This window comes from Ciconia boyciana, chromosome 15, assembly GCF_034638445.1.
Source record: "Ciconia boyciana chromosome 15, ASM3463844v1, whole genome shotgun sequence".
In the NCBI taxonomy this organism is placed as follows: Eukaryota; Metazoa; Chordata; class Aves; order Ciconiiformes; family Ciconiidae; genus Ciconia; species Ciconia boyciana.
In genome coordinates this window covers 16,394,835-16,448,455 of record NC_132948.1, presented here as the reverse complement: position 1 = coordinate 16,448,455, position 53,621 = coordinate 16,394,835, and the positions used below count along the sequence as shown (strand labels likewise).

Below are 53,621 nucleotides of genomic sequence, written 5' to 3'. Positions count from 1 at the left end.
ACCATCCACCGAAATGACCTGGGGGATGAGTGGTGTTGGAAAACCTGGGACTCCGCAGGCAGCAGGACCAGTGAGGTTGAAGTGTCCTCAGTGTGCAAAGTGCTTACCCAGAGCTGTAGCTGCCTTAATTTGATAGGCTGACCAAGTCAGTGTAAAACAAAATCTAGCTAGTGGTTTAAACCTAGAAACAAAACTTGGTTTTCTCACAGAAAACCACAGGAGAGGCTACTTGCTTTGTTTTTTTATTATTCTGCCCCATTCATACAGCTAGAGAGCTGTGTTGATGGCCTTCAGCTCTTCAGAAGAAAAGTGAAGAAACACCAGCCAGAGCTGAAAAAAGTACAGGAGAGGGGTGTCAGTAGTCCCGGATGAAGCCTGCCCCAGCGCTGTGCCTAACTGGTGTCTTGGCAAACGTGGCCTCTTCACCCCAGAGTTTCTCCCGGTGGGAATGAAGAGCCTCCCAGACCCGGGTGCTCGCTGCAGGGGTGGCGGGGTCAGGCAAGATAATTTTTGGAGCCTCCTCAGTACGGTGAGAAGCACTTCTAAAGAAAGGCGGCCAAACCTGAAATAGCAGTAACACATGGAGGAGAAAAGCCCTACGAGAGGAGGTCGCGGGGGGAGCCTGGCTCTCCGGGGCTCTCTCGGGCTGTTGCAGTGGGCGGGAGCCAGTTCCTGGGGAAAATACGATGCAACTTGGCGCGAAGTGAATTTACAACGTCCTGAGCCGCAGCCCAGTGCTGCACTAGAGAAAGTGATGGAAACGGGGTAAAACCCGTGTCCCTGCGAAGTGCCGTTGCGAGCTCCTGCCTCGTGCCCCGGAGACCCCCGCGAGGGCGGCGGCAGCCGGCACACGCTGCGGGCGCCCACCCCAGCCGAAGAGCCCTGCCAAACCTGCGTTGCAGGGCTGCGGAGCCCCTGTCCCCAGCCCGGCTGGGGGATCTGGTCTCTTCGGCTGGGGTGGGACTGGTGCAGCTCCACGCCGGAGGAATAGAGATGGGGTGCGGCTTTCCCAACTGCAAAGGGCTTTCCAAAACTGCCCTCTCCTGGTTGCGAGCGCTTCGAAGCGACTGTCGTGACCTGATGTCCCAACGTGCTCCATGGATTAGGCCAAGGAGGGCTGGCGTGCGTGGGCTGCCCGGTAAGCAGGGTTCCTTCAGGCTGGGAGAATCCCCGTGTGGCCCGACGGACCGGCCACGCAGGCGCCTGTACCGACACGGTGGTACCCGGGGGCTCAGAGCGCCCAGCGTCCCTCAGCCACGTATGGAGAGACCCGACTGTGCTTGCACAGCTAAGTACGAGTCTGAATTTGCATGTTACGTCGCACATTCGAGAAGAAAAGAAAGGTTGGATTTAGTAGGGGGCTTTTACTAGAGGAAATTGAAAAATATGTATCTGACATATCTGAAGACTTGGTTTTAACTTGCATCCTTATTGTTCCAGATGTTCCCCAGATGTCAAAGGGAACTAGGCATTGAAACAGCAGAACACATTTGTTTTAACAAGTTCTGCCTTCAGTGTTGCCAAAGAATTAAAAGCACTGGGTTTGTTTTGAGTTTTCTTTCACTGGTAGCTCTGATATCTATTAATTGTCTACTAATCTAATTGAAGGTGAATGAGTTCCTTTTTATTCCAGACAGCGTGAGGTTGATATACATCCTGATCCCGGCTGCTTCCCAATCTCTTCTCTTTGGGTTTGTATGGTACTGAGCAGCTCCTGGAAAAGAAGCGCTATCAGCACTGGCAATGATCGATGCACACCACAGGGGGAAAAACAGAGAGCTGAGCTCCTCCACAGAGAGCTTAGAAAGCTCATCAGCCTGGGGCTTCCCTCTTCAGCGCTTTCCTCGACAGACACGTTTCAGGGTGTGTGGAGGAGTCGAAGGCTGCAGGAGAGGCTGGAAACCGCCCCGACGCGCTGACAAAACCTCCTCCGCAGGGCCCCGCGTCCCCGGGGAGCGTCACCCAGGGCCAGGGGCCTCTTGCTGCCCCTCCGCCGCCCGGGGACAGGACCCGCGGCCCGGGGACAGGACCCGGCTGGGGTGGCCCTCGCCTCCTCCCAGGGGAAGTGTGGGGTGAGGGAAGGGTGTGCGTCTGCCTGGGCCTTCCCTTCCCGCTCTCCTTTCCCTTCTTTCTCTTTCCCTTTCTGCCTAAGTGAGAAATCAACGTTCAACTAAGATTTAATGTGCAAAAAGTGCATTTTTTCAAGAATCATTCTAAAAACCAGTATTATTTCCATTACCTCATCTGGGTGCAAGGGAATCAGGTGCTCCCAGCGCTCCTGGGACACGTTCCTTTGCGCTGAAGGAGACGCGGTTCGTGGCAGAGGCTATTTGCAGGGTTTTCAGCCTATGGGAACTGGAAGCCGAGCCGCGGGCCGTGCGGAGGGGCACGGCTTTAGCTTAAGTTGCGCGGACGCAGCGGACACGATCCGCGTGCGTGGATTAGAGACGTTTGATTAATCTGGTTTGCGCGCACCTTGGTAACGACCAAACTCAGAGCGAGCGGAGAAGCCTGCGCGCGGCCGGCCTGGCGCGAGGCAGCGAGTACAAAACGGGCCCGGTGCTTCCCGCGGCAGAACTCCGTGCGCGGGCTTTCGCGAGGAAACGGCGGCGGTACGTTTTTGTGCCGTTCCCGTGTCCGGTTCCGTATCTAGTGCCGGTTCCTGCGGCGAGCTTTGGCTTTGTTAAAGCCCCCGGGACGAAACGGGCCGTGCGTGACAGACGCGCAGCCCGCCCGCGCCCCCGCCGTTCCCCCGCGCCGCCAGGGGGCGCTGGCGCAGGCGGCCGCCGGCGCGGGGTGGGGGGCGCCGCGCGCTCCCGGCGGGGGGGCGGGGCCGAGGCGAGGGCGGGCGGACCGGGGCGGGGGGGGGAGAGCCGCGCGCGCCCGCCCGGCCCCCGCCCGCGCCTTCCGGCTCCGTGACCCGGCAGTGCACGCGGAGGCCATGGCCGCTCGCTGAGGTGCGGAGCGGAGCGGGGCCGGGCCGGGCCGGGGATGGGGCCGCGCCGCTCCTCGCTTTCCCTCGGTGCGCCGGGCAGCTCCCTCGCCCCTCGGGGAGCGCCGGGACGGGACGGGACGGGACGGGGCGGGCGGCGGCTCCTCCTCCTCTCGGCCTCTCTCTGCCGGCGGGCCCCGGCTGTTACCGGACCCCAGACCGAAGCGGCTCCCCGGCCGTGCGGCTGCGGGCCGCCCCTCTGCCCCGGTGGGCTTCTCGGCGAAGGTCTGGCGCGGCGGCGGAGGGGCGGGCCCGGGCACCGGGAGCTGCAAAATCTGTCCCTGTCTTTCTGGTTTTCGTAATTATTTTTTACCGGAGGTGGTTTTGTGGTAAACCTCCTTTCTGCTCTGTCTCTTCAGGCCGAGGACGGGCTTTTGCTGGTGAGCTGCGTGCCGGGGTCTCTAGTAAAGCCAGACCGTCCCGTTAAGCCCCGTTCAGCCGACAATGAGGACCGTTTTGATGGTCGCGGAGAAGCCTTCTCTGGCGCAGTCCATCGCCAAGATCCTCTCGAGGGGTAGGAGGGGACGCGCGCGGGTCGCTCCTTCCGGCTGCTGCCCTGCGGGTGGCCGGGCCGGCGGCGCGGGGGCGGGCTGCGCGCTGCGGGGCCGCCGCGTTCGCTGCCGATGGAGTGAGGCTGGGACAGCCTGGGCAGCTGCGCGGTGGTCTGGGGGCAGCTGCCCCCTGGGAGCGGTGGCCCAGGGCAGGTCGCAGTTCGTAAAATAACGGGGGGGCGCTTCGCGTTCTGTTTATTTTTATGGGCTGATGCCTGTTCAGTTCAAGAATAAAGGAATCTGGCTTTGATATTTTACCTAGGCGGAGCGTGTGTTAGTGCATATGGTTTCTAGAAAGTGCCGATCGGGTAGCGAGTTGCCGTTCTGAGATTTTTGAAGTTACAGTAAATATTTGATAAATCGTGTGGAAAACAGGATGAGTTGATTATAACTGTACTGGTCTAGAAAACTAGTTGTATTTTCATAAGGATTTCCTGGTGGGAGGGAAAGGATGGAGGAGATGATGGATAGTTTCAATTGAAAATGAGATACGCTTTAAAAAAGGTCTAAAGTGATAACTAACAGAAATAGAAACTTGATCAATGAGTAAAATTGTGATCGGGAACACCCTAGCTGTAAGATCTAAGAAAAGGAGGATGTCGTTTCACACTAAATAACTGTTATTTCAATAGGTTTTTTTATCCTGTTGATAGGTATGATCTTATTTTCACAGGAAACATGTCATCTCGCAAGGGACTGAATGGTGTGTGCTCTGTGCATGAGTACGCTGGATCGTTTATAGGACAGAGTGCCCATTTCAAGATGACATCCGTGTGTGGTCATGTCATGACTTTGGATTTTATAGGTATTTGTTCACAAAATGGTTTATATGATATGGCTTGTAAAACCGCCAAGGACTTCTAATAGGAAAATACTCATTGTGGAAATCATTCAGGAAGAATGTTAGAACTAGAGAGGAAGGGAGGATGAAAAGATCACTTGTGGTCAGCAGTTCTTGATTTTTGTTTCTAGTTCTCTGGCTGACTTCTTGCCTGACTTTGGGCATGCCACTTATGTTTTCTGTGCCCGAATTATGTCCCGGAGAGATCAAGCTCAATTTGCTAACCTGTAAAAGTGTTCTGGTACTTTGGATGAAAGGTGATCGAGGAATGTAGAGTCCAAAGGGATATTCTCTAAAGCATCGTAGCATATTACTGCAAAATAGAGACATGGTAAGGATAATGCGCAAGGAATCCTGTCGCTAACTTGCTTTGAAGTGTGGGACTAGTCATGCAACTACTGTATTTCCTCTAATGATAATGATCTCACAAGTTTTATGAGGACTAAATTTTGAGTTATTTGCATAGTGCTTTGAAGAGGTACAGTTTAATGTAATTGCTAAGCCATATTACTAACAGTTACTTTAGAAAAATTGAGATGAACAAATGCGTCGATGTGAGAAGGTGACACAGGATGATCCGTGGCATAACAGGGCTGAGGCATAACTGGCCATAAGTAATGAACAGTAAAACAGACTGCAGTGTGCACATTACATGTGCACTGTGAAAACAAAGAAAAATAGCTCCCTCCCCTTCACCTGATCAATTAATTGTACAAACAGAAGGTGTTTTAACAGCTCATGTTAAAATTTCTGAAAGGTGTGTAGTATTTTTTTTTCCTTTATATGTTTCAAAATGGTAGTTGCAATTCACATAATGATAAGGGGTTCCTTGATAACAGTAAAGCAAGATGTGTTAGGGTAGAAAGCTTTCCGAGGCAAATCTTGAAAGCCAAGTGTTTTCCAAAGTAATGTTGTTTGCTGTTGGTTTTTGTTTGGGGTTGTTTTTTTTTAATGTATATTTAGAGCTCTGCTTAATATACTTATGCTTTTCAGGAAAATATAACAGCTGGGACAAAGTGGATCCAGCAGAACTCTTTAGCAAAGCTCCCACAGAAAAGAAAGAAGCTAATCCCAAACTGACCGTGGTGAAGTTTTTACAGGTATTCTATCTTATGAGATTTGAGATCTATCTTTTTTTTCCTTGGCATTCTTTTTCTTTATTTAATCTGGAGCATATTCCATCTTCAAGGATTAATTGTTCCTATTCTTCCTCTGTTGGAGGAAGCAATGAGACCTATTTTTATCCTGTCAAGAAAAATAAGTGAAATCATTCTGTGGTTCTGGAAAGCAATAAATTTGAAAGAGCAGTGTAGCACTTTGCTATGAATTAGCCTTACTTTAAAAAAACATTCTGACAAGTCAGCTAGCTTTATTTAAGAACCAGAAGTATAACCCTCTCCCGGCTCCGAGAGTGGGTCAGCTATTTTCACTCTAGTATAAGAAATAGTCTGTCTTCACCACAGATAGTTTTCTGTTGGAGGGTAGTGCCAGAGCATTCCACGTCCTTCAAAACACTTGTTAGGTATCTTCCCTCTACTAAGGCAGACAGGCCATCTGAATGCACTGCTTCTCACGCTGCAGGTTGTTGAATGTTTGATTTAGTAGGTCTATTCACCTGCTTCCCAAAAGTGGGCAGTGTTTGGCAATACGCTGTACAATATGCTAGAGCTCTTCTAGGGTCGAAGAGAAATGAGTATGTTCCTAAATAAGGATTTTCTTCCCTGCAGGAAGCAGCTTTTTGTAAAGGTTAGATCTGTTTTATTAATTTTACTGGTTCTTACGCTGTCTGAAATCTTTGCCTTGTTGAATTCACTTTTGCCATTGCCTTGTGAGTTTTTTGACTGTCAATATCCTGCTTCTCAAATTGGAGCATTGGATGCGTGTTTTGCTTCTAACAGCAAGTGCAAGGCATAGCTTGTAAATGCTTTCTTTAAAATATGTCTACGTTGGTTATTGCTCACTCTTCACATGCACCCCTCTGAGAGGAAAGTGGTAGTTTGGTTGCTTTTACGAAATAATACTTTCTGAAAGGCGAGTGTATGCGGTATAAAACTGATTTCTGTCAGATAAATTTGACTTCGTGGTGTCTTTATGAACTAGGAAAGTGTTTCTTGTTTTGTTTCTTTTTTTTTAAATGATGTGGAAGTTAAGACACCGAAAGGGGAAGGGACTGTGCCCAAGGCTGCACACACAGACTGTGGCAGTTTCAGGAGACTTTCGCTGCTATAGTGCTATGCTGATTTTTTTCAGGTCCTGCAGAAAAGCGTCTTGTAGGCAGATGTCTTGTAGACATCTTCTGGTCCCACGAAGCACAGCTTGCTTCTCTCTTCAACCACCGTTTAAGTACCTGCAGACTTCTTGTCACTTGTGCTATATTCTTCCAATCATTTTTGCACCAAATAAATTATCTCTAGTACTTTAAAATAGAAACAAAAAGTATACAGTTAGTGAGGAGATAGGTCTTTTTTTGAATTGCTGAAGAACTGTGCTAATTTTTCTCACAGGTGGAAGGAAGAGGCTGTGATTGTATTGTCTTGTGGTTGGATTGTGATAAGGAGGGAGAAAACATCTGTTTTGAAGTAAGATTTCCATTTTTAAGACTTATAATACCATAATATCTTTGTCTGTGACATACAGTACTATCAGCATATTGTTTTATGGATATACAGTAAAATTCAAACTAAGCTGAATGAAGTTTTAAAGGCACGGAGGGCCTTGGTGGAAAAACTCATGTGCTTTTGAACTCTTTAAGATGTCAGGTAAAGAATATAAATCAATTTCATAGCTGTTGCTCATCTGAGATGAACAATAAGGTCTCTTAAATGTTCAGACATTCCAGTGCTTTGAGAATTGGTCTGTATTTCACAGCTGGAGTGTTTATTTTGCTGTCCTTATAAAACTTGATCTCTATTATCTTTTGTTCATTAAGCAAGTAGGCACTTTTGAGCATAGAGGCTGCTTTTAAGTGTAGGCTTACCGCAGGAATGTGGCCTCTGCACGTAAAAGGTACAGAACTAAAATATTGGTGTGCAAAGATTTTTTTTTTTTAACATCCTATTCCCAGAAGTGTACATGAAGAGTATTTTTTGGTTTTCTGTTTAAAGAAGCACATTTTATCAAGTGATTGTTTTAAGTTCTTTAAATACCACTGTATCATAACTGGGCCCTGCCAATACGTAGAATAAACCCAGATGGAAACTGATACGTATTCACCAAACAGTGCTGCAGCTGCAGTGATGAATTTCTCTGCACTTGGCTAAGAATAGTGCTTCACTTCCAGCAGTTGCTGTTTAATAAATAAATCTTTCAGTTTTGCTAATTCTTAATACACTTCTGAGTAGATAGACAAATACTGCTCTTGCTTATCAGTTAGTGTATTGGCATGACATCTTACTGAATTAAGAAAGTATTTACATATCAGCAAATATTTTGTGGAGAGTGGCGGTTTTTTTTCTTTAGAGAGAAAAACTGACTAAGCCCTTACTTTTCAAATACTCTTAAAATATGTTTCTGATCTTCATTAGGTTCTTGATGCTGTTCTTCCTGTAATGAACAAACCTCGTAGCACCGAAAGGACGATTTATAGAGCTAAATTCAGTTCTATTACTGACACAGACATCTGCAATGCCATGAATCACTTGGGAGAACCCAATCGCAATGAAGCTCTTTCAGTGGATGCCCGCCAGGAGCTGGATCTTAGAATTGGCTGTGCGTTTACAAGGTGACAGCATAGATTACAAATAGTTTTGTGAAAGGTTCAGGAATACTGATCTGTCCACAAAATATGTCTCGGAACTCGAGTGGCTAATTCTGCTCAGCACCAAGCTGAACGATTTTTTGCATAAGCAAATAAAAAGAAAAAAATAGTGTTATGGCTTTGAGCTAGGTAAAGTACTATCAGCAACTATGGTATGATCTTATCTTATGATGTTCTCCCACATTTCTTTGGGAATAAACAGGATTCAGTGAGGCAAAGTAATTATGACTTAATTAGCTGTAAGAGATGGTATTTCTCAGAATGCTTTCTTCCTAATGCCTGAATGATTTAATAGATTACTCATATTTCTGTGTGTAAGTTGATGAAAACTTTTGCTTTTCATGGGAATGAGGATATTAATGTACTTGCTCCTGGGTTTTTTTTTTTCCCTTCTCTTAGGTTTCAGACTAAATATTTTCAGGGGAAATACGGGAATTTAGACAGCTCCCTCATCTCCTTTGGGCCGTGTCAGACCCCAACACTTGGATTCTGTGTTGAAAGGCATGACAAAATCCAGTCATTTAAGCCTGAGACTTACTGGGTGTTGCAAGCTAAAGTAAGTTTTACAATACTTTTTTGTATATGAGGAACATATATTTTTACCAAAGAAATGCATTTATATTTTCATTTGTTCATTCATAAATTTGTAGCTGCTGACAAGAATTCACAATGCCTACAATTTACTCATCTGTTCTCATTCAGTTTGTGTGTGTCACCACTCTCGAGAACAGATTCCAGGATGTCAGTTTTGTGTTAAAGTGGTTATTGTCTGCTGCTTATAAGAATTCCTTAGTGCTAAGCATCTAAGCTTAGACTCAGCCAAAAAGACTACTTAAAATGGTTTTCTTTTGTTCCCTGGGGTCCTTGGACTGACTGTTGTTAATTTGAATCCAGGAATTAATTAGGCTGCCAACAAACATTGGCATTGCTGAGTATTGGAATTTTAAAGCAAATAAAATGCTCATTGTGTTAATTGGCAATTGAGTCCTCTGAATTGAGTCCTTTGGCAGCTTATAGCAGTTTTATAGCCTCACTGCTGTCCAAGCTCTGACAGCAAACCAACATGGTTTTACTGCTTGTGGTCACAAGGATTTTTTAAACAAATAAGGGATAGATGGTAAAAAGTTGCCATTTTTAGATTTTTTAAAAGAAAAAAATGATGAAATCTGGTGTCTACTGCCATCTATTTTCTGACGCGTCTCGTGTGTCATGCTAGGAAATAGTTGGTGCCTGCTTTCAGAGAGTTTTGTGCTCTCTCATATTGGTTGCTTCATATTTATTTTTGTAAATGGGACTTAAAATGTGACCTAGTTACAGTTTAATACAAATTGATTTTGCTAAATCAAAATGGTAAACTTTGAATTTCTGCCCATTTCAGCCTTTACTATTTCCAGCACTAAAAATAAGAAAAGTATCCCAGTTAACTGCAGGAATAATTCCGGTCATTCTCCCTGACCCCAGAACTCAAAGTAGTCGTCCTTTCTCAAAAGCCCCTGTGAAAAAGAGTACAACTGCATGTTTGGAGCACTTGTGTCCTAGGACAGGTATTGATAGGATTTGCTTATTGGATTATTGTTGGAAACATGCGTTCTCACACTTCTAGCGATAGAGTTGGTGGGAATTAATTTTTTTTTTTTTTTTTTTGGTCCGATAGGTGAACCCTGAAAAAGAAAGTTCTCTCACTTTGGATTGGGATAGAGTGAGGGTGTTTGATCGTGAAATTGCTCAAATGTTCCTGAGTATAACAAAGATGGCAAAAGAAGCAAAGGTAACAATATTTACTAAGTGTCAGTAGAGCCATATTTCATATAAAGGAAATACCATTTAATATTTCATTTGCTGCATATTGGGTGGGGGTGTTTTTGTTATAAGAGTGTAGAATATCTGTATCTTGTTTTTTTACTCCATTCAACTGTGTAAATGAGAATAAAGGGCAAGAGATTTTTTTATTGTGGTTCATATTATGCTAGTGTGGTCATCTCAGCAGAAGCTGCTTCTTAATATTGACTTTGGAAATGATCATCACTCATGATAGGAAGTCTTCATTACTAAACCTGCTAAGAAATACTGTTCAGATCTCTGCAAGCAGACCTCTTATTTCCCATGAGACATTGTATAAATCAGAATTTAATTACTTATGTGGCAATATTCCTGCAGTTAAATTTTTAATCATGTGTATGGTACAGTCTTTATAGCCAATTAACTTCTAATTCTGCTCTGTTCAATACTTGTTTGACAGTATGTTTGGATTTAAGTGCTTATAGCCATCAAGGTTCAAAGACTGCATGAAGCTTTTAAAAATCAGGATCCGTATAGTTAGGACCATTACTTGGAATAAGCACTAAATCCTTGTAGCACTGAAAGTACGTGCTGCTGAGGTAAAGGGGAAGCAAAGATAGCAATAAGCTACCTTGCTGCGTTCACAGTTACAGGCCTTAGGACTGTAAGTTTAGAATCTGGTAAAATTATCTCCAGTCAGATTTCTTCAAGTAAAAATATATCAGTGGTTACTGTTTTAAGAAAACAAAACAGATATGACAAGAACAGATAATGGTAGGTATACCACATGATTATAGGCGTGATTGAAATTATACATTTACCAGTTACCAAACTTCAAAGCTTTTACTGGGAAAATGCTATTTTCTAGGTAGAATCTGTGAGTAAAAAAGAGAAGGTGAAGCAGAGACCACTGGCTCTGAACACGGTAGAAATGCTACGAGTGGCCAGTGCTGCTTTAGGTATGTGCAAAAGTTCAGATTTTCACACTGTTTTAAAGGAAAATATTTTGGCTTCTCAGACGAAATAATCAAGGATGTATCAAATATAGATTGATACCCTCCTCTCCCTGTAATACATCATTTTAGGGGAAGGATCAAGTTTAGAAAGCTTGTCAAAAGTGAAATGTTGGGTGAGATCAAGGTGACAGAAGTCTTAGGGAAAGGACAAACCATGACTTATTTAAATGCTTTGATAAGGTATACTTTCAGATGCAGCAAACAAATCATAATCACAGGGATGTGTAGATGATTTTTGTTTTCTCTTATCCCATCTTAGGAATGGGTCCACAACATGCCATGCAAATAGCAGAGCGTCTTTATACTCAGGGTTATATTAGCTACCCTCGAACAGAAACTACCCATTATCCAGAAAACTTTGACTTGAAAGGATGTTTGAGACAACAAGCCAATAATCCTTACTGGGCAGAAACGGTGAGTACATGAAGCAAAACCTGTACTAACATCATTCTCTAGTCTGTTTTATATCGGTATATTATATACACAATATACTTGGTATATGATGACCTATAAGTCTTCAGGAACAATAAGTATCTGTAATTGCTTTTATTTATGGATGTCATATTGTCATGGATTTGATCTGAAAAGTTTCTTAACCTGATAAGAGAGGCCTGTTATCCACTTCAGCCAGCCTATTTTCTCTCTGTTCTTTAACCCAGGTAAAAGCATTGCTATCGGAAGGCGTTAATCGTCCAAGGAAAGGCCATGATGCAGGAGACCATCCTCCCATCACTCCAATGAGAACTGCAACAGAAGCAGAATTAGGTATAGACAAATTCCGTAGTGTTGGAACACTGTGTGAGGAAATTAGTTCCTTGAGGTATAGGAGCCAGTTTGAAAATCCTGAGTTTCAACAGAAAATACAGTTATTTGAATAGCAGGAGCTGAAGAGAGAGCAATCTTTATCCTAACTTAAACTTCTGGTGACAGTGAAGCTCAGAGCTGGTCTGCTATTCAGTAATTGATCCTAGGGAGCATAGTACCACTAAGGAAAAGGAATAGCCAACTTAACAACTTAACGCCTACTTTTGCTAGGAGAAATTTGCCCCAAAATAGTAGCTTCCAAGTATTGAAATTTTATTGTATTTTTGTGTTTGAAAGTCAAACTTCAACTGCATTTTAATTTAGTCTCTGTGGTTTGTGGTTTTTATACTAAAATGTAACATTTGACTCTCTGTACCCCATGATCCCTCAGAAAAGGATTTTAAGGTTATAAGAAAGTCTAGTGAATGTATTGTATTGTTAGGAATAGCTACGATTGTTGTAGAAAACATAACTTCTGATTTTCATGAATCAGTGAAATAATCTCTAATAGAAAAACAAATGCTTTAAAATTTTGAGTAACTACAGGACACTAAATGGCTGTGTAAGATTTTTTCTTTATATACACAGCAAGATGAAATATGTAACGCACAGGACTAAGAATTAGAAGTTGTTCATAGCAGTGTAACCTTTCAACTATTCGATTTTCTATCTGTAGATTGTGAATAAGGAAACTTTGCTTTGAAATTTAACCTACGTTAGTGTTAATAAGTAGTATTTTAGAGTGATCTGTTGCAGGACTTAAAGCTGACCAGTGTGACAGTTGCCACTAGAATCCTATTTTTGGTTTTAGATTAGGGTGTAGTCTCCAGTGGCGCTAAGCAGTAGATAATTTTATTTTTGTTCATATGTCTCTCTTCTTTTTTGCTTAAAAAAAAAAAGTCTTTTCTACTTTATCCTCTCATTCAAACACATTGCAATATTAGGAGATGGGCTGGCTAAATTGGCAGTCCTTCTCCAAGAGCATCTGCACACAGCTCATGTCTGTATGACATGATGATTCTATTAGCAGAAAATTTTAAAGGGGAAACTGGATAGACTTTTGAATGTTATTTTCTTTTAGGTACCAGTTTTTCCTGTGATACCTGTGGAAATCTGGTGCCTTTTAGTGCAGATTTTACACAGAGCTGCAGGACTTGAGTTTTGTGGGTAAGATGTTGTTTATCCTCAGGTGGAGATGGATGGCGACTATATGAGTATATAACTAGGCATTTCATTGCCACTGTCAGCGCTGATTGCAAGTACCTGCAAACCACCATTTCTTTCAGTATTGGCCCTGAACGTTTTACCTGTATTGGAAAAGTGGTAACTTCACCAGGTAAGACAAATCAAGGATTAAGTAGTTAGCTACAGATTTCCCCCCCTGCCCCCATTAATACATTGAATGGATGTAAAAGTGAAGCTTTGGGGGCAAGTACAATTTTGAAGACATTTTTTGGGCTACCAAGACCAGAGACCAAATCTTTGTCTTCATTTCCATACTTCAGTTACAATAGAAAAAGTCTTGTTTTTCATGTAGTAGTCTCAAAGATTTAATGCCACATTTGCCTGCTTGAAGACCAGTCTTTTTATAGACAGCAAATGCCTCTTGAGGGTTAAATTACACAAAGGCAGATTTTTTTCTTGGGCCTCTGTAAAATGAATGTAGCACCACCACTGAGATTTTTATGGTAGACTGGCCCAATAGTCCTTATTACATTAATATGACTTAATATTTGTATTTCCTTTTTAAGAAACTCTTCCCATCAATTCTGGCACTGGGCTTTCATTCAAGGAAAGCATTTACTTTTTTTTGTACATTGACCTGACTCAGGTCACACACAAAATAGATCTGATGCAGTGTAGTGGGAGATACCATCTTGTGATACTGTATTGCCTCAGCATTCCTAGCCTCAGATATTTTCTGCATGTTTTGGCAGACAGCCCCTTAACTTTGATCTGTATAATGTGGCCTGTGTTAAAATTAGAAACATACCTTGGCCTTGTGGAAGCTGTGAAGGTAAGCTCTCATTATTTTTGTTTGTTTGTTTCTTTACCTCCAGGGTTCACAGCAATTATGCCGTGGCACAGCATCCCATTAGAAGAGAGCCTTCCCCACTGTGAGAAGGGAGATCTTTTTCCAATTGGTGAAATAAAATTGCTGGAAAAGCAAACCAGTCCTCCTGATTACCTGACAGAAGCAGAACTTATCACTCTGATGGAAAAGCATGGCATTGGTAGGAACTTGCTTAACTTACATTATCCTGTAATACATCTACCGAGAGTGCAAAGAGTCTGAATCGCTCCTCAGAACTCTCTGTCAGTAATGACCTTCCAGTAGTCACTGGAATAGGTACAGTAACGATCTCTTTTCCCTTCAAACCACAATGCCTGTAGCACCTCTTAGCAGATGGTAGATTGTCTCTTCCTCCACATTCCTTTCCCCTTCTTATCCTTAGGGCTAGTTTCTGGCCAAAGCGGTATCCTTTCATAACACATCCTTGGCACTTCTCTGTCAGAAAGAGCTGATGTTGTGTGGAAGAATGCACCTCGCCATTCTTAGGAATTATTTCCTTTAGAGCTTGCTTCAGCTTTGCTGGCTCCAATAGTCCTTATATATCTTATTATTCAATGTACCACAATACTACTTTTCTTTTTTAATCTGACTTGTTTCCTTTGATGCATTTTCATAAATTTGTCCAGTCAAAACAAACATAGTCTCTTACTCGGCTGTGTTTTTCCAGAATAAGTGATTATGAGAATAGGTGTCTTCCCAATAGTAATACCTTGGAAGAGATGAAAGAATTAAGGTTAAAACATGTTTCGGACTTCTCAGAACTGCAAAGGACTTAACTTCTCTCTCTAACTCTTATCCACTGGAAGTTGAATAACAGTAAAAAGGTATCTGAATTTTAGGCAGTCTCAGGAGCACTATGACTTGACATAAAACCAGAGAAGTCAGAAATGAGTAATTTGATGAAAACTTTTTGTTCAGGATGGATATGTTGTTTTCCTTTGTGTGGCAGGAACCGATGCAAGTATTCCAGTCCACATTAACAACATTTGCCAGCGAAACTACGTCACAGTGGAGAGTGGTCGGAGACTAAAGCCTACAAACCTTGGCATTGTTCTGGTTCACGGTTATTACAAAATAGGTCAGTTAAATGCTCTTCCCTTTCCATCCTCTTACCTTCTTTTCCCTTCAGTATGTCAAGGGCTGTTGTCACTGTATAAGTAGCATTTCCATCTGAAATAATGCATCTGGGAAAGCATTACTAATTCCAAAGACTATAATGATTAAAACTTGTTTGTTTATTTTGATGGTAGTTTACGCATGGACAGTTTACTACTCCCATTTTTTGATCTTTCATTGCTGCTTCTCTGTTGCCGTTGTCTCTGGTTTTCTGTTAGATGCAGAATTGGTTCTTCCTACGATCCGCAGTGCTGTAGAGAAGCAACTCAACTTAATAGCTCTGGGTAAAGCAAATTATCACCAGGTCCTGGAGCACACCCTTGACATTTTCAAAAGGAAATTTCACTATTTTGTGGATTCTATTGCAGGTAAAACTATTTACATGTGGAGTTCCCTACAATTAATTGTTGCAAAGATGCTAGTAGAAAATACTTATATATTAGGTTCCTTTCAGAGGTTTAGGCTTACTGAAAAGTTGTGTTCCAGGACTGGAAGTTTGCAGTCAAATTAAGTTGCTCTCCAAAAGGAAATGGACTGAATCATGGCTCCAAAACTCTACTTCACATTTATTTTGTGACTGTGTAGTGGGGAGTTTTCAAAACTTCAGGCTAGCTGAAGTACTTACCCTTGTGTGTTTCTGCATGCTCACCGCAAAATGCTGTCTATTTAAAAAGTTTTCCTAGACAAGGAATAGCATTGTGAATAAATATTTTAATTCCCGCTGCTTCTTCACAGGTCCTGTAGATGATTTTGTGCAAGGCTTCCTGTTAAGAACTAGAATTCTAACATAAATGTGATTATCTCTTTCGCAGGTATGGATGAGCTGATGGAAGTGTCTTTTTCGCCCTTAGCTGCCACAGGTAAACCTCTTTCCCGCTGTGGTAAATGCCATCGTTTCATGAAGTATATTCAGGTAAGTTCACCTCATGCTTGGAATTTAAATTTCACTTGCTGGGGGGCATTGAGTAGAAACCCCTTTTACATTATTGAATTTGCATTCAAATGTGGTTATCAAGAGTGCATTTCTGAACCAAAAAGCCTGATGGAGTTTTTCCATGGGGAACAAACCAGAGAACAGCCCCAGTTGGATTTACTGCAAGTTTTGAACTCTCTTGACACTACAGTTGTTTGGGAGATTTGTATTCTATTTCCAGGCCAAACCCAGTCGCCTGCACTGCTCTCACTGTGATGACACCTACAGTCTCCCACAGAATGGAACCATTAAACTTTACAAAGAGTTGCGTTGCCCCCTCGATGACTTTGAGCTGGTGCTGTGGTCGTCTGGATCCAGAGGAAAGAGCTACCCGCTCTGTCCATACTGTTACAACCATCCTCCCTTCAGGGACATGAAAAAAGGTAGGAATTCTGTAAACATGCAGGGATCAACCTCACTTAAAATAAATTAGATGCAGTCTGTACAGTGTGCTTCTTAGTAGTTTTTAATCAGTGTTGCTTAATATAAAGTGCTGTTCAAATTAGATACCTAAAATTCACGTCAAACTTGCTGACCAAAATTTATTAGTTAACTCATTTCAAAATACTTTTTTTTTCCTTTATAAAAGAAGTAAGAAATTAATTTATGTGCATGCACAGTAGGTGACCTTCGTAATGCTCAGTATGCAGTGAAAGACACTGAGATTCTGACACCTTGCAAATTGCAATATGCTTGGTATGGATAGGACTATAGTCCTAAGACCAGGTCTTGAGAGTGTTTTGATAGATGGTGTGTCAAAAGCTGTTGAAGGATATAAGAAGGGGTAAAAGTTTGCAGTTAGTTTGGTAACTGTGAGACCAAAACTTACTTAAAGTAGTGCTTTGAAGCTCTGAGTATCAGGAGCTTTTTGGCATCTTTTTATTACCAACTTCTAATTAAAAAGTCTTGTACTAACAGTGTATAGTGCAAGTATAAAATAGCAGTCAGTTAGGAGCCATACATTTAATTGAAAACGTAATTAGTTTTCATCACTAATGTGTCCCAACTGCCCATACTGTACAGTCGCCGTATCTGGCAATTCTGAAAGCCGTTACAGAAAAATTGTTGAGCGAGGATTATTCTGAATCTGTGAAAAGGCAAGTTGCCATCTGGGGAGTGGTTCCATTCTTTAGTGATTTAGAAAACCTGTAATATACTAAAGCTGTCTTTGACTTCTGTGTCTCACTTCCTCCAAAGTGGGTAGTGTGGGTATGATATAAAGGGTTCCTTGCGGTATGGTTTTACTCTTCTTCCACAGGAATGGGCTGTAATGAATGCACCCACCCCACGTGCCAGCATTCCCTTAGCATGCTTGGAATTGGGCAGTGCGTCGAATGTGAGAATGGGGTTCTGGTGCTAGACTCGACATCGGGTCCCAAGTGGAAGATGGCATGCAACAAATGCAATGTGATTGTGCACTTCTTTGAGAATGCCCACAAAGTCCGAGTGTCACCGGAGACCTGCGACTTGTGTGATGCAGCCCTTGTGGACGTAGATTTTAACAAAGCCAAATCTCCTCTACCTGGTGATGAGACCCAGCATTCAGGCTGCATATTCTGTGATCCTGTGTTTCAAGATCTGGTGGAGCTGAAACATGCAGCCATGAGGCACCCCATGCACCGTGGGGGACAAGGAAAAAGGCAAGGTCGGGGAAGAGGTAAAGGCCGGAGACCTGGAGGAAGACTCAATTCAAAGAAACCCAAGGACAAAATGGCAGCTCTGGCTGCTTACTTTGTATAATGGCCACACAACAGAAAAATAAACTTCTTATAAAAATTTGTTTTAATCTTCATTGTTAGAAAAGTTAAAAACCTTAGATTGTTGTACGCCTTGATTTAATCACAAAACACATTCTTCTGGGTGATCGGTTAGTAACTGAGTAAGCCGTTAAGCTTTTAATTGGAATTCATTGGTCCAAGTAGAGCTCACAAACAGTAGGGAGGCTCAAGAAGTCCACCTAGACTGTTACCTGTGGCTGATAGAAAGGAAATGACATTTCCCTCTTCCGTCAGTTCTGGGGCCTTTGTCAGCAATACAAGTGCCAGGAATATAAGAGCTGATTAACATCAGTGTTATGCTGCTGTAGTCTTTAGGTGTGGAATGAGACTTTTTCATCTGACTTTGAATCTTCAAAAATAATAAATGATTAGTGGCTGTGAGGTTTTTAAATTACATCTGCAATAGCAAGAGCACTACTTCAAATCTTTCACTGTGCTGCATAAGAGAATAATGCCAAGAGACATACAAAATAGAAATTATAAACGTGAAGGGGAACATCTGCATTGAGCAGTGATTCCCAAACTATGGTCTGCGCAGACAAGTTAGTATCTTCTGGTCAATGGGCCCCAGTTAAATGAGACCTCCTCCTGCTGCTGGAGGTCAGAGAGAGTACCTGTGCTCTTTTCCTCTGGGTTCACACAGCTGATCATACCTGATCAAACACAGTTTGTACTGTCTGTACCTCAAATTGTCATTTCAGTGTTGGTTAGTTTTGTGGTCAAAAGGAGGGCGTCCTCATGTTTTTATATGGAGCTGTGTCTAGCCACTGTGGCTCTGGGTGCCACGTTACAAAATCTAATTGTACGAATATATAATACTCTCTCCTTTCCTTCCATGCGTGCATAGCTGATCATATCTGGTCATCTGATGAAGTACAGTTTGTATCATCTATACCCCCAAAACAGTTTCAGCACTAGTTGTGGTTGGACGGGAGGATGCCATCGCAGTTTTACATGGTGCGAAGGCTACTGCGTTTGAACACGGACTATGCAGAGAGCAACTTGGCATGTGATTGACTGGCAACAGAAAGGAAAGATAAGTCCCTACAAAAGGTAATGTACAACTCTGTTGTTTTAATTGGCACAGTGTGTGCATGTGCTGGACAAGAGAACACAGACGAAACACCATGGCCCCAAGCCTGTTCCTCTGATCAAATGTTTACACAATTAGAGCTCAAACATGAACTGTGTTTTAATAGTATTGCTTAAAAGACCCAGCCATAGGCAGAATTTTCTTTTTGTAGTTCTTGTTTGTTTTTTTCCTAAATATTAAATGTTCTTTCTCGTAAAAACAAACTGTCTTTGCATCTCCCTTAACTTGGAGTGAGTAGCTGCTTTTCATGTTTCAAAGATAATCTTAACTGTAATGTCTCAGAGCGATAGGTCTTGGCACAAACTATAATAGCTTTCAGGGTGCTTGGATTGATTCAGTTGTTAAAGTCCTCTCTTACCTCTGTAGCCTGCTTTGGTACACTAGGATACAGCTCTGAAAATACCTGTGTGCTCAGCTAGCTTCTGCTGCTGTGTATGACGCTGGCTGTTGGCTGGGATTTCTGTGATACTGAGAGACGGTGGCCCTGGAAGTGTGGGAAACCTGTCATTAGTCATTCTTCCTGGCTTTTGAGCTGTGTGAGAACACTTTCTCCAAGCGTGGCTTTTATTTCGGCCATTCGCGGCAAACTTGCTTGTAAAATCTCTTTCCTCTATTAGCCCCAGTGGAAATGAAGGGCTGGGATCTTTCTCTCAAGTGCTTAGAATGAGCCGTTTATGTGTTCTGGCAGATTTCAGTGGCTCCCTTGTAACTACCGCAAATGGCAAAGTTCTTTCCGATACAGATACATTGGTAACTGGAACAGTCGTTCAGAACGTGGCGCCTGAGGAGTGAAGGCACTGGTTTTGCTCTGCACCAGCTGCCACAGAAGCTTGTTCTCCCTCCGCGGCCGGGCAGCACGGGGTGGCCACGGCCTGGGAGAAGGCTGCGGGGTGCAGGAGGGGCCACAGCGGGCTCTCGGTGCCCTGGCCTGGCACCGGGTTGGTGGTGGCAATTGTCTCCAGAGTGGAGTGGAAAGGACGCAGAGCTGGTGAGTGCTGTCAGTTTCTACTTGAAGCTTAGAGGCGTATTCCTGGGATTGCTTTAAAAGGTACAAGAGAGCAAGAAACTTCTGAAAATGATGAAGTCCCTGGAGATGTGTCTCTAACGTGAAGGTGAGCACTACATGTCTCATGTCTGCGGTTCTTACTGGAAAAAAGAAAGGAATTATGGCTTAGGAAATAAATCTCTTCTACTTTTGGTTTGTATTCCATGGGAAAAGCTCAGGGGAAAGCTTTTATTATTCAGGAAGTTACCTTTGAAATAGCATCATTCACTCAAGAGGCGAGATTGATTTGGCTCCCATAGTTGATGAAAGAGTAAAAATGAATCTGTCGGTATGATGTGGCTGCACGCTTGTCTCTGCTGAGATGGCACTAGCATGCCCTAGGTAGCTTGCTTCTGTCAGCCTGGGGAGAGGGAAGTAGCAGTTCGTCTCCTTACAAAGTTGGTGCCAGAAGACAGGCAGTGCGGTGCTCAGGATTAAGAGTATCAAAATACAGATTTTTGATCTGATAATTATTTTTGTGCGGAAGAAAAAGAAGGATTGGATCTCTGATAGGAGCATGGAAAGAATACAGTACAGACAAAAACCATCTGTCTGAAAGTGATCAGTAGCCATTTTAGGGCTAGTAATACTGAAGGGGTGGTTTCATTCCTTGTCTAGGGTTGCTCTCTCCTAAATCGTTCAACTATTTTAAAACCATTTTTGTTCTTGGAACTGCCAGTAGGGAGTGATCATAGCAGGGATGTTGCAGGATGCAGGCTGCTATAGTTTAGCGTGGGAATACAAAGGGAAGAGGTGGGATAAGAATCTCCTTAACTTGAATGGCTTAGAGAGCTCTCAAAGCCTCAGCGGTCTCTGTTGCCGAACACGGGTAACTTTGTGCCCAACGCGTCAATCTGTCATGGATCCTAAACTTGTACTAGGTTCAGCAGAGTCAGAGCACTTGGATCCTTCACAAAACCGAGCCTCCAACCACTGAATTAAAACCCTGCTTAAACCAGTGGAATAGTGGCCCTCTCGTTTTCGTAGGTAACTTATTTTTATGGGATCCTCTGTGAAGTATCCCAGTATAAAAAATAAGCAAATTTTGGAAGCATTAACTGTGCTTCCCCTTTCTTTTTCAGACAGCTCTTGCAATTTAAAAAAGTGTCAAGTATATTGTGTTTGCTAGCTTGTTCAGTACAATGGGGACGGAACATGGGGTAACGCTCTGAAATAGAGATGTCTGAGAAGGAGAAAACAAGAAATCAAGGTACTGCAAATGCTTGCAGCAATATTATTTCGCTGAACATGTACTAGTGCTTCTGGGTAATGTGTTCTCTGTCCTGGCTTTGCAGCATCTGATATTTTATTCCTTCCTCTAAAAACATTCTATTATATCCAGTTACGCCTGGAAGATACTATAATGTAAGGGCAGAATCCTTATCACTCTCTTAACACCTGAAGTAAAAAGGTATTTCTGGTTGTGCATGCTGGAAACTGCTGCTGTTTGGAAGATAAGACATGTCGCCTGTTCGTGGCTAGGTGTTTGGCGACTGAAGAGGAGATGGGGAATACAAATAGCATTAAAGATGTTGTCGTTGGGAAAGAGTTTGAGGTTTGTGGGCTTTTTTTTCCCCAAAACTGAATACTCGGGTTAATGTCCTGATAAAACTATTTGTTTAATACTTCCCAAATGAAAGGCCCATGTTTTATAGTATTAAAAATCAGAAAGCCAGTAGACAAAGCAATAAACTAGAGTCCTGGTTTTGAGAGAGACTTTTGCCGTCTCTTGGTTGGATGAGATGAATGGATGGATGAGATAAATGATAAATACTACACTTCAGCAAAGTTACACTGTTACAGAGCTCTGTGTGAGGCAAGAAGGAAAAGGATTTTAGTTGATACGCTGTAAATATCCAAAAGGGCCCAGAAGATCTAGGAGAGAGGTCAGTGCAAGTATTCGGGATGCCTGCGTCCTGCTAACCTCACTGGAGCCTTTGATACCGTACTATCTTTGTGAGTGTAGGATTCGGGATTTTCATTCACTCTTTTCTTGGAAGATTCCAGCTTGGGACAAAGATTGTTCCATCTAGTTTACTGACACTCTCCCTTTTTTAAGCCAGAGGTGCTCTTAAATGAGCAAGAAAAGGTTATATTTGATTTGGTGGACATAGTTAATTAACTGCAACTACTTTGAGAAACAGGTCAACTTGCTATCATTCTCTTCAAAATCGCTATACCTTTAGCTAACAGTTTATTTAAGTGACGGTGCCTTGTATTTTTGCGGGTGATAAGGTTTTGAAAGCTAGCACAGGTGTTTTGCAATGAATTATGCACAGCAAAAAAGCGGGCATGGCCACAAAACCAGGTCTTCTGAAGCCTCCTTGTATAGGCGTTTCGGTGGGAATGGAAACAAGGGAGTGCGAGGAACAAGACTGGGGGGGTGTTGTTCTTATGGATCATAGTTCTTCATAATCCGATGTAGAGTAAGCCAGTATTTTAGGATGGAAAACCGTTCGGCGGGGTAGGCGTTGAGCACCGGGGAGCCCGGTGGGAGGACGGCGCTTGTAAACGCGCCCGTTTCGGCCCTTCCCGTTTCTGATGGCAGAGGGTGGGGGGAAAGGAGGGCGACAGAGGCTGCTGCCCTCCGCACAAGGCGGCCGTCTGTCGTCGTGTGTCCCCGTCCCCCTACCCCCGCCGGGCCGTGTCCGTGTCGTCTCCCCTCGGGCCGTGTGTCCCGTTCCCCGCCCCCCCCCGGCCCGTGTCCGTGCCGTGTCCCGTCCCCGCCCCCCGTGTCCCCCTGGCCCCGCTCCCGCCCCGCCCCGCCCGTCCGGCCACGTGACCGCCCCCCCGCTCCAGACATTGTTTCTGGCTCCGCCCTCGCCCCCGAGGCCACACCCCCGCCGCGTGGCCCCGCCTCCTCGCTGCCCTTAAAGGAGCCGTCACCGCGCCCTCTTCCGCTCGCTCCCCCCTCCCCGGCCTGCCCCCTCGCCGCCCGTCCCCGCCGGCGCCTGGCCCGCTCCTGGCGAGGCGGCGGCCGGGCAGCGCGCCTCAGCGCGGCGCCGCCATGGCGCTGGAAGTGGAGGCGGCCGGGGCTCCCCTGAGCTCCTTCCTGAGGGACTTCCCGGCTCCGCTGGGCCCGGGGGAGCCGCTGCCGTGGAGCTCCGCGGGGAGCGGCGCCCTGAGCAAGGCCGAGGTGCCGGGCGCGCTGGCCGAGCGGGCGAGGAGCCTCCTGGGCGGCAGGTGGGAGCCCGGCGGCGGGCGGGGGGCTCTCGCCGGCCTCCCCTCGGGGGCGGCGCCGCGCTGACAGTTGGCGGGCGCGCGGGGGAGGGGCGGCGCGGGGCCGCTGAGGGGAGCGGGGCTGCGGGGAGCGGGGCTGAGGGGAGCGGGGCTGCGGCCCGCCGGGGCGGGGCTGTGCGGGGCTGTGCGGGGCTGGGGCGGGAGGCGCTTCCTCCCGAGGAGACGTCCCGGCCTCGGTGGGGCCTGCGGGGGCCTTGCGGTGCCGTCTGCTGCCGGGCGCGGGCTGCGCTGGGCGAGATCCGCTCAACGTCTCCTGGGGAATTTCGGCTTTTTTTATTTCCCCCTTCTTAATTGTTTTTGTGAATATTCTCCTGAAAGCTGGGACTTTAACGGCGTGCTTCTGTCACAGGCCTCCTGCCGAGATCTCTGCCTTTACAGTAATGTTTGTGTGCTCTCAGAAATATTTCTCTCCCACTGTTGGTGCGTGAGAGATTAAATTCCAATCCTGCAATTAGCCTGACAGGGTGATTCTTGTGGTAAAGTGCCGATAGTTTGAATTCAGGTCCCGAAGGGCACCTGTGTGGATCTGCTTGGAAGTCTGGGGAGGGAGGCAGTCAGTGAGCTGCAGCCCGCCGTGCGGGGCTGTCAGGTGTCAGAAGCGAGCCAGCTAGGAAAGTGTTCAGCTTCCCAGCCCTCCTGAGTTGTCCTGGTAAGCAGGGCGTGCTTCCGTGGGTTTCTCAAGTCGATGTTTTCTCAAAACTTCAAGAGCATAGTCACACCACCACTGGAAGACACAGCTCTTCTTTCAGTGATGTTTCTGCCATCCCCTGATTTCAGGAGAGACGTCTCACAACCTTCATCCGTATCAGTTTAGACTTCCTTTTTAACACTGCTAAGAACTGGGACGTGACTGACTTGTTTTGGCAAGCTTCACCAAGAACAAGTTGTCTTGCTCTGACCTCTTGCCTCCCAGTACTCTTTGTCTCCGCTTCCTGAAGCGCTTCAGCAGTAAGGCCTGCGTGTTCTGGATTTTGCGAAATTCCTACCATGGTCTGCTTCATTGAAGTGTGTGTTAAGAGTCAAGAACAGGGCTTGTGGATGGTCCAAAACAAACAAACAAACAAACATCTAAGTGGAGGGCTGGCTTTGTGCTGGGAATAACTAGGAAGACAGGGAGTTAGGGGAGACTGGTTCTGCTTAGGTATGCTGAATGTTACCTGGTCACTAGAGGAATTTGATAAAGAGATAGAAAACAGGGTTTGAATTACTTGTCTCTCTAGCTACCATCTGGTGAGTTTATGAACACTGAATAGATTTTGTTGTTGTTGTCGAAAGCGTGTAGGTGATTTTTAGGTACTTAAATTGCCATTAAAAAAGCAAGTTACTTCTGTGCTTTGTATTACGTAGACACTCCTGGACATAACATCATTCAGTTAAATGCTGTGCCTAAACCTAAAGATGAGAAACGCATATTAAAAAATCAGGTTTTTAGGCTGCAGTTGAAAAAGACCCAGTTATCATTGCATTACTTAGTTGTGCTTTGACTGAATTGCTCTCGAACAAAACACAGCTGCTGCATTCCTAAAAGAGATTGCAAGCTCATCTTGAACTCTTTGGAGCAAGAGTGGCTCTGGATGAGCACTTTGAAGAAGACAGTAATGCCAGTCTTGAAAGAATACTTTTCACATGGCAACCCATCTGCCATATGGGCCAGGCTAATGTTTTCTAAAATTATTTTAGAGAGGAAAGTGTGAAGCTGTAGAGATATGGGATAGGTTCTTCAAACTGTGGTGATTTTTAAAACAGCATTTCTGAGTTACATATCTGCTAACGTTCTGTTGTTCTCTAGTGGGCATATTAACAAGTGGAAGCAGAAAGAGAGTGCTGCTTTTGCAATGCTTTCAGCTCACCTGTCACTTCTGGTGTTTACACAGAAAGGAGCCTGCCACGTCAGAAGCTGCATTTTTCACATACCTGCCCTGCAGCCAGTTCTGATTAGACAGCCTGCTTTGTGGAGCTGCTTAGTCCTGAGCTGGCCAAAAAAAAGGGGGGGGAAGGAAGGGAAAGATAGCTAAAGAAAGCAAAGCAGAATAAAAGCGCAGCAATCTACTTGTTTATGCTTCTTTTCACAAAATGTACTTGGAAAACAGAAACACGTAAGGAAAGGGTTTTTACGAATTCTCGTGGCTGCCTGCAGGTAAAATAGTGAAGCAACCGTGTGTGTGAAGCTGTGTGCTTGGGCGTAGTGCAGCACACCTGACGTGTCAAATGCAGGGATCCCAGCAGACTTCCAGCTCAGTTTTGGACTCCTATGACAAAGAGAAACTTCATTTTGCAATCGCAAAAAGGCTGCAGTTTCCTATTGGGTAGGCTAAGTTCTTGCATGTGGAGGAAAAGACTGGTAGAGTCCCAGGCCAAGACAGGGTTCTAGTATTTTGAAAGTGCAAGCCCTCTTCTCGTAATCCATATAATCAAGGACCAAAACTAAAGTCTCTGATTGTGTGAGAAATTGCCAAACTTCATGCTTTCTTTCCCGCATTCCCAGGTTTGCTACTGCAGGTCAACTCAATATGCAGTTTCGAAGGCTAAATAAACTCTTCAATTCATCTGAATCCCCCAAATCCTTGATAAAATAGATCAGAGAATGCAAGGAAATAGGAGAAAGAAGGGATGCTAAACGTATTAAGAAAAGGAAAAATAAGGGGGTGGATGACACTTCCAAGATATTTAAATGTTTGTGTAAAAGTTGTTAAAGATGCAGAAGTGATGCCAGATTAGGAAGCGAGTTCACGAGAGGTCACTGTAGCTTAGACCCAGTAATCTGCTGTTGCAGGCTATCACGGTAGCATCCCTAACAAACAGATGGCAGCTCAGTGGAAAATATGCACATTCAAATACTACAGTGTCAGTATAACCAGGTTTAACACGCAGAAGATGTTATTGGATGTGCCTTGCTGACTTCTGGCATTGATGCTTGTTCTGTATTTCCTCAGTTTGAGACTTCTTTGACACTCCAGCATCAGAGAATGCATTTTACATGATGATTAGTAATGATGAAGGGTTTTTCTATAGATGAAAGTGTTATTGGGAATCGAGTTTGGCATGCAGTTCTGCAGTTCCGTGTCTTATTTCTGTGTTGTCAGATACTTCATTCACACCCACGCAGATGTGTAGGTCATGCCTTGAAGGGCCCAAGCCAATAAAGGTCCAGCAATATCCTTGGCTCATGAGACAACATATGGTGATGTTGAGCTCGTCCTTCCAGTTGCTTGGAGGCATAAACCTTTGTGTCTTTGCAAGGAGAAACATTCTTCCTCCACCACCAATCAGGATTGCTGTTGAGAAGAGAATGGGGTAAGGAATAACATTTGTTAGGTCCAAGGAGGAGTTTCTGAATGCTATTGCTTCTCTAAGGCTACACACATCTCTTACATGGAAGCAGTTGGATATCTCAGGCTAACTCCCTTGAATGTCTTTACTAATCTAAAATGAATTATTTTAACAGCCTTCTGCAAATGCAGCTAGCACGGCCAAGCACTAGCTAAGGCAGCCAACCACTTTCGCTTCCTGGCAGCAGTTGCGCTTAAATCGCTAATCCGGTGAAGCTTTGCAGATGTTTCTACTTTGAATAATTCATTTAAATCAATGGAACTGCCTGCCTTGTATGGAGCTAAATACATACATAAAATTCTGAAGAATTGGGGCAGGCTTAAGTAATCTCGTTTTGCAGAATTTTAATTAACGTATGCTTTTTGGGTAAGAGCTCTGTGTTCCGACAGTCTGTGGAAATGGGTCGATGTGAATAAAGAGTCCATTGGTTACTTCCAAAGCTGTAGAAATTAACCTGAAATTTTACTAACTTGTACTGAAACAGAACATGAGATGAAATCAGACCCCCAAATACAGAAATTTCTCCTTTCCTTTGGTAGGAGCTGAAACTTGTATGACCATCCTGTGGCATAGCCAAAGAACAATGCGAAATTCCAGCAGGCTTCCTGTTTGAGGAGATTTTACTACAGTAACAGTTGTGCGACTTCGGCTTCCTGTTCTGCCCCCTCCCAAACGATTCACTGTGTTTCATCTCTCGGTTGCCTCAGCATCCTGTTTTGTGTCTTTGTGTTTTACACTGTAATGCTGACACCTAAGGTGTGGCCCTGGCATCTTTATTTTCAGCATTTCTGTGCTTTTAGAATAGTTAATTCAGCAGTTCTGGTATTTTGATGTTTTTATGTGATGTAAGCATGAAGGGGCGGGGGGGGGGAATCTTATCTTGCCTCTGGCTTACCCAGTCTCTTCTTAAAACTCCGTTTAGTCCCTTCCTCTGTGAAAACTACTACCCTGTCTACCATGACCTCTGCTTTTAATAAATCCCCTGAAACATACTTCTTTATTCCTAATTTGTACCATTTAGTGTATATTAATGTAACGCACTAATACTTCTCATGGCTAAGAACACGTTTACAGTATCAGTGATCCATTCTCTTCAGTCAAGAAAGTGAATTCCATGTGTGACTGCCTGCAAACAAACTTTCTAGTTTTCAGGGGACCAGTTGTGCTCGGTCGCGAAAGCAAGCATGGGATTAGCAGAAACAGCCTACTCTTTCAGCAACACCAGTGTTCTCACTGGTTTATGATTAATAAAGTTAGAATTGGAAGCCTTGATAAAGTTAACGCACAAGAGGAATGTAGCACTTCTGCTCTCTACTAGTTAATTCAGCAAACGGTTAACAAACCGGCTCTGGTAATTTAGGGTGGTGGTCAAAACTAGCTTGTTTTCTGTTGTGAGTGGTTTGTCCACTGCTGCTTCTGCAGCTGATGGCGGGACGATACACAGCTTGGGAGAAGTGATGTGCAGCTCACACTGCATGTGTGTCTGGATAATAAAGTTTCAGGCTCTTCTGAGCTGCCTCCAACAGCGTATAAAGGCTGGACAAACTGTTAATTTTGTGATCAGTAAATAGCTTTTCAGAATACCTTTCTTAATTTAAAACTCTAAGGGAGTTTACCCTGTTACAAGATACTCTCAATAGTAATTTTGGGAAAGATTCACTTTGCCTCTAGAAAGAAAGTGTATGTATGGGAATGCCTGCAATACAAGAGGGAAAAAAAATTGATTAAATGCTGAAAAAAGATCAAATCTATAATGAGGAGGAGACTTTTAGGGCTGGCTTGCTGGTGTTTAAATCAGTTTCTTTGGTTCTGCTTGGAAGACTGAAATTGTCTTTCTCTAGAACTTGCATATTTTGCTCTCATAATCTGTGTGAAACACCCTTTCTGTTACTGTTTGAATTGGGCATCAAGATAAGAAATATTCAATTTTGAAACAACAGGTTTAGGGCTTAACTGAAAAGTAGCTTTTGTGGAATTAAGCCTCTTCTGTTCTGCTGTGTGCTTTTTCTTCCTGCTGAGAATGAAATGGAAGTAGCAGGTGACTCTCCATTGCACATTTTCTCTAAAAACTGTTCGATGATGACTGAAGGGCCTAAACAGATGGATTCTGGATTCTAAAGCTGCTGCTTCTGATAGTTTCAGAAGAAAATCTGGAAAAAACTGCTTCATGTAAAGATGGAAACATAAGAGATTGAAATTCTGTGTGGCATTGTTCATATATTTGTTTTGATTCCATCTTGTTCATCTACTGTAAAGACCTGATGTCATTAACACAAGAAACAGCCTCCTGTGCATTGTAGGATGTCAGATGTTCTCTCCTCTACAGATATATATTTGTGCTTTTCTGGTCACCGTCACCCTGGGAACTCTGGGTGCTGCTGTAATAAATACTAAAGCTTAGAGCCACTTGAGTGAAAACATTCTGTAGTTGATTATAAGAATAAAAAGGGGGGAGGGAAATAAAAGTGGCAGATTGGGGAGAAAATACTGAATACAAGCAGCTTTTGTTTATGAGGAAACTTGTGACCTGCTATTATTTTGGCAGTATGAGAGGATCTTTCACTTACTAGAGAACTGCTAGCATTTGCAGATCTGCATGAAAACCACTTTGCTGATACAGCCGTAACGTGCTGGAAACACACACCGAGTCCACGGTGACAAACTTTGTGTTACTGGCAAAGCAGTACTGTATGCGATCTTCTGGTGTTGCAGGGCCTGGGCAGCAAGTGCATGCCAAAATATATCTTCCCTCCGATATAAGTCAGCTGCAGCTGACTTATGCTAGAAGCTTTTGCTAGCAGATATAGCTAGCACCTCTTTGTTCCCCAACATATGCATATATATCTATGCATATAGATACATATGTGCACCCTGAAAGGAAAAGAGGATCGTACAGCGGTGCAATACCACTGCTGCCTTGTTGCCGTGACTTTGGTGATAATGTTCTAGAAAGAACATTGTGTGCCTTTTTTTTTTTTTCTTTTTTAAGTTGCAAGGTGACAAGCGATCAACAACTCGGCCAATACAGTTAGTAATCTCTTGTGCTTCTCTTTATACAAACAGAGATTGCCTGACTGTACTGTGGGAGAATGTGTGTGTTTGGGGCAGTGGGATGTGAATTATTTTCCTTCCAAAAAAAGCGAATAAAGATTCAGAAGGCTTTGCGTAAACACCGGGTGCGTGGTATGTCCTCGTGAGGCTTTGTACCACCCTCCGCCAGGTTACGCAGAGCTTGCTTCTCTCTGCTCCAAGTGCTGAAGAGCAGCTGTTGGGAGGATGCCATCTGCCGCGCTACTCCGCTTTCTCAAAGCTGCTGTAAGCTGTGGGCATAGAGCACAACAGAGTCTGTCATCTGTTTTCAAGCCTTTGAAAAAAACGTAGTCATAGTTGAGGCTCTGGACGAGATGTGGTGGCCTGACCTCTGATGCTCTAGATGCTTTCCCCTCGCCCACAAAGCTGTTTACCAGAGGCTTCTGAGTATACCCTCTTAAATTGGAGAAGAGGAGGCGGTGGGGACATCTTTGAATTGGTGACTTGTTTGCAACACTCGCTGCAAGTGTGCTGGGCGTTTAATGACCCACATAAAACCAAATAAGAAGTGATCTTACTAGAGTTTCTGCTTCCTGAAGAGACTTGTGTATATTCTGTCTTTTCTTTCCAAAGGCTGATATGTAAGGCGTCAGTAACAGTCTTATGATTGATCTGACATATATGAATACACTGTGGCTGTGATGGCATAACAGCTGGTCATTTAAAGTGAAATAAAATTGAGAACTAAATTGTATTGCAGAAGAGAAACAAGGTGAACAAGAGGAGAAGTAAGTTCTGTTCTGTAACTCATGACAGATCTAAACTATGCAAAATATCGTAATTGTTTTCTACTTCCGTGTGTAACTTTATTTTAGCCCACAGGTATGTATATCAACAGAAGCTTTGCATAGCTTCTTTTAACAATACCGTATGTGTCCAGTAGTCCAGAATCGTTTAAGGAGGAGGATGGCATATAAATTTAAGTGTGTTCTTTATTAGCATAAGTATTGCTTTACACTTTAACTTACCACTTTTATCTATACTCGGGTTTTTAAAAAGAGGCTCGTATTTTACCATGAAGTGGCTGGAGGATATGAACTCCATGCTCCAGCCACTGGCGATGTGACTTTAGCTGGTGGTGAAGCTACAGTGCCTCATCTGCACTGTTACAACACGCATTAATTCTTTTAAAATATTTTTTATTGTGGTCAAAACACACCCTTTTTGTTAGCAAAGAAATAGCCTGCAGCAACGAAATTCCAAGTCTGTTTACCGCTAGCCTGTGTAGGCTGAGGCTAGGTAATTAGTGTTGCATGTGTCATAGAAACGGGGCTGACACATGTTTCCTGCAAGACTCTCTTAAGAGAAGGTAACATCCTCTCCCCATAACACACTGGCTTCCCTCTTCTTCCCAACACAGTTGTCTTCCCACTTAGGAAACAGCTACAGTATTTCTTCTGATTCATGAAGATTAAATTGTGCTTGGTTCAGCCTGTCAGCAGGGTGTCTTGGGCTTCTTTGAAAGGAAGATTTTAACAATAAGTGACACTGCTCTTTGCTTACAGAAAAGGTTTGAAGTCCGTTATGGTAACTGCAGTGGGCTTCTACTTTTACACTGGTTGCCATAGGTACTGTGTCTGCTTCCAGATGCTCTCTAGCCAAGTGAGACCTTGTAGCTCTCAGCTACAGAAACAGTTCTGACTCTTCTTTAATTATATATTTTGTTAACTCTTGAAGTCTCTGGTTTAGAGGATTAAATTAGAACCAGTAAACATCGAAACTGAATGGAAGATGCCATTGCCTTGGAGCTCCATTTACCTGAGCTTGAGTAAAAACCAGGCTTACCAATATGGTAGTACTAGTATTAAGAGTTTATAAAGTAATTGACAAACATGTTCTGTTTGGAACCGGGGTTGAACTAAATAGGTAGGGTCATTTTTTAGGCTTTTGTTTTATCTTTTGTCAATGTCAGAATCAACTGCTCAATGTTGTTGCTGACTGCATAACAAATAAAATCCCAATAAGCAACCATTTTCTTTGTATAGATTTGCAAAACTATGGAGAGGCAGGAAATGCATAGGAAGCAAAGCTGAATGAAGCATATCAGTACTGAGGAATCTCTGAATTTCCTTTTCAGGAACTGGGTGGCAACTGGAAAAAGCCAAAGGATGTGACATAATAACTCGTAAACCTTTTCTTTGTTATAGGCATCCTGTAAGCAGAGGTTTATACAGGACTTGTAAATTATAGCACTTAGTATATTGCCTTTTGTTTAAGCTTCTTTTTATGGACCTGGTTCAGCAAGTCAGGGCCTGGAAAGCAGAAGTCTACGAAGTTTAAAATCAAAATATTGAGCCCTCTTCTGATACCGAGCTGGAAACCCCAGCTAGATTTGAATTTTTCCTCCAGCATAGCAGCGAAGTTCTGAAGATGACTGAAGCTGTAGCTCCCACTGTGCATTTAAATGCATAGTTTCACTTACTATTTTTTGTCTCTGTTCTTGGAGCTGAAACCTGCTTTAACTAAAGCTTCTGACTTTCAGCAGCATCAGCTACACTTCTGACATTGTGTGGCTTGTATTTTCATATTCCTTTCTTTTCCACCTACACAAACAAAAACAGGAAGCAGGATTTGGGGGGGTTGCCATATCTGTTTCAGATGTATTTCTTGCCTGACCTTTTAAAAGGTTGTCTGTTAGTGTCAGAGTGATTATAAGCAGGCATTGTTACTTTTAACTTGGGTAGGAAAGGAACCGACTCCCCTAAACATATTAGCTTTAAAAAAGATATAAAAAGCCAATTTCTGGCTTCCCTTGGTGTGATATGACTGCAGCTAGCATTGAAAGGACTGCAGACACGTTGCCATCTATTTGAAGTACTGAAATGACTCGTTAAAGTAGGCCATCACTGCTGCAGAATGCGTAGCATAAAACACGCTTCTGTTAGCAGCCTGCTGACTAACACAATGCTTTCTGTTTGCTGCCACAGGAGGTGCTCATACATGGCTGTGAGGATATGACAAGGCCTTTCTTTCAGGAACACAATGGCAAAATGCATTTCAGCTTGTTGTCACTGGGATCTAAATCCTCACGGTCTTCCCCTCCCCATTCTTATGTGTGCACAAAACCAGTCATCTCTGTTGAAGGTCTGCAGAGACCAGTTGCTTCCACCATTTCTTACTCTGTAGCCAACCAGTTTTATGCAGGACTTCCTAAATGTTTCCTGGCAAAACAAAGTCTTGTCCTTGACTTGCTGCAGGTGCCTTAATGTGTTACTTGCTTTGGTTGTATAATTTGATACTCGGGGGGTACCAAACACTCCATGAACAACAGATAAAATGCTTTTTATGGACGTCCACGCTTATTCTTCATTGTGCTCTTAGAAAGTGTCTGGAATGTGTGTTATGTACTGTAATTGTTAGTACCTGCCATGGGAATTTAGTGAATATAAAAGAGTTATTTTCTAGTAGCCCCATTTTAAACTTGGATGGGGCTTGTTTGTTTACAGGTTCAAAAGCAGTATGGCAAGTATGTGCTTCCTATAAAGCATGTAGCTTGCATAAAGCATTGAGTAAAAAGGAGAGGGTGTGTAGATCATGTAGCGTTATTGTCTTCTAGATGCTCACCTAAAAGCTTCAGCTGAATCACAAGTCTTGGAGTCTTTTCTCAGCCTAGTCTCCAGTGCCAACTCTTTGCACCTTCTTCCTGGGTGATTTCTTTGGGGAACTTCCAGTCAGGAGAAACTGGGTGTTAAAGGGCTGTAGGTTAGTGCTGAGCACGACTTTCCTTGTGGAGGAAAGGGAACTGGAGTCTTAAGTAACCGTTTTGGAGATTTGCGTGTACCACAATGCAGAGCTCCTGATACTGTCTGTGGTGAGACAGTTGACTGCAAGCAAGAAGTGCTGTGTAGTGAGTAGAAACAAAATGTTTGCCTTCAGAGGCTAGAATTGAAGGTAGCAGTTCCCATATGAGAGCTGAAGAGAAGGAGGTACCATCTGCGACTGGAGTGTGAGGCAACAGTTTGAAAACATGATTCATAGGCTTCTTCCTCTTTGCATTCTTGAGAAAGCAGTTGTCTAACTGAAGATCTTACTAAAGATTTGTATGAATAAATATTGAACATATGGTTTACTAATGAAGTTGGAATTATTGATTGTGTGTAATGCTTTCTAATTCTGAGGTCACCAGCCATAAACAGTGAGGTTGTAGCTCAATTTAAACTAATGCAGTCTATTTTGCTTTCCCTTCCTTTTCTTACCAGCAGAGGTGTTTCACCACTTCTTGCAGCATCGTTGATCCATGCTGCAGTTGATGAAGTCCTCCAAACAGACTTGAGCGAATTTAAGCAGCAGAGTGTGCAAACAGAGGGAGAAGGAGATGAGGAAAGGTTGACCTGTAAGTATACTGTTTTCCTTCTGTGGTTTTCCCAGAGGCTGTCTGTTGGAAGACTTAAGTGTTTTGAAATGTTTCCCAGAATATTTGGTTAGGGTGTCTGGCAAGCAGCAGTGAACAGAGCTTTATTTGCTCCTGCTGGGTACCTGTGGGATGAAAGGTAGCTATGCTAGTTTTGTGGGCAAGATGCAAACGCAGTGTCTGGAGCCCCGGACTGATAGTGTGGGTTGGCTTTCTGGAAAGGTAAGAGAGTTTCTCTTCCCAAAAAGAATTAATGACTGTGTCCCTTGTGCTTCCTGAACTGAACTAGTTAAGAACTTTTCTTTTCCTCATTGGATAATTTCACTTAAATTGAACTGGTTCAGTTCCTATCTTAAGTTGATAACCTCTTACATTTTTGAAGTGCCCTTTTCTCTTTGGTAGACTGACCTTAGCTAATTACTTCTATGTTTTGACATTGGCATCATCACAGCTGCTATTGTGCAGCCACAATGACACCTTAAATTCATCCATATAATCCATCTTGCTTTTGTCTGTTCTTGGGACCAGATTGTGGGCCCTCCACAACCTGAACATCTTGAAACTCCAGATCTTTCTCTTGGCAAGTTTCTCAATAGTCTCCATCTTTATTGATTATTTCTTCTCTTCCTACCCTCCCCTATAAAGATGGGATGCTGAGGGATGAAGAACCTGATGCATGTGTCTTCTGCCTGATGCCTGCATTTTCTCCTATCTGAGTGAACTGGAGAGAGAACAGGCCTTGGTGACTGGCTACTGGGTTTGTGCCTGGTGTAACAGATGGTCCTATTGCATTTACATGCAGAAGTGTTTAACATTAGACTTCACCAAACCTTCAATCCCAGCGCCAGGAATTTAAATGGAGTAGGATGCAGGCAGAGTTGAAGATAAAAATGGAGGAGAGATGTCTCAGGCAAACTAGTCTATCCTGTAAGGGGAAATACTCGCCATTCCATTTCCCTGGGATGACTTGAAAGTCGGTTCAGCATGCCTCAGAGGATGCGTCTCCAAGAGAGCTCTGGAAATGGCCAGGATACGACACTTTCCAGAAGCCTATTCCAGTATTCACCTACAACTCTGAAACAGCAGGAGGGGGAACACATTTAATTAAGTCTTGCTGCACCCTGAATATTTCATCCCTTGCCTTCATGTTTGTAGCCTTCATATGTCTGGAGAGATTTAGCACATTTACAGCACTTTGCATGGGAAGTGTTGGCTTCCTGTCAGCTTAGTTGGGGTCTAAACAACATGCCCTGGCTCTCCTCCTCTGGTGCAGGAAGAAATGATTCCGCAGTCAGCGTTCACTGGACATCAGTAAACCTGCCTCCAAGGCGAGAGCGAGCCCTGGCCGGGGCAGCGGGGGTGGCTCACCTCCTCTGCCGCCTGCGGTGGAGCTGCGGCTGGGCTGCGCTCTGCTGAGGCTGGAGCCCCCAGCACCTCCTTATAGAGCCAGCTTGCAAGTACGTTCTGCAGGCCTTCAGAGATTTTTGCTGGTGCCTCTTCCAGTCACTTTGAGTTCAGTCTCCCCAGAGCGCTCTGTTTCTGCGCTCCGTGTTCTGTTGCGTCTGGTTGTCTGTGAGCAATCATACAGACTTCACTGCAACTAACCTCACCTAGAGCAGGACTCTGCCTGAGATGAGGAGCTGGCAAATGAGAGTTTTGCATGACTAGATCACTACAATTGTAAGATAATAAAGGAGTACAGGCAGCAGTGCTGGAGCATGGCTTTGTGCAGGGGAAACTGAAGGAGGTCAAGGTACTGATCTTCCATAACTAGAAGCTCTATATTGTGTTTGCAGCAGTGACCGTAAGGCATGTGGTAAGATAAAGTGATATCAAAGCATGTTTCTTATTGTCTCCCTTACATCAGAGAGAATGGTATCTTACTGCGTTGTGACTTTGTGCTCCAGTAGTGTATCTTTATTTGCTATTGCTCAGCCTTTATAGGAAAACAAGTAACAGCATATTGTAACCCACATATAATAATTATGTAGGTTTTCAGCACAAATATTTCACAAAGCAGCTGGAAACTGGTCATCAGAGGATCTTGCAGTCGCTCTGCTGGGGACTCTTCATTGACTCCCATGTAACTATCTTTGAGGTGAACTGTAGCAGTAACATAAGATGTGAACTGCTATGTATTTGTGAGCCTAGGATTATAATTTCTAGTTCTGGGTCTTAGGAAAGTCTTGGGCCCACAGACCTTCAGTTAGTGAACCTCATCTGAACAGCTAAGAAATTATAATGTTAAGAAACAGTGAGTAACGAAGAACTTGATAGGACAGGGACATTTTCTTGGTCACAAGCATCTAATGTCTCTGGAATCCTGTATGGTTACGTTATACTGGTGACACTTGTACAATAATTCATGCTGCTGTTTCACTCTAAAAGCCATGAAGATATAGGATTGGAGTCTACTTTTAAGATAGCGCAGGCAAAGTCAGAAAATCCTTGGATGAGTTCCATCTTGAGCTAGTTTATGTTCTCTCTCACTACTCCTTGTTGACAAATGCCCCAGAACCTTCCCTGTTCTGATGTTGAAACCTTCTTTAATTTCCATCTTATATATTGCTGCCTATTTTATATTTGTTCGTTCTTCTGTCACCATTGTCATTTAGATCAAATTGCTATTCACCATTCCCCTATCGAACATTATGGAAATCTGCTTATTATTCAGGTACTTGCATTGCCTAATTTCAGCAAGGAATATCTACTTTAAAGGCATTAATTTCTCTGCACGTTTGGACCGTACTTGTTTTTCCTATCTTGTAAATTCTGTTACATCACTTTAACTGTACAACTAGGAAGAGGATGTTCCTTGTGCTACAGCACAGTATCGACTCTCTCTTCCTGCATTGCAATAATAACTCTCTGGCAAAAAAGCATTCTTGGAATGGAAGAGAAGTGATTATATAAAAGCAAGGTATGTACGTGTGCCTATGTGAGTACCGCTGTTTGATGTGGTATACTGCAGAAGAATTTCTGGTGTGAAGGTACTAAATTCTGTGTCAGATTTCACAAGCTTAGTATTTAAACAGCAATGTGTGTCCAAGTCTTCTGGTCAGTATTAGTCAAGATGTTTACAAATATGTAAACTAAGAGCTGTACACAGGGCTGTCTAAGATGCTGTCCTATTAAATGATATTTGTATATGGGATGACTTAATATTTAAAGGTTTTTATATCTTGCCCATTCACACCTGCATATTAAGCAAACCAAAAGTAGTTTTGGTTAATATGTAATGACTGCTAATCAAAGATCTGTGTTTAAATTTAAGCTTTCAGTTCTCCAGGCCCAGAGATGCATCTGAAGCTGGCCATCCAGTGTTGCCGAGAAAAAGAAATGCTTGAGAACCAGGAGTTATAAAAAGGAATTCTGAGGAAGCTTTAATGCTAGCAGTGTTAGCAGGAGTCAGGATAAAATAGGAAAGATAGTTTGTGCACTGCAGTTCTTGAGGAAACACAGTAGTGACCAGCAAATTATTTTTGCTCTATAGATGATCTTTTCAATGCTTTTTGAAGTTAGTCGATTCAGCACTGAGGCAGGGTTCTTACTCAAATAACAAAACTTTAAATTATTACCTATTCTGAGGGGGACTGCATTGCAAAGCTAGACACAATGACAAACACCAAACCATTCAGTCTGATGAGCAATAAGTTTGGATTAATTGATCTTTGGGACCTATCCAGAAAAGGATTTGGGTGTCTGGCTGGAGCTTTTCACACTATGCTCAATGGGTGTTTACAGTTCTGCTCTGTAATGACAAAGCAGGAAAGTGGCGGAAGTGTTCTGTCCCTCTAGCTCCTACAACCATGTGTATTTATAAAGACAAAGACAACAGCTTAAAATTCTAATCTGTTCAGCTCAACTGTGAGTTGAGCTATTGACCTCAGCAAAACATTCTCAGACTTCCTTGTTGTTTCAGTGGAAGTGGTTCAATAGGACATAACCTGACCCAAAGCCAGGCTAATGCTTTTTCAACCCTTGTGTCCAAGACAACAGCAGTCTCTTATCTTGAAGGCTTTTCTGCCTGCTTGATTATTTCCTTTTTTTTGTTTTCTGGTAGGCATGCACTCTTACCACTATATCTTCTGCATTTTACTTACGTAATAATAACAACACTTATGCCAGACTTATTTTTGGGTCTTTCTTATGATTTTTGTAATGTAATCACCTACTTGATAAGCCTCTGTTTTGAAAGAGAACTAGTAAGCAAAGAAGCTGCTCTTATCCTTGATGGTATACTGTTTTCTATTGCAACTTTCTCTCCACGTTATTCTCAGGAGCCTACTGTAATTCTTGCAGAGCCTGTAAAGGCAGAGTGCTGAATGTGTGTATGTAGCTCTAAGGAAAGAAACTTGAAGGAAAGACAGGCCAAAAGAAGGGGTAATGTAGGAAAACGGGGCACACAACTTACTGTTTTGTCTTTGTGCTGCCAGTGCTGGATGGAGAGTCGTTGCAGCGCTGCTTCTTTAACAAGCTTCGGGATGTTTGCTCTGAGTGGCAGAAGCAGTTGCCGCCACTGAGACCGCTGAAGCGGTTCCTGCTTGTTTCCATCCACGCCATCCGTAACACTCGACGGAAAATGGAGGACCGCCACGTTCTGCTCCCAGAGTTCAATCAGCTGTTTGGTTTGTCAGTAAGTCTGGACAAAATTGGGGAGGCCAGTTTGTTAGCTTTTCAACGTTCCTGTAAACACCATGACCTAGTGATGGATGATCTGTGAAACGATAAGAATTTGTTGCCACAAGTTATTTATCATGTCTGTGCTGGAGCAAGGACTTACTGACTCAGATTGCTAGGGGCTAACTACTGCCCTGATAAAGAAGGCTCTTGTGACCTTGGGTTTTATGTCATAAGTGATATAGGGAGATGGGGAGTTCACCCAGTGTTATGTTGCTGGAGTTGTTATGTTCCTGTGACTGAGGTAACTGATATATTAAGAAGAGAAGGGGGGAGAACAGCAGTTGTACAAGTACCAGTGCCAATTAATGAAGCTGCAGTGGGACTACATAACCAGCTGTCTGCTGTTTCAATTCCAGATTATTTTCAAGGATATTAAATGACTAGCAGCAAACAAAGAAAAGGAATTCCCCTGCAGAGTACCCATTTTATCCATTTTGCACATGGGTAAACTGACTTAAATTGCCCTTACCTATGCAACATTGTATGGAAGAAGGCCCAGAATAAAGGATCTTTGCTTGCTGGTACCAGTCTATGAGCTATTTTGTTTTTGAACATGAATATGTCTTCCCCTCTCTCCCTCCCCACAAAAGGATGACACTGATCGCGCTTACTTTGCGGTATTTGATGGCCATGGTGGAGTGGATGCTGCCAATTATTCAGCAACCCATTTACATGTAAATGTTGGGCTACACGAAGAGATTGTTAAGAATCCAGCTGAGGCCTTGAAATGCTCTTTCCAGAAGACAGATGAAATGTTTCTTTTCAAAGCCAAAAGGGAGGTGAGTGGGTAGAGATTAATTCCATTGTATTTAAGTAGCACTGAGAACTGTTGGACAACATGGTATTATCCAGAAAATTCTGGCAGTACAGTTTCTTTTAATTACTGACTTCTTTATGAAATTATGCTACATTTAAAGGTTTTCTTTGATCAAATTATTTCTTTTTTTGAGGAAAAACAAAATGACAGTGCTTGCAAGTTCAAGATGAATGATTGAAGTGTTAAGTGGCTTAAATGATCCTGACATACCAATTATTTGAGAGAACACTCTGCTGCCTCTTTGCCTAAATTAGGCAGCCTCTAGATGTTCTGTTGTCCTACCTCTTACCTGGAAAAGAGGTTTCTCTCTTCCTGATAATATGGTCACTATCTTCCTCTTTCTTGTCCCACCATTAATGTCACAGGTGGTTGTAAGATGAAAAATGTATTCTATGATTTAAATCAGACTCTTCAGTTCATTAAGCTTACTGATCAGCTTTGAATCAAGTTGGTATGATGAACATTCTTTTTTCAAATCTACATAATGGCAGGATGGTTTATTATACAGTTTAATGAGAACTCTTTTATTATAGCAGTAACTGAATGTGGAAGTATTCATTGTTAACGTCTTCATTTCTGTCAGTGAGGTATAAAAGAGGGACCAGCGTCTTCATGAGGTCTGACTCTCAGTGATCTTTACAGGGAATCTTGGACAGTTAGGTTCCTTCCTTTGTTGACATCCTCATTTAAATACTCAAGGACAAGGGGACTTAGGTGTAGGAAGGTGTCTGTAGTTGCTAGTGGCAGAGTGGAGAATGTGAAAGGGATTGGGGAGACCTGTGTTTCTTTGTGAGATGTTCATACTACTGGAATTCAGATCCTCTTTCTTTTCTGTGTGTCTCTGTGTTTTGAACAACAGAGGTCTTGGTCTCCTAGATCAGTTTTGGGATTAAGAGCAGAGAAGGAAGAACATAACAGAGGCAGTATTAGCCATCTGCATGTTAGAATATGTGAATAGTTTATTTCAAGTCTGTCTAATATCTTGTACCTTTTTTTCAGGTACCTGAATTATGGTTGGCAGGTCTACTCTGCTGCATTTAAGTGTGATTAAACCTAGATTTACAATATTGCCATGTAACCGAGTAGGGCTTGTTGAATAGTCACCTAACATACCTGTCTTCTTCTGTAGAAGCTGCGGAGTGGTACAACAGGTGTATCTGCGTTGATCGTAGGGAACAAGCTACACATAGCATGGCTAGGGGACTCGCAGGTAATGCTTGTGCAGCAAGGAAAAGCTGTGACGTTAATGGAACCTCACAAACCAGAAAGAGAAGTAAGTCTGACTTGTTTTTTTTCTCTTGTGTGTGTTGTCAGAATCTCTTGAAACCTTTTGGAATCAAGCCTTCTTAAGTGTTTGGTGCTTTACATAATTACATATATTGTATGGTAGGATTCAGAGAATTGAAAATTTCTTTTTCTCTATCCACTCCTGTGTCTTGAAAAGGTGATCCCTACAACTATGCCCCCTTGAAAGTACTGACGGTACTGGTAGTCCTGACTTCAGTTCCTGCTCAGACTGTCTTTTCAAAATTTGTAGTAAAGACTTTCACAGGCTTTTTGTGTGTGTGTGAATATAAAACTGCCTGTTATAAATTAACTTATTAATTTGAGATTAATATCTATTTAAAATGTTAGCATAATGCAAGTCTTCCATAATATGCTATACTGTCATTCAAAAGCTAATGATAAGCTACTAGCCTAACTGGCTTAAAGTGTATTGCATTTTCTATGTATTTTAAATAGCCAGGTATTTTATTACATGAAACTTGATGGGGATCTTGCAAGTTTAGGTAGCATTTGCCCATGACCCTTTGCCTTCATAGCGTGAATATTTGTAATAACTGAGTAGTTAAAGGAGTATCAATGCAAACACTATTGTTACGTAGTCTAGTTATCTTGTATTTTATTCCAAATATTTATATATTTACCCAATTGTTGTACGGGATGGGAAGAAGCGGCAGGAAAGGGTACTCATCCATATGGGAAAGAACATGATGATACAAAAACTTAAGAATTCTGCTTTTTTGTGGACAAGCCATGGTATGGTTGGGAGGTAGGTGGGTTGTTTCCAGTAATCTTAAGTGCATGTTTCCGAGCTAGATTCTGAGATGTGTGTTTGCTATATTCACAGTATAAATACAGAAGCTGAAGCAGCTCTTGGTTTTGGGTTTTGTCTTTTTTGACTCTTCGACTGGATAACAACAAGGTCAGTAAGCCATGGGTAGGCTTTCAGTATAAAAATTGTATTCTACTGTTTTTTCAGGATGAGAGAGCACGTATTGAGACTCTTGGTGGTTGTGTGACCTATATGGACTGCTGGCGGGTTAATGGTACCTTGGCTGTTTCCAGAGCAATTGGTAAGATAAACCATCAGAATTAGTATAGTTCAGATTAAATTTGGCTAAAACACACCACCTGAGACTGTATGTATACTGCAAATGACGTTTGGCTCAGCATCGACCAAATAGTAAACCACTCTTACTGTCTTTGCCATAAGGCTAGCTTGTAGCTATATACCTTACATAGCTTGCAGCTATATAATCTTGGTTTACACCATAAGCATAGAATATTGTTCTATTTTACATACTAGCCATGACAATCCTAATTCATTTCTACTTCTAAGTCTTTTGCTTCTTGTAAATGTCTTTGAAACTGTGATGTTCTACAGTAGCTTAACAAACGTAGGGTATTTAATTTGTAAAAGTGGAGGAAGTAATAAGTGTTCATCTAGCCTTCTTTATGTGTCTGAATGTATGCTTTGTGGGGTTTTTTTGTCCGCTTTAATATATCTTTATCCTGACTGCAGTTCTTAAGTGAGATTGCTGCATCCTCCTTCAAATCACACATATCCAGCAATTTAGGGCATTTTAATTGTAGTATTCCAGAATCTTCTTAAACGAGCTTACTTTGCTACTCACCAATTAGGGTGAAAACAGAAAAGACCCTGGGCAAGTACAGTAGATAACTGTAATGTATGAGTGGAAGCAAATTAGTATAAATTTGTATAATACTATTTGGATCAATAGCAACCCATGTTTAATAAATATGTCCATATGAAATTGGTGAACTAAACACAATGAGCAGATTCTTACGGCATTGTGCTGTATATCTGGATAGCTAAAAAATCTTATTTTCATAGCATTCTGAAGGCTGTAGAAGAGGCACACCTGTAAAATTAAGGCCTGACCATCTCCTTGCACAAATATATTTCAGAGAGAAAAAACTTGGAAAGAATTTCCTTAGTTTCCCTGCTAAATTAGGAAAGCATGATGAATTAGAGTAACTCCTTAGAAACACACTGGATTTAGGTAGGTTCCAAGTGTTCTTAAAGAAAGAAAGGCCTTCCATGCTTATTCCATAGGTTTTCACTCCTCTTGTCCTGCATCAGGTACCTCTGGAATATGATCTAGCTGTCCTTGAGGATGGTAAAAGCAATTGGTGGGTGAAGAAGTAACTGTTTACATTTGAAGTAATAAAGCCTTTGTTTTGACTGTTTGTCTTAGGTGACATATGTCAGAAACCCTACATCTCTGGTGATGCAGATGGGAATTCATTTGAGCTGACTGGTTCTGAAGATTACTTGCTCCTAGCCTGCGATGGATTCTTTGATGCTATCAAGCCATATGAGGTTGTAGACTTGGTCCTAGATCATTTAATGCAAACCAAAGGAGTGGGCCTTAAAGCAGCAGAAAGGCTGGTGTCTGCTGCGAAGGAAAATGGATCCAGTGATAACATCACTGTTCTAGTGGTGTTCTTGAGGGATCCTAAGGACATCTTGGCAGACTGTCTCAGAGACCCTAAGAGCCTTGGGGCTGGTGATGATGCTCGGAGCTCACCCTTTAATTTCCTCAGCTGTGGGGCAGCAGCCACACAGTGACAAAATCTGCTTAATCCAGAACATTCATAAGTTCACGTAAGGAACTGCTTTCCACTGAAGAAGCCTCTAATACAATAGGCAAAACGTGTCAGGAAAAACATGACAAATGGACAAACATTTAGCAGAAAGGCAAGACTCCTTTTACTGAGTTCCCATTTGTCTTTTCCTTCCTTCCCCCTCCCTTCAAAAAACACCGAGCAGACGTGGAGATTTGTACAGCTATTTCGTCTCTCGGAGCAGACTTCTAAAGTGTGTCCCAGGGCTGCTGGTCATATCCCTCTGCCCTGGAAGTGGTAAGAAACTGTAATATGTATAAGCTAATGGGTGAGAATGCCCATTTGTGAATTCTGAGTGAAAATTTAACTTGGCGCTTAAAAAGAATGCTGTATGTTGTATTTAATAGTGATGTTACTTTGGAGATTGCGAGGAGAGAAGCTGTCACCATCACAGAGAAGCTTGTTACTGTGTATGGTCTGTAGGAACAGGCTTGGTGTGCAAGAGACTGGGTGACACCATTATGCTGTGTAAGTTGCTTTTGTTTTGTACCAAAGATGATATTACAAAAATGATGCGGCCTCTTTATTCAAACAGAGACATTTAATTTTGTGTGTATGGAGAGGAGAAAATGAAACTGAATGCTCCAGAAAAAGAGCAAGAAAGCTAACTAGAAGTATCCCAGGCAAAGTGATACAAAATCAGCTGCTTTCTGGGATGTCTGGTTTATAAACTGGAATCCAATATTTAACTGCACTGGATTATTTCTCCCTAACAAACACGCTTTATTGGCTATTTGGCAACCTGAAGAGAAAGGACCTTTACTGTTGTATTGGAGAGATCTTTACAGTATGTATGCTCTAGCAGTTAAATATGCTCTCTTTCTGCCACTTTTTTGTGTACTATAACAAATGAGAATTTTATTTTTATTCTACGTGTGTGTTTACTGAACTTTACAGTTGGAGGAATTTTTTTTGCAGTGTTACTTTATTTTGTTGTAGTTTTTATTTAAATTAGAATTTTAAAGTGGCTGTGTCTTTATTACCTGGTTTTAAAAACTGACTACCCTCAAGTGCCTTAAATATTTCACCCAAGGATTGCTGGCTTCCTACCATATTCTGATGAGCCAGTTTATAGTGTTTTTAAAATGTGACTTTTTTTTATTTCATTAATACTAATGTTTAATGCACTTAAATGTTTCATTTTTGTGAATTATTTTAGTGGGAACTAGGTTTCAAGAAAAACATCTCTTTCATTGTTGCCAAATCTTGTGGCTTGTAGTAAAAGCTTCACAATACTTACTGTAACTTACCCCCTGCCCCATGCAAAAAGCTCTAGTTAGTTAATCATAAAGTAACAATGAGTCATCAGGACTTTCATTTAAAAGCAAATACACTTCTGACCTTCACACAAAAGTTAGTAACACAAACTAGAAAGCGTTTAGTAACAGTTTTTGATTAATAGATGGTTAATTTGGCCATACTTCATGAACTTTTTGGGTCTAAATAACTTTTAAGGAGATGTGAAGCTAAGGTGAGGATGGAAGAATCTTAACGAACGTGTATGTTACTGTGCGACTGTTATATCCATTACCTGCTAGAGCCTCTGGTTGTGTTTTGTCTTGCCTTGCTAGCAGGACTCAACAAGATCTGGAGGCTCAATGGTAAATGTGTTAGTAATTTCTGTATCTAAACAAGAAGTGCTTTACATCTGGCAGCAAGATTGTATGCCTAATTTAGAAGCGCATGGCATTGCAATATGTCAGTCCTGTCGATTAAAACGTGTTGAACATTGATGTTGCTTAGGGAGGAAATTTAGGTAGAAGAGTTGAGGTGGCTAAGAGGAAGAACAGAGCAGCACTGTTTATGTCCATAGTGTCTCTGAATCATTAGCTAGTGTGGGGCAATGCAGTTACCCAAGCGACTTGAGTTTTCTGCTGGATTACTGTGGACGATCGTATAGTTTAACATCGAAACTCCTCAGTCAGCTACCATCTCATTACACAGCAACTCAGACGGTGACTTCCTTGTTTTGCTATGCAACAACAGGAGCTTTTCCTCTGAGAAGGTTGCGAGCACGTTTCCATCCTACATTTTGCTGTCCTAAAATATGTGGGGAAGGCTTTCTCTGATGGCAACTGGTAGGGTAGGTGTTAATTTTTGTAGTGAACCTACTTCAGTTAAGGAAGCCTTTAGACTTGCGTAGTAATCCCTTTGGATTTACCATCTCCTATTTCTGATTTCTAACCCAGATATTCAGTGTCATGCTAAATTCTGATGACCACTAGTGCCTCTTGGTGTCTTGGAAACAGTTCTCATTATTAATATAGTAAGAATCATACAGAAGTGTTTGATTTGACTGCTATCTGAGGTTTATCAGGAGAGGGGGAAGCTATTGTATTCACGAAGGGAGGTGTGAAATGTTGGTAAGTTCATAGTATGGTTTAGTTTCTGAAGTTTGCCAAATCTGCTGAAACATGGAGGGAACTGAACAAGCCAAATTCTTTGTAACAATCCTTTTATTTCAAGCTTTTTGGGGCAGATTTGCATTACAGAGGAATCAAAGTCTTAAGTCTTTCAATGGATACTTACAGCTATGTGAGAATATCCTTTTTTGTTTCAAATTTGATAGGGTTTTTTTTTATGGGAGCTAAGTGAAATGGCCCTTTAGAAAGCTGTCTGTGGTAATAAAAAAATTTAATTCTCAAGTTAATCTCTAGGGAAGAAACTGCATTCTGAGAAGCTGTTCCCTTATATAGATGTTTTCATTCTGGATGACCTAGTGCCTCATTTCTTTGAGATGTAAGTGGATAGGAATAGTCTTTGGGAACCCATACAGATTTCAGCAGGGATAAAAAATATTTCTCTAATTTTCAGAGACTTCTTACTAGCTTTAAAAAGTCTTCTCAGGTCTATAGGAGTTGTAACTGGGTCAGAAATGGCAGTTTGTATCCTATCAGTGGAATAAATAAGTCTTAATGTGTCATCTACAGTAAAATTACAAATACCATTTGGGGGGAAGATTGGTTTTGGAGATGTCTTACCCGTTCTTGACAGCCTGATCAAAACCTATATAAATTTCTCTCTTTTTTTTTTAAACTGAAAAACCAACATTTCAATTTGATGTTAAATCAGTGATGAAAGTATGACACAGGATGCAAGTATGGATTTTGGAAGTGCACTTTTAAAATTCTATTGAAAATGGCATCAGGATGGTCTTTTCCTTGGGATGGCAAGGCAACCTCCAATTTTTGTTTCACTTGTGACTTTGATACCACTTTTGGAAGCCACCAGCTATAATGCAAAATACTGTTACAAGAAGCGTCACTAGTATGGGTGGTGAGGAGAGAGGAGGAGTTCTAGCAGAAGGTATGAAGTTGAACTAAATAGTCCAAAATATGGAATGGTGCTATGTTTTGAATTTACAGTACTAATCTGCTACCTTAGCTTTTCTTATCTTTCTTCTTAAAACTTCTTGGATTTCTGGTGTTGGCTGTTCTGTTCTGTTTTCCTTCCCTCCTTTGGTTAAAAATAATATGCAGTTTTGGTGATAGAATGCTCTCGCCTCTCTGGGCCTTCCCAGTGTCATCTACAGTATACTAACACTTGTCCACCAATGTGAAATCGGCTCATGACAAATTGACTAATTTGCCTGTTTACTTGTTGTCTTTCTGATGGGCCTGCAACAAAAACAATTCTTGAGTCTAGCCAAAATCTTTGAAGCTGTAGAAGTTAGCTGAAGGATTCAAGACAAATATTCAATGGAAAATGAAAGTATTTTCATATTTTACTAGATGCCAAGTGAATGTCTGCTGCTGCATTTTAGCACCCAGCATCAGAAAAATTGCTCCTTAAAGGAGCCTGCATTTTTAAAACAGAGCACGGTTAAATTCTTATGTTGTGCTTGATTGAAAACCAGCTTTAGTCATTCTGCTTAGTGGGTATCCAACACCTCTTTTGCTTATGGGTAATTCATACTTCTACCTTTCTTTCCCTTCCCTTCCCTTCCCTACCCCTCCCTCTCCTACAAAGAAACATACCTGAGACAGTGAAGTCTTCTGGGTCTGACATAGACAAGATTACAATTTTACAAATTACATTTGTTGGGGGGTTAGTTTTGGGGGTTTTTTGAGAATACAGAGGATAGAAATGCAGGAAAATTTTTAGAACAGAGGGAGATTAAGTAAAATCCACCCTCTGAGTGATGGAGGAGTGAAAGAGAGAGACAGGAATGCATTTAAGTATTATTAATGCCTATTTTAAAAAGGAAGTGGGCTGGAAAATAGAGCTACAAATGTCAGTTCTTTAGAGTGAAATACCAGTGCTTGAAGGCTTTAGAAACACACCCATTAAAAAGGCAAAACTCCGATGTGGTAACTCTGTCTTCAAACAGCCAAGGAAGGAACCACAGTAAAAGCATCTGAAGTGACTTACTGTGACCCCTTCAACACTGTCTTGGAAGCTAATGCTCCTAAATGGATTTTTCTAAACATCCTTATGTGTAAGGTAGTGCTAAGAGGGAGCATTCAGTATGTGCAGTTACTGGTCACTGTGCAACTGCTGCCATGAGTAAATGCCGTGAAGTGTGTTAATGAATCGATACGGCTGGTGAGCTCTCATGAGATGAGTAATTGGGCACCGAGTGGTTACAGCAGAGTTGGCAGTTGAATAGTGTTAATCACAGTGATGACTTTAACAGCGTTTAATAGACACTTATCTGAATTCAAAGTCAGATGAGATACTGCTCTTTTTAAAAGCATTTCCAGTGCTATTAGCTTTCTGTCATGAAAAGCCACTAAAATTTCCATTTTTTTGTTGGATGTTGGGAGAAGTGCTTCTCTTGCTTTCTGAATTCTGGAGATAAGTTGGCTGTCTGCACTGGAAAACCCATTTTCAGCTGATAGCTTAAAGCAGCTCTTTGGGGTTGAACCTTCCCTCCCAGGCAATCCTCTAAAAACTAACAAAAAGGTGCTTCCAAAACAAGTGGCTGAGAAACATAGGTATTTCTAAATGGCGTTGCAGAAAAGGTAACCAGCAAATACCCTCAGTCTGTAAAGGGCATAGACAGTTGGTTGAGCTGCTTAAAGTCTAAATTAAGATTGCAGCTCCCCTCTTTGTGTAAGTGAGACTCTGTTGGTTAAATTACTTGTATTCTTGTGGATGCAGGTGCTTAACGCACAGCACCCGACATGGTCTATTTCTGTTCTTATAGTACTGAAGTATCAAGCAAATGCTTTAGGGAGAAAGTGGGGGGATGTTAGCCACAACAGAGCAGATTGCAGATGATTCATATATAATTTAGCTCTAGTTAAGCCTGAATTAAATTTCCCTGCTTAGTTCTATTACTGCCTCTTTTACAATTGGGCCTGTGCCGTCAGACAAGATCCTGCTAGGAAGTAATGGTCCATTCCCCCTTTCTGAGGAGCAAACAATTCCTGCTGGACAAAATGTTGTTCAGGAAGGGTTGGAGAGGGAGAAGAATGAGCTTTCAAATGAGTGCAGAACTTCCCAATCTACGCTAAGTTATGTATTCTCTGTAAACACATGGTTATAGCAGGTCTGATTGCATTTGAATAGTTGTGCTGGAAAGCAATGGGCTTTCTGCCAAGCTAGTCATAACTTTTAAAACTGACAGCACCAAACCCAAGAGGCTAGTCCTCCCTGCGTTCCTAAACCGAGCCACTAAAACAGCCAGCCCTACTGAGTATTTGTTTTGCAGCGTTGACAGCTCTAAGAGCTAAGCCAGCCACTTTCTACATATGTTTTTGTTGGTTTTAATATATTTATTGGATTTTACTTTAGATAAATTTATTTCTATTGATATCAGTCAAGTCACCTGAAAAGTAATCAAATGGAGACATAAGGAAGTGACTGGACTGAACAACTGTCTATGACATCTGTCATAGCCACGTCCTGAAATACTACCTTAAAATGAACTGGTAGGTTCTCATGATGACCTTATCTCTGAACAGAACAGGAAACCAAAATCTTACTGAGAATCGCCTAAACCTTTATTTTGGCGTCACCCATCAGAGCCTGAACGCTCACAAGCCTTCCCCACGAGCTGTTCAATGTTGCTAGTTTAACGTGTTTTCCAAGCTGTGCGTGCTGCTGCTGCTGCACACAAAAATAAACAAAAGACAGCTGTGTTGGCAGCACAGAAAATTTAGCAAGATGCAGCTTTTGTCAAACAGAAGAGGACAAAATCAATAGGAAAAGAAATGTTTTCAAGCTTCTTGGAATGCAAACAATGGAATAAAAAAAAAGCAACCTAGAAGAGTTGGCAGTGCACTGTCAGCTTAAAACCACTGTTTTAAGCAAATGAATTTGGCTGCTTTGTAACGTCTGCTTTATTTTGTTAACAAACTCCTCTCAGTCGGGGTTTCATGTCTTGTTGTTGATATGTGCTTTTTACTCTGAAGAGAGAAGATGTATTTAACTTTCTAAGGAGCCGAATGCATCTGGGCTTTGTGACTAGTTAGATTATGATTACTGAATTTTCTCTCAACTATTAAGCCCGATTAGCAATTTCCAGGAGATATTAATATAGCAAGTACTGAACTTACTAATGATTAAATGGTTCTGGATTTCCATGCACAAGAACTTCATCAGTCTTTCCTGATCTAGCGGATCACTTCTTGAAGTTTATCATCCTTTGTGTGGCAATACATGAGGCATGTGGAAGGTTTGTCACTTTAGCAAATGGAGCTGGAGGGTGTGACCATCACTCCCTGCAGGAAGTATTTATCCTTTTGTCTAAGGAATGATGGTTCCTTTTGGATGTCTAAGGATAAAGAGATAATAGCTAGGAAACTAGAGAGATCCTATGGGGACCTTCTCAGGGCAATTAAATACTATGACTTTCTCTTTTTCATGTTGCCCTTTCTAACTTTGTTAAAAGGCATTCTGCTTAATACTAGATGATTAGTGCCACTTTCTTTTTTTCTTCTCTTTGTTTCTTTTTTTTTTTCTTTCAGTGTGTTTAATAATGGCAAGATGTTTGTTTTGTTGGGGCTTAAAACTTTATCCTGGCCAAAAAAAAGGCCAGTATAAAGTTTTAACGTTAAGTACTTCTACGTTACTTAACTACTTTAACTACTTTTAACTTCCTCTTCTGAAAGTCAGTCCTGCTCTGTCTCCTCCTTATTCTCTTCACAATTTTCTTTTTCTTCTATCTTTTATGTCCTTTTACATTGTCAGCCCCCCTCCCTAAAATGCTGCTGCTTAGACTGTAAACTCCATTGGCTGTTAAGTCAGTTTAGTTGCCACTTTGTAATTTTAATTTCATCTGTGTTCATAGTGAATGTGGTCCGATCTTTGGAGGCCTGCAACACCAAGAGTGTAGAAAGTACCATGTCAGCTAGGAAGATGAGAGACTACAACAACTGTTGTGTCTCTAGGATTGACCAGTATTGGATGTGTAAGCAGAAAATCCTGATATTCGCATGTTATTCCATAGGAATACTTAAGCTTATTTCAGGTAACAGTAGCTCTCATCCTGAATACAGGACTTCAGAAATATTCTTGTCTCTGTATTTCCTTGTTCCTGCAGATTGTTTGTGCTTCCAAACATTTGCACTGTTCAGAGTGGGGAAAAAAGCTTTCTGACTTGCTTCACCTCTTCAGTTCTCTCTCTTTCTTGCCCTAGTTGACCGAGCAGACAGGTAGGTAACTGCAGCGTACCACATGGCTACTCAGCCTCTCAGTGTAATTCTTCAGTGTCTGCTCTGTACGGTAACTTCAGTCCTGTGCTTGTTTAGTGGTAAGTTAGACCTCTGTAACTACTCCTGCTGACTTAAAAATATGCGTTCGTATCAGTATTAAAATAGTACAAGAGCAGAACTGTTGCTTTAGGCACATTTCTTGCCACTATGTTGGCTAATGAACCTTGAATGAAAGTAAGAGGGCCAGTGACTCTGAAATAGGAGCTGTTAGCCAAGTATTGTAGAATCGTAGTCCTTATTTATTTTGTATGCTAATCTGCACTTGTGACCCTGAGCAGAAAAGCTGCAGTACAGCAGGTTTTATAAGCTGTGGCTTATCTTAAAACTCTTATTTAAGCTGACTGGTTTTGTGCACAGGTCAGAAACCTGTTGTCATTGATCATTAAATGCTATGCATATTGTACATTCATTTACATGAATTGTTCTAATAGTGTTTGTGTGTATTATACTACATTACCATATTTTTTATATATATGTATGTATCGCATGAGGTTTAATTGTTGGGTTTTTTTGTCACTTTTGTATTCACACAGTGCCTCATGTATCTATTTGCATATTGCAAGAAGTTGTTTCGAAGCAGTGATTGGAAACAGGTGGGGGAGAAGAACTCTCCACTGTAGGATCTGATGTTTCTGAAGTATTAATAAAGTATAGTGATTCGAAGTGTTGTTTGTTTCTTTTCTTAGGTGTATTTTTCATTCTAATACTTCAAGTAGCTGGATCTGCAGTGGTCATACTGCACATCTTTGAGTGGCTACCCTGTCACCAAATCTTACCTTCTTCCATAGGGCCTTTCTGGGAAGAGAGACCAGTGGAAGCACTAGAAGGAAACAATCCTTGGGATCACAGAGCATGCTTACTTGAAAAGATGATGCCACTAAAACCATCTTAGGAACGGACTGCGTACCTCTAATTCATTGATGTGATCCAAGTTTTCTTTCATTCTTTTTACCAGCTAACAACAGTAATAATGCAGGTTAAGTTTGGCGTACTACTGGTGTCTTACAGTAATGGGATAATGATCTGAAAGACCCTGTTGCAGCAGAGATCGTGACAATTTGTTGTTTACTTGCATACTTGTTACAGAAGTGGTCTTTAGCCGCTGAAGTGGAAGGATGGACGGTGAATTCTTGGAGTATGTCAGGGTTAATTTACTACAGAACATAGAGGAAGTTTTGAGAAGGATGGTAACTTTCAAAATATAGGTATGGCTTGGAAGCTAAGCAAATCTGTGTGATTGTTTCTGAAGTGCTGGTGTTTGTATCCTCAAGAAGGGGGAGATGTAAGGAGAGCAGGACAGAGATCAGAGACTCGACAAAAAGCAAGCTTTAACAGTCTTGGGGATCTGAGAGATGCAGTCTTTTAGGCAGTTTGTCTAAACGCTATTGTATTTATCCTAGTGAAGAGAAATAAAAATCTAGTAAGAGCCTAGGATGCTGCAGCAGAGGGAAGCAGGTAAGGTATTTCTTGAAATAAAAAATTCAGGATAACTATAATCAATCATCAGGTAGATTCTGCTCAAGATGCTGTGGGCATACTTGAATCTACTTGAGATCAAACCTCAAATCTCTGGAAAATGTCTTCCATTTCATGGTTCTAAATGTTTTGTTGGTTGGGGTTTGGTTTTTTTAACAGTAAGAATTCCAGGGGTGAAAATTCACTTGTAATAATCTCTGGAAAGGTAGCAAATTCTCAGAAAAGTGTAGGTTGGAGATTTGCTTGACTAGGTTTAGCAGCAGTTTCCTAGCCTGTGATTCACTTAGCTCACCAGGGAGCACAACCAACAGCTAACTGCTGCTGTTCTGCCATGATTATGTAAAGCAACTGTGGGAATCCATCATCCAGTAACTCCACAATCCAAAGGCAACTACAGCTACTCTTCGCTGATAACACAGAGCTGAACAAAATCACTCCAGTGTCTTGTAGGCACCTTTGGTTCTCCCTAACAAAGGCTGCCGCCTTCCTGTAGATCGGAGCACATTCCAGCCGCAGCTGAGAACAGGAGCGGACATCACTATTGCTTCTCCTTGCTGCTGCCCACCATTGGCTTTACTGTCTCCTTTTGATTAGCAGGAGGTGAAATCCAGACGTCGCTGATTCTTGTTGGCTGTGCTATCTTACTCATGGATGTTTTCTCTTTCATGTAGCAGATCTCCAGTAGACCATGTGTTCAGCATGGGGCTCGTAGCCAGCCTTCTGCTCTGTGATACCAGTCATCTGCAGTCTCTGTTGCTGGTGGGTTTGAGCAAGAAGTAATCAATAAGCCCATGGAAATGAATGTAAAACTTTAATTTAAAGCTACATGAAGCTAAACTTAGATGTCATTGATGGGGTTCATGACACAGAAGCATTATCCACCTCAGTTGTTTGAGCAAGGGATAACAAATCTTCATGTCCCGTTTAACCACCCCCATTCGATGTATGTTTCTTTGCGGACAATGTGCTGTAAAATCTGTGGCCGCTCATTTCCTAGACTGTAGAAAGTAATGAAATAACAGTGGTGATGAGGCAGATGTTTCTGTTTCAGCCTGAATTAGTGACTGTTACAACACAAATGAGGGCTATTTAATTCTTGTAGAGCTGCTCAGTTTACCTTGACTAGTATTTGCTGGTTTTATCCATGTTCTCTAGGAAACTTTACTGGGGGCTGCTACGCAGAAATTAATTCTTCAGCTCTGCCAGATCAGTCTGGAAATG

At 42.2% G+C, this 53,621-nt stretch overlaps 2 protein-coding genes across 18 annotated transcripts; both read left to right on the top strand.

Moving 5' to 3' along the window:
- Positions 1–2,843: 2,843 nt before the first annotated feature.
- Positions 2,844–18,930, top strand: TOP3B (DNA topoisomerase III beta). Of its 5 annotated transcripts, none has more exons than XM_072880573.1 (18): positions 2,844–2,957; positions 3,352–3,506; positions 4,217–4,348; positions 5,378–5,484; positions 6,889–6,963; positions 7,909–8,105; positions 8,541–8,697; positions 9,796–9,909; positions 10,789–10,879; positions 11,196–11,350; positions 11,596–11,701; positions 12,930–13,076; positions 13,801–13,974; positions 14,764–14,892; positions 15,149–15,298; positions 15,743–15,843; positions 16,085–16,286; positions 17,162–18,929. In XM_072880573.1, the coding sequence occupies exons 2-18, from the start codon at positions 3,437–3,439 to the stop codon at positions 17,641–17,643; spliced, it is 2,589 nt and encodes an 862-aa protein (XP_072736674.1). In that variant the 5' UTR covers positions 2,844–2,957; positions 3,352–3,436; the 3' UTR covers positions 17,644–18,929. The 5 variants fall into 5 exon arrangements, with proteins under 5 accessions (XP_072736674.1, XP_072736678.1, XP_072736677.1 ...); XM_072880576.1 differs by having other exon boundaries at positions 2,929–3,022; XM_072880575.1 differs by lacking the exon at positions 2,844–2,957 and adding an exon at positions 3,048–3,199.
- Positions 18,931–22,711: 3,781 nt separating this feature from the next.
- PPM1F (protein phosphatase, Mg2+/Mn2+ dependent 1F) lies at positions 22,712–51,587 on the top strand. 13 transcript variants are annotated; one of them, XM_072880583.1, is made up of 10 exons: positions 22,712–23,002; positions 33,682–33,812; positions 38,267–38,466; positions 39,104–39,292; positions 40,460–40,603; positions 41,594–41,687; positions 42,834–42,958; positions 43,409–43,500; positions 43,611–43,731; positions 51,458–51,587. In XM_072880583.1, the coding sequence occupies exons 1-9, from the start codon at positions 22,827–22,829 to the stop codon at positions 43,684–43,686; spliced, it is 1,227 nt and encodes a 408-aa protein (XP_072736684.1). In that variant the 5' UTR covers positions 22,712–22,826; the 3' UTR covers positions 43,687–43,731; positions 51,458–51,587. The 13 variants fall into 13 exon arrangements, 7 of the variants coding, with proteins under 7 accessions (XP_072736684.1, XP_072736683.1, XP_072736682.1 ...); XM_072880582.1 differs by having other exon boundaries at positions 50,753–51,587; XM_072880581.1 differs by having other exon boundaries at positions 50,501–51,587.
- The last annotated feature ends 2,034 nt before the right edge of the window (positions 51,588–53,621 follow it).

What these genes read in the sequence shown, in the direction of transcription:
- TOP3B (XM_072880573.1), top strand. Translation starts at nt 3,437, where the DNA reads ATGAGGACCGTTTTGATGGTCGCGGAGAAGCCTTCTCTGGCGCAGTCC. An exon ending in ACTGGGTGTTGCAAGCTAAA is followed by an intron (nt 8,698 to 9,795) that starts GTAAGTTTTACA and finishes TTGGTCCGATAG; the next exon opens with GTGAACCCTGAAAAAGAAAG. An exon ending in ATCCTTACTGGGCAGAAACG is followed by an intron (nt 11,351 to 11,595) that starts GTGAGTACATGA and finishes TCTTTAACCCAG; the next exon opens with GTAAAAGCATTGCTATCGGA.
- PPM1F (XM_072880578.1), top strand. Translation starts at nt 22,827, where the DNA reads ATGGCGCTGGAAGTGGAGGCGGCCGGGGCTCCCCTGAGCTCCTTCCTG. An exon ending in AGATGAGGAAAGGTTGACCT is followed by an intron (nt 33,813 to 38,266) that starts GTAAGTATACTG and finishes TTGTGCTGCCAG; the next exon opens with TGCTGGATGGAGAGTCGTTG. An exon ending in ATCAGCTGTTTGGTTTGTCA is followed by an intron (nt 38,467 to 39,103) that starts GTAAGTCTGGAC and finishes TCCCCACAAAAG; the next exon opens with GATGACACTGATCGCGCTTA.